The sequence below is a fragment of the Antechinus flavipes genome, chromosome X (assembly GCF_016432865.1).
Source record: "Antechinus flavipes isolate AdamAnt ecotype Samford, QLD, Australia chromosome X, AdamAnt_v2, whole genome shotgun sequence".
NCBI lineage: Eukaryota > Metazoa > Chordata > Mammalia > Dasyuromorphia > Dasyuridae > Antechinus > Antechinus flavipes.
This window is the reverse complement of record NC_067404.1, coordinates 33,974,773-34,046,861: the sequence shown is the minus strand read 5'-3', so window position 1 is coordinate 34,046,861 and position 72,089 is coordinate 33,974,773. Positions and strand designations below refer to the sequence as shown.

The following is a 72,089-nucleotide window of genomic DNA, read 5'->3' as shown; positions in this document are numbered from 1 at the left end:
AAATGGGAAACTCTCTCATTGGCTCTTGGACCCTCACCCTCCTCTCATCTCGTTTTCAAGTCAATCGACCTCATTCACAATGCTTTGTTGTTGTGCTGTTGTTTTTCAGTTACGGCTGACGCTTCGTGATCCGTTTGTTTTTTTTTGGCAAAGATACATGGAGCGGTTTGCCTTTTTTTTTTTTTTTTCTTGAGCTCATTTTACAGAGGAGGAAACTGAGGCAAATAAGGTTGAATGACTCATCCAGGGTCACAGTTATGAAATGTCTGAGGCCAGATTTGAACTCAGTCTTCCTAACTCCGGGTCCAGCACTATTCCCTGTGCTCTCTAGCTCCCCCTATAGGAAGACTTCATCAGCTGAAGAAGCAGCCCTATTCATAATGATCAGATGACCCCAAAGTCACATGACTTTTTAACGTTAATAAAACAAATAGTAAGTTTAAGTGGAACTTCCCCAGAAAGACTGAAGTGGAGTTACTTGGCTGGGTGGTCTCTTCCACACCTTGTTATAATTGGGAGGTGGAAGAAAGTATAAGGAAAGGGTTGGATATTTGGAACTCACTGAAGCAGACCGACTGAGCAGACCAGCAGGCTCATTAGGCCTGGGAGTAGACTATGTGTCTATCTCACATCTCCGCCACCTTGGCCACTTTTCTCCAATGGATCTCTGCGGCGCTCCCTAGAATCCACCCCAGTTCTTCCGGTGGAGGAGTGAGGTGAGGTGGGGTGGGAGCAGAAATCGCAGCCAGCAAATGACTATGGGCCCCTTGTCCCACGGAGAGCTTCCCATCATAGAAGCCTCTGCGTTCACAGGTGCCTGGGACAGACACCAAAAAAAAAAAAAAAAAAAAAAAAAAACACCGGAAGTCTCAAGAAGGGCAAAGTTTAGGATGCTGAGAAATGTGCACTATTTGCCAGCGCAAAGGCTTCATAAATGTTCGATGATTCAATGTGAGGAAGAAATGGTTCAACTTTACTGGTGAAGAGAATAGTGGATTAATAATCTAGTTTCTAGAATGAAAGATCTAGTGATCTGGGTTCTAGAATTCATCTCTCTCTCTCTCTCTCACCTCAGTTTTCTCATCTATAAAGTGAACCTAGTAAATGGAATGATATCTAAGGGCTCCGCTTCTAGCTCTGCCATTCAGTGCTTCCTCATTGAAAATGAAAACTGAACACGTTCCCTTTGCTATCACGTTAGTAATAGAAAGGTAACGGAGTCAATTAGCCAGTTTTCTCAATGGGAACCAAGCCGAGAGACACGGACTGAGAAATAAGGACTGGGAGTAGGGGAAGGAGGTTGAAACATTCATTTTCACATTGTTCCTTTCTGTCACACTTAAAGAATTTGATACTTACAACAAAATCCATCAGTCAACTCTGCAAAGACGGGTGATTCATCCGGGAGGATCAGAATGGGGTTTGGGCGCATTTGAAACCATGCTCGATAAATATTTGGTGAATGAATGAGTTATTATCTGTTTGTGTTTCATCCTCAGAAAGTTTCTTTTAATAAAAAAAACATCTTTGGCTAAATTAGATTGGGCGGGGGAGGGAGGGATTTTGCCATCACATCGAACATTTCAATTGATGTGAGCTGTCTAAACAGTACATTGTGATTCCAACAGATTTTCTCATAACAACAAAACACCCACTGATGCTGGAAATGCTATTACAAAATGAGCTACTTGCATAAAAGAAAACTTTCCTCTTTATTTTGCAGTGTTGAAAGATGCATATGAGATCTCGGTAACTGAGTCTGACATTTAAAAAAAAAAAAAAAAAAAGCAAGACTGCATTGGAAAGAATGCCAGATTTGAAGTCGGAGCATTTCAATCGGTGGCTCGGCTCCGTCACTCGCTGCCTGAGTGACTTTGATCAAGCGCCTTCCCCTCCCTGAGCCTCAGTTTCCTCCTCTGTAAAACGAGACCTTGGACCGCTGAGGTCCCTTCTCAGGTCTCTTGATCTATGATTCTAATTGCTTAGTCTGGGCTGAAATGTTTCTTTCTTGAAAGGAGAAGGATGGAGGATTGCAAACAAAGTGTCAGGAGACTCAGGGAGAGGTCTGCGGGAGAAGGGAGGGGAGAACAAAAGGCCACCCATCCATCAGTCATGTCATGGGCAAAGTTTAGAGCAGACTGCGGAACTTGGACTCACGTTCTTGGTGTAGCTTCTTCATCTTTGTCTGCTCTGCTCCTAACAAGGAGGCGCAGAGGCAGCTTTCTTAATGACTGTGATGATGTCCATAATAATAAGAGCTCACATTTAGATGGTGTTTTAAGGTTGCTAAAGCACTCTTCCACAGCCTCATGGGGTAAATAATGTAAGCACTATTCTAGAGAAGAGAAAATTGGAAGGTTGAGTGCATTTGTCTAATGTCAGGAGGCCAGTGAGTTTCAGGGCCGAGATCAAAGCAATGAAGCTGGAGGGGACCGCAGAGGCCATCGAGTCCAACCCCCCTTGTTCTACATGTGAGGAAACCGAGACACAGAAAGTGTGAGTTATTTGCTCAATATCACAGATCCTATCCCGGATTTAGAGCTGGAGGGGACCTCAGAGGCCATTGAAAGCAATATCTTCATTTTACAGAGGAGGACATTGAGGCAGAGGAGGGGAATTGACTCTCCAAAGATCACACAGGCAGTAAGAATCAAAGGGCTGATTTAACCCAGATCTTTTGACTTCGCAGATGGTGTTCTTGCAACTATACTACATCCATCATTGTTTGTGAATGGCCATTCACATTTCTCTGCTTCTGGGGCAGCTAGGAGGTGCTGCAGTGGAGTACTGGGCTTAGAATCGGGAAGACAGATCTTGAGTTCAAGTCTGGCCTGAGATACTTGAGCAAGTCACTTGTTCCTCTTTGCCTCAGTTTCCCCATCTGTAAAATGAGCTGGAGAAGGAAACGGTAAACCACTTCAGCAATTTTGCCAACAAAACCCCAAATGGGGTCGTGAAGTATCAAACGCTACGGAAACCACTGAACAACAAATTTCTCTACATCGAGGGTTCTTAACTTGGAGTCCATGAATTTAAAAAAAAATCCCCCAAACTGTATTTCAGTGTAGTTGATTTCCATTGTAATCCTATGGATTTTATTTCTATTTAAAAAGATGATTTTGAGATGAGGTTTCTGGGTTTCTCCAGACTGTTACAGGGGTCTCTGACTCCAAAAATAAGTTAAGATCCCCCATTCTAGTGCTTTGAGGTTTACAAAATTCTTTCTCTTCTATACTCCCGGGAACTAAGGTGTGAAACGATTATCTTCAATTCTAGATGAGACAGCAGCAGACTGGGCCTGGAGTCAGGAAGATGAAGAGTCCGAATCCTGCCTCGGATACATATGAGCTGTGTGCTGTTAGGTAAGTCATTGAATTCATTTGCCTCATTTCTTTATTTATAAAATGAGGATAAGAATCGTACCCTCTTCACAGGTTTGTCATGAGGATCAAAGGAAATTGTATTTGTAAAGGACTTTAAACCAAATGAGTGTTAGCTGTTATTATTCTTCTCAAAGATGCTAAATGACTTTAAGCTGTTTGTTATTATTATTCTAAAAGAAGTTAAATGACTTTCAGCTATTCTTATTATTCCTGTTCTCAAAGAGGTTCAATGACTTTCAGCTATTATTATTATTCTTGTTCTCAAAGAGGCTAAGTGACTTTCACTCAGCGGCCCAGCTATGAAGTGTCAGGTTCTAGAATTGCATTCAGGCCTCCCGGATTTGTGCTCCAAATCTAGGCTTACTGAGTTTTTTTCCAATCAATGCAGTTGACTATCTATTATCTAAGGACAACTCTTGCCTTGGGTGCATTGTCATTGCTGATAGAAGAGAACAGGAAAATGTTTCAACAGTGTCATCCAAAGAGTATTGACTTTCCCCCAAGAAGAAAGAGACAGAAACTGAAAATGGCAAAAGGGGAGATGATCCACAGAAAATGATCAAGTCCTCTTGTCATAAGAATCATATAATACAGGAGAGAGAATGTGGGAGGATTTTTACAGAGGGTTGCCAAATGGGAAAGTCCAGTCGAGTCAACTAGCATTTGCATCTACATTTGTATAAAGCGCCTACTATGTTTCTAAGAGCTGATGACAAAACAAAAGGCTTCCCAACCCCAGAATGTCCCTGCCCTCTAATGGGTGAGACAATATGCAAATAGCTACATCTGAATAAGATATGCTGGAGAGATTGAAAATAAAGATCAGAGAAATTTAGATTTAGGAAGGGCCGCCTGGGAAGGGCTTCTTGAAGAAGATGGGAGGGAAGCTGGAGGCAAAGATGAAGTGGGAGAGAGTTCCCGGTATGGAGGTCGGTCAGTGGCAATGCTCTGGTCCAGAAAAGGGGAGCTGTGTGTGTCAAGAACAGTGTCACTGGATCTCAGAATACAGAGGGAAGTCTGTCATAAGAAGAGTGAAAAGGTAGAAGGAGGTGAGTTTGCGAAGGGTTTTCAGAGGACTTGTACATTTTGATGCTGGAGGTCATAGGTACCCATTAGAGTTTATTGAGTGGAGGAGGAAGGGGTGATATGGTTAGATCCCTAAAGCACACAGCCTGTGCTTTGGGAAGGTCATTTTGACAGCTGAGAGTGGAGACGGCCTTGAAGCAAGAGACTTGAAGGCCAAACTATAGTCTGGGTAGGGCTTTCTCCAGAGTCCGGGGTCAGAGGACAGAAGGGACTGTACATCCCAGACGACGCAAAGATAGAAACCAAAAGACTTGTCGGATGGTTGGAAATGGAGGGTGAGAGAGCCTCAGTGACTGGGATGATGGTGATACCATTCACAACAAGAGGGGAATTAGCAAGAGGGGAGGCTTTCGATCTTAGATATGTTCAATTTAAGCCATCTGGAAAGCATCTAGTTAGTGATGTGAGACTGGGGCTCATGGCCTAAGAGCACAGTCGAGGATGGCCTCAGTAGAAATCCAAGAAAGGAGCAGACACGACCACTTCAATAACAGAGCTCTCCTATTCTTCAGTCCAGTGAGACCGGCCCTTTTTGCTGTTCTATCTCCCAACTGCAGGCCTTTTCAATGGCTGCCTCCCTGCCTTCTCTTTCTCCTGGCCTCCTTCAGGTCCCAGCTAAAATCTTGCCTCTTACAGGAAGCCTTTCCCCATTGCTCCCCCTTTAATTCTAGCGTTTTCCCTCTGTCAAGTGTCTCTAACTTCCCCCTATCTATAGTTGTTCGCACAGAGTTGCCGTCTCTCCATTAGACTGGTTGCTCCTTGAGGGCAGAGATTGTCTTTTGCCATTCTCCGTATCCCCGGGGCTTACCACAGTGCCTGACACCTAGTCGACACTTATTAAATGCTTATCCACTGACTGACTTTATTTGTATAAGGGACTCAAAGGTAGGAAGATGGTTTGGGTCCCACTGTATTGACTCTATTGATTTTGAGAAATAAATGGCCTTCCTAGAGCCAAGTGGAAGCTTGAATCCCCTGCTTAGAGCAAACATCTTTTATATGGATAATATCTAAATTCACCCCAAAATTCATAGCACTCCCAAGTCAACTCCTTCCCTGAGAATCTCTTATTTGCTTCTCAATTCTCCCGGAGCCTTTCCTGATACCCGGCCTCCCCGTTGGCCACCGATTCTCCTCCTGCCGTCCATATCGACCTGCTATTTATTGCACATAGACTTAGCAATCTCCATGTCATCTCTCCCCATAGAACACAAGCTCCCTTAGTGCAAGGCTTGGTTCATTTCAGGCTGCATTCTCTGTGCCTGGCACACAGCAGGTCCTAGTTGATTGATTGACAGTGGAAAGCTTTGTTTATTGATTCACTGAACATTGAAATCAAATGAGGTGTTAAACAAGAAGTTATATGTTCAACAGTGTCCTGGAGACTGTTTTACATAGTCTAAATAAGAGGATTCCCCATTGGTAGCAAGATTCTCCGAATGCTCCAATTTACATATGACATCATACTAATTGCATTGGGCCTCAGAGGAATAAAAAACCTCTTCAGTGAAGTCTACAGTAAAATGAAAGAAATTGGTTTAACCATCCACGCTAGAAAAACAAAGTATGATCAAAATGTCTCTTGCCCAGATTGATGGAGACCGAGGCATGGTGAACAGAGAAATGGACTTGGAATCAGCATGATCTGGGTTCTGGTTTCCTCTTTAACATAGACTAGCTGTGTGACCCTGAGCGAGTCACCTAACCTCTTATTCCCCCCAGGCAATTCTCCTATAAATTGCAGAGCACGTTGAGATCTACACAATTAAGGGAGCTTTCTCACTGGAGAATTCTTTATGGTCTACACCAATGAAATCAAAGGTCTGTCCTCTCTACCCCTTGCCTCCCCAGTGCCTTAATGATGTCCTGCAGTTGGATAGGCAGCCTCTTGAACTTGTACATATACTTGACATAAATAAATATACAAAACACATGCACGTACATGTGTGATACATATGCAGTCATATATAATACACCTATATACATGTGCATGTATATACACATATGCACATGTGTGCTTATGCTATAAGGCATACTTATATATAGGCCATTCATATATATTCCCTGCCATATAAACATGTAATTTGCATATTATGTATAAATGAATATGTATGTATATAGAGCATACATTTATAGTCCTCTATCATATAATAATGTACATATTAAATAAACATTACGAAATACATTAATATTAATATTACTAATAATTAATACACCAATATCTTTACCTGATATATCTCCTATAGTACATAAGACATAATATGTTGGCGTACATAGACATGACATCCGTGAAGAGTGATCAACAAAGCTACTTCCTCTAGCTATGTATCGTGGGTACACATACATACACCCATATATTTAAACACTATATATCTGTTGGACGTGAACTGCCATGTCCTAATGGAAGAAAAAAAAGGGGCTGGATTGCATTTGAGAAAGTTCCCAGCAGTATTAGTGATCTCAAGTTACTTCTTACACCCCCCAACTCATTAAAATACTAATATTCTTCTAGTAATCCCAGATTCTAACAGGCTAGAGTAGGAAAGAACAAGTGCTAGAAGGTTCCAATAAGCTAGAAGAGTTTCAAGCGTGGGCAAGTCAATGAGTGGACTCTACCTCTCTCATTTTATTACTGTAGCTTAGCTCTAAGAGTCCCATCACCGAGGTAGCCATGGAAGGATGAATGTTTTGTCCATAGTAGAAGACCATCTACTAAGAAATCATCTTCATCCTTGAAGATATTCATGCTATTGAAATGGCCGATACTTGAAGTTAAAATACTGACGTGTTCATTTGGTTAAGTTAACTTGTCTATGACTCGTTTGACGGCATCTCTCTGATGAATTGCAATGGACATTGCCAGCGGGCAATGGAAAGACATTTGGCAGATAGAAGCAGATCTATTAGTTGTGCACAATAAGTGCCGTAAGAGGTATTGTTGAAGACTTGTGGAACTAGAAAAGGAAAAAGAATGAAAGTCTAAGGAAGTCATGCTGAGCGGAAGAGCTAAAATCATTCAAGGAAACTCCCCCCACCATCACTGCCCAGTGCCTTGGGCAAATTTTGAGTGGTGTTGGCTTCAGCCCTGGTTAGTAGGATTTGAGGACAAGAATTACCAGGATATGGAGGCCATGCGATCTCCGTTGGAGGTGGGGGAAAGGAGGTGCAGGGCCAATATCTATGATTAAAGCAAAGGAAAGGGAAAAAAAGCTCCATATATCCTCCTCTTGTGAAAATAATGTTACCTTATTAGGACAAAGGCATCATGGGACAGTACAAATAATGTCAGACTTGAAGTCACTTTGGAGTCATTTCACTTTTTTGAGTCTCGTCTTCTTCCTCTGTCAAAAGTGTGTGTGACCGGATTATTTTTAAGGTCTCTTTAATTTAATATTGCCTGTTCTAAGGACCTTCTAGTTCCAACATTCTGTGTTATAAAGACCATCTCAGCTTTGACATTCCCTGTTTTAAGGCTCTTTCAGTTGTTACATTGTGTCTTCTAAGGTCCTTTCCCATCTCTGACATGTTCTGTCCTAAGGTCTCTTTCAGCTCTGATAGTCTCTGTTCTAAGGACTTTTCCAGCTCTGCTATCGTGTGTTCTAAGACTTCTCCTAACTGATATTCCCTGCTCTAAGGTCCCTAACACCTCTGACATTCTGTGTTCTGAGGTCCCTTCTATTTCTAAAACTCTGTGTTCTAAGGTCCCTTCTATTTCTAACACTGTGTTCTAAGGTCCATTCACACTCTGATAGCCTATGCTTTCTGTTCAGGGGTCCTGTACGGCTCTGACATTCTATATTCTTACCCTGATCTATTTGTCTCTTTCACTCCCCAAAATAAAGAATGCCAATTGTTATATACATGTAGCTATAATCGTTATTATTACTTGAGCTGGCACTGTTGTCTAGAATGACTGCCAGGTGCTTGGCCTTTGGAGGCCCAGCCTTGGCAGCCGCTGTTGGGTCATTTATAGAGCATGATGGGGCACAGGCCTGCCTGCCCTTGGAACTCTTCAGTAGGTCGGAGGCAAACTAGGTCTGATCAGAGAAGACACGAGGGGCAACAGTTTTCAACAGCTGTGTGGACTTCTTTGGTTTCAGTCCGTGCCCTCGGGGGTCATTCTAAAGTCCTCACCCTTATCTCGTGACTGCCTGGGCACTCATGAGCCCCAGAAGCAACAGCAGAGGAATGGGAGAGATCCTTGCCATCCTGTCCTGGCCCGCTGAGACAAGCCTGCTCCCTACATGGTATTCTCCAGGTCTTTTTCTGTCCCAAACTCCCCTTATCCCTTGCCAACCAGGCTCTGAACTCTAGACAGCTGTGGGAAGGGCGGCCATGTGTTTTGTGGAGCAAAGGGAAGATGTGACTGCTCCCTTCCTAGGCTCATGGGGGCTGAAGTTTCAAGGTGGCTCGAAGGTCAGCAGACACAACCTTTTCATTTTTGAGATCAGAAAACGGTCCTGGAGACAGAGACCAAAGAACACATGATCAGTAGGAAGCAGAGCAGGAACAGGATTCTGACCCAAGTTCCCCCAGCAACTCTTGCTCCTTGCAGAGCTCCCGCTATCAGGCTGCCCGTATCCAAAGAGCTATAATGGAGAAGAAACAGTAACTTTGATCCCAGAAAGCAGAATGAGTAATACGGCTGAGTGTTGGGGCCGGGGAGGGGAAGGGAAATCCCAGATTTCGGTCCGTCTTAAGACTTAATACCTGTGATTGTCTAACAATGGAATGGGTAGAGAAGTGAGCTCTTCGTCCCTAGAGAGATTCAAATAAGGGCACGATGACCATGTGTCAGAGATAGCCTTGAGGGATTCTTCTGAGAGGCAGTTGGTACAAAGGAAATGGCTCTGTCGTGTCAGCACATTTCACGCTCTTCAGGTATTGGGAGATCTGAGTTCTAGTCCTAGGTCCAGACCTTCAATAAGCAGTATCATGTCTCAGGGCCCAGTTTCCCCATCTGAAAATGGCTGGGTTGGATTAGACCAGGTCCCTCCTCTATTCTTTACGGTTTCTCTCAGTTCTGACAGTAAGATTGGGCGAGGACTCTGACAGCTTATGTTCTAGGTTCTAAAGATTCTAAGGTCCCTTTCAGTTCTAGCATTCTGGCATAGCCATGACACAGGGTTAGATGACCCGTAATATTCCCTCCAACTCTGTGATTCATTCGCTCCCCCTTTCTCAAGCTGAAAGTCAGGAAATGGGGCCGAAAGCTCTGACACTTCTGCCTTGGACAAATCAGTCATTCACTCTGGGCCTCCATCTATAAAAGAAATAGTTCCTGCTCTAACCTCGAAGCATCCTAGGACTTGAGATCTAGAGCTGAAAAGGAACAGAGCAGAAAACTGAGGTACACACAGATTAATGTTGGACCATAGAATCGTAGGGTCCTAGATTTACAAGTAGGAATGGCTTTATAGATCACCTAATCCAAGGTAATCTGATTTTATAGATGAGGTAGGCAAGGTAGAGATAAAGGATTCAGGAAGGGGAAGTTTGGGCAGCTAGGTGACACAGTGGTTAGAACGCCGGACTTGAGGTCAGAAAGACCCAAATTCAGAGCCTTAGACACTTGACTCTGGGCAAATCATTTGATTGCTCTCTGCCTCAGTTTACTCACCTGTAAAACAGGGCCCATAATCACACCTCCCTCCCTGGATTGTGTGAAGATCAAATGAGATAATATTTGCAAAGTGCTTTGCAAACCCTAAAGTGGTCTATCAATGCTATTACTACTAAGTGACTTGCCCCGTCACACAAGAAGTAACTGACAGAACTGGAATTTGTACTCAGATCAGGTGACTTGCTCCAAGTCACATGTTTCATAAGCAATGGCGCTACAATTTAAACTTGGAACATCTGTCTTGAACTCTGTCATTTTTCCCCATTCTACCATGTTATGTTGAGCAGGATTGTTTTTATTTTTATTTTTTTAATTCATTGATAATTTATTTTTCCAATCAGATGTAAAAATAGTTTTCAACATTCATTTTTGTAGAATTTTGAGTTGCAAATTTGTTTTCTCCCTCCCTCCCTTACCTCTCCCCTCTCCAAGACAGCAAACAATATGATATAGGTTATACATGTCATGTCCATGTATAACCCAGTTTGAACCCATTTCCATCATGGTCATTTTTTGGAAGAAAAATCAGAACAGAAGAGAAACATCACGAGAAAGAAAAAACAAGGAACTCAAAAAGGAGAAAATCCTATACTTTGATCCACATTCAGCCTCCGTAGCTCACTCTCTGGATGTGGATGGCCCTTCCCCTCCCAAGTCTTTTGGAACTGCCTTGAATCACCTCCTTGTTGAGAAGAGCCAAGTCTATCACGATTGATCATCACATAATCTTGCTGTTACTGTATATGATGGTTCAAGGAGGATTGTTTTTAAAAATCAACTCCAGGAGTGTTGGGACAGCCAGGTGGCACCATAGTGGTTAGAAGTGCTGTGCCTAGAATCAGAAAGACCTGTGTTCAAATCCAGCCTCAGACACTTACTAGCTGTATGGCGTGGGGCAAGTCACTGAATGCCTCAGTTTCCTCATCTGTCAAATGATCTGGAGAAAGAAATGGCAAGCCGGTTTGGTATTTTTGCCAAGAAAACCCCAAATGGAATCTCAGAGGGTCAAAAATAACTGAAAAGCTAAAACAATTGTCACTGCCACCACCGCCAGTATTGTCTGTTTTCAGTCTCCAATATCCCATATTTAAACTTCTCCTCTCCTATCTCCTCTTAGTTCCTATTTTATTATTAGCCGCCACTCCCAGCAACTTTGTGCCTCGCCTTCGTCCTGTTTCTTGGCGTCGTTGTCAGTTTCTGGAAAGGGCTTGGAGATCCTGGATGGGCAGATCCCCATAGTGTTTAAAGCCCAAGCGTGGCTCCCCCCGAGTCTTAAATAAGATGACTCCTGCCCTAGCTAGGAACAGAGCAGGGATAATCACAGAAACCCAGCTGTTAGAGCTAAGGGAGATCTCTGGGATCATTGAGGTCGCAGCCCTCATTTAACAGATGAAGAAATCGGAGATTCAGTGACTGGCCCATGGTCACGTAGCTAGTAAAGGCTGGTAAAAACCTGTCTTTCTAGACAACACAGGCGATGCCCTTTTCACTGTTATCCCCTGCCCAGACCTTGGGGAAAACTGGAAAATGGGAGCTATGATCCTCCGGTCTGAGTTTCCGAAACTCATTTTCACTTTGTGCCTTAGTGGTGCTAACTGCAGACTAGCAGCCGGGAGGGGCTGAGACTGGAGAGGGACTGAGTCATTGCTCCATCTCTCTTCTGGGCTTTGTTAAAGAAAATACATTCTGCGTTCCTGTAGCAGTTGACACATCTCTTGGATTGGGCAGAGCCGTGCAAAATCCCTTTTCCCCACAAGAATCAATGCCAATAGAATATTTTAGCCTCTCGCCTGATGCTCATACAGCTGCTGAGATTTCTCTTAGCCCGCTGGACAGCTCCCTGGGGACCCAGAGGAATGGCTTCAAGACTTTTTCTCCTTGCCGGGCAGAACCTGAAGCAGCCGGCCCTGCTGCCCCTGGCCGATGGCTAGAAAAGGGTCCCTCGCCCACCTGCCCAAACCGATCCAATTCGGACCCCTTCTTCCAAGACCCTGGAAGACAGAGGGTGGTATACAGGGGAGCCGGGTCAGGCTGGCTGTCCTATGCCATCTTCTTTCATCCACCACAAAAAAATATAATATACACATAAGCTGTGAAGGATTCAGGAGCCGGAGGGTAGATAGATTTGGAGCTAAAAGGGGCCTTAGAACAATATCCAGGTTTTAGAAATGAGGAAGAAATTGAAGTAGAGGATTTGAGGATCCTCGGGGATCCTGTAGTAAAACCCATAACATAAGGGCCACCCAACGAGTGCTTGGGTGACTACAACTTGAAAAATTTTAAGGGGAACTATGTCACCACCACCAACCCCTACTCCCAGAGGGATTCCCTCCAGGATAAAATGGAAACTTCTCTGTTTGACTTTTAAAGTTCTTTAGAATCTAGACCCTTCTAGACTTTCCCCATATTATTTTTTTGCTGAGGCAATTGGGGTTAAGTGAGTTGCCCAGGATCACCTAGCTAGGAAGTATTAAGTGTCTGAGGTCAGATTTGAACTCAGGGCCTCCTGATTTCAGGGCTGGTGCTCTATCCACTGCGCTACCTAGCTGCCCCATCTTTCCCCATATTCTTACACCTCACTCCCCGTCATAGTCTAAAATCCAGAGGCATGGCCTCCTTGCTGTTCCTCTCACCCAAGTCTCCATACCTCGTGGCATTTGCGCTGACTGCCGCCCTACCTGGAATGCCCTCGCTCATCACCTCACTGACCAACTCCAAAGCCTCAAATCTCAACTTGGGCAAGAATCTCTCCTGGGCCCTCTCCTTGATGCTATCTTCCCTCTGAGATCACCTTCCCACTTGCACTGAATATATCTTGTTTATATGTTGTCCCTCCCATTAGAATGTGAGCTCGCTGAAGGTGGGGACCAAGTTTTTCTCTTTCATTGTATCCCCTGGACTTAAAAAGTCCCCAGCACCTAGGAAGCACAGGGCTTGATTGATTCATGGATGGAAACAACTGCCTCTGGGAGGCGGCCCCTTGTACTCTGGGGTGGTTCTCCTCTTCAGGCAATTTTTCTTTATAATTAACCTAAAACTGTCTCTCTGAGACTTCCCTCAGTCACTTTTCATTCTGCCCTTTGGGGCCAAGCAGAACCAGACTAATCCCTTTCCGTCAGTGTTCTTAGAATGAGAGCGGGAAGGGACCGCGGAAGCTCATTTTACAGATGAATAAACAGATGCCCAGAGAAAGGGAACAATTTGCCCAAAAACAGGTGCTCAGAGAAAGGGAACAATTTGCCCAAGAAAAGCCCATAGGTAGGGACCCAGACGATATTTGAATTCACATCCTCAGATTTTAAAGCCAGAACTATTTCCACTGTGCTCTACTGCCTCAGTAGAGGATATCGCCAAAAGACTTCTTGTTGAGACTATTACAGTCCCTCCTAACTGTTCACTTCTCCAAGCTAATCATCCTTTGGTCCTTCAGACATGGTTTCCTGTCTTCCCATGTTTCATAGGTCCGATTTCCCTATTCCTTTCTTTCTCCATTCACCTTAGAATAGACAGCATGTTAGAGGGATGGTCATAAAACCACATAGTGCTATAACAGTTTATGATCCCAGATTTTCAGCTGGAAGGCACATTAAGGATCAGCTAGCCGAGTAAATGCCCAATGGTGGGGGAATGGCTCAATAAGTTATGGTATAGGGATGTCATGGAATACTATTGCTCTATATAAGAAATGATGGGCAGGCTGATTTCAGAGAGACCTGGAGAGACTTCCAGGAACTGATGTTGCGTGAAGTGAGCAGGACCGGGAGATCACTGAACATAGTATCAACAAGATTATGTGATGATCAATCCTGATGGATGTGGCTCTTTTCACCAATGTGGTGATTCAAAACAATTCCAACAAACTTGGGATGGAAAATGCCAATTGCATCCAGAGAGAGAACTGTGGAGACTGAGTGTGGATCAAAGTGAGCATTTTTACTTTTTTGTTGTTTGTTTGTTTGTTTTTCTTGTGTTTCTTCCCATTTTTTCCATTTCCATTGTACAACATGACAAATATGGAAATATGTTTAAAAGAATTGTATATGTTTGACCTATATCACATTGCTTGCTGTCTTTGGGAGAGGAAAGGTAAGGGAGGGAGGAAGAAAACTTTGGAACATAAAGTTTTACAAAAATGAATATTAAAAACGATCTTTAAAAGTATTTGGAAAAAAATACTATTTAAAAAAATAATCAACTACTCTAATACCTTTATTTTATAGATTAGGCAAAGGGATCCATGTAAAGCCACACGGGTCCTGTAAATAGCAGGACCATGATTCAAATTCAGGTCCTCAGCTTCAAGGCAGATGACATTGAAATTGCACTGACATTTACAAATCACTCGGCCACCATCAGAATATCTATCTACCTATCTATATATAGATATGTAGAGATATATAGAAATAGAGATAGGTAGATATAGATAGAGATAGAGATAGATATAGATATATAGCGATATAGCTATAGATATATAGAGATATAGAGATAGATATATAGAGATAGAGATAGATACATATAGATATAAATAGATAGATGTAGATATAACTAGATATATATATATATATAGAGAGAGATAGCTAGATAATATAGATATATAGAGATATAGATATAGAGATATAGATAGATAGAGACATAGAGATAGAGATAAAGATATATAGCAAACATAGATATAGCTAGATATAGATAAATAGAGATAAAGATATAGAAATATAAATATAGATAGATATTGATATAGAGAGATATAGAGAGATAGAGATAGAGAGATAGAGAGATAGAGATATAGATATATGAGTTTATGTGTGTACACACACACACACACACACACACTCTAATGTAAGCTTCTGTTTGTATATCTCCATATGAAGATGAGAAAACTGAGTCTCAGAAAAGGGAAATGGCTTTCCCACAGGCCCAAAGATGTTAGTTAAGGGTGTGAAACCAAATCGAAACGGAGGCCACTAATCCATATACCAGGATCCCGGCGGGCTGCATATTGACCGTTGGACACTGTAATGTTAGTTTCATCAAGGCTTCTTAAACTTTCCCCATTCACGACCCTTTTCACTCGAGAAACTTTGACATGACTCTGGGTATGTTGGTAGATAAAATAGATGTACGAATCCAACATTCGCTGAGAATGCATTGTCATCTTGCAACCCCCGCATTCAATTATGTGATCCCATATGGGGTCAAAACCCAGGGTTTAAGAAGCTTTGATCTAGGCTGTATTGTATTTGTATTTATTTTGTGAATATTTCCCAATGATATTTGAATGTGTAGTGAGTGGTACAGGTGACACAGATCCGAATACTATATTTGACACCTCTGATGCAAGTGGCTGAGCTGGTGGTTAGAGTTCTGGGATCCTAGAAACCATCCCCTCTCTTTATACATAAAGAAAGAAAAGGACCCAAATGACTTATCCAGGGCTGCCTAGCTAACCAATGTCAGAGGCCAAACTTCAACCTGAGACTTTCTGACTCCCAGACCGACACTCCGTTGACCGCTTAAGCCAAGTTCTTTCCAACTGGCCCAGTGGTCTTTCCTTCCACTCATACTGTTCCAAATTATCTCCATTTTGCATGTAGAAAAATGAAGCTCGATGCTTGTGATTTCCTTAGGGATCTGTAACAGATGGCAGCTACTTGGAAGAAAAGAGAGCAGCATTTGGTCTTTTCCAATATCACCAAAAGAAGGAGATTGTAACAACACTTGCATTTTAAAGAATATGATGAGCTCTACTCATAAGGGGAGGGAAGAACACAATAGGGAAAGAGGTAGAAAAAGAAGTTTATTCCCATTTTACAGATATAGAAACTGAGAATCCCAGAGGCCAACTTGTCCATGACATCAGAGCCGGAATCTGAGTAGACACCTCCAGTTGGAGTTCTTTCCATTATGAGACATTTCGTTAAACAAACACCTACCACGTGCTGGGGGCCTTGCTGGGGGGAGGGGGCCAGAGTGTGTGTGTGTGTGTGTGTGTGTGTGTGTGTGTGAAGGGGGTCAGGGGAGTGGGATTGTAATTGACCCTGTTTTTCAGTGATGAGTAACTGTGGGACTGGTGCTATATGATGATAAAGAGTCTTCCAATTGGTTGAAGAATTGAAAAGACTAATAATGAGCCAGAAATTGCTGAGCTGGAATTAAGTGTGATTATTAAATGAAACTAGGCAACTGGGAAGTGCAGTGGTTAGAGCACTGCGCCTGCAATCAAGAAGACCAGAGCTCAAATCCAGACTTAGATCTTTCCCGGCTGTGTGACCCTAGGCAAGTCACTTCACATGCCTGTCTCAGTTAAAATGGAGATAACAATAGTACCTACTTCCCAGATAATATTTGCAAAGTGCTTTGCAAATTTCAAGGTGTCAAATGAATGCTAGTTATTACTACGGTCGCCATTTTTATTACCATTATCATTGTTATTATATTAATGGTGACTAGGAAGCATGCTATAATCCCCTTGTACAAGAGGCTGTAATGGAAGAGTTCTGCTCCATGATTTGGAGTATGTTCTGGTCTGCTAACCACAACCTAATAATAATATTAATAATAATAAAAGCAGCATTTATGTAGTCACTTAAGGGTTTTTAAAGGTTGAACGACTTACCCAGAATCACACTATTATTAAATATTTGAGATCGTAATTACTGACATGGCCAAAGAAGGTGCACTTTTAAGAGCTGTCCTACTGTTTATAAATCAGAGAGGCCTAGTAGAAAGAAGCATCCTGAGCTGGGATCAGAAGAGCGAGGTTTTAATCTTAGCTAGGTGACATTGGACAAATCTTGTCCTCAGTTTACTAAATCTCTAAAAAACAAAGAGGTTGGAAACACAATCTCAAAGCTCTAAATATGTGCTGTTCTGGGTCTATGAGAGGAAAGTGATTTTTTGTCAGGAATATTTGAGTTTGAATCCTGGCCTAGACACTTACCAGCTATGTTACCTGGCATAAGTTACCTAACTTAAAAACATTGATATTTTCTATTTCTTCTTTTTATGGAGGGGGGGGGAGGATGAGGCAATTGGGCTTAAATGGCTTGCCCAGGGTCACATAGCTAGTAAGTGCTGTCTGAGGCCACATTTGAATTTTAGATCCTTCTGACTTCAGGACTCTCTCTCCACTGTACCTATTTAGCCTTTTTAAGGCTCATTTTTCTCATCTATAAAATGGGGGTAATAATAGAACCCACCATACAAAATTGCAGGGAGGATCACAGGCATTAATATTTGTAAAGAACGTCACATCATTTAAGAGAGTTAAGCTAATATTGTTACCAAGTCAGATGCTTTCCTAAAACGGACGCAAATTCTTGCCTGTAGCATTCTTTCCCAATCAACAGCCTTGTCTAAAAGGAAGATGATTAACCTGGCATGACCTGCTCTTGATGAAGCCAGGTGAATTCTCTGTATTTACCACCGGAAGATGCTCGTTATCTATGTCTACGTCAAGATTGTATTCTTGAATTTTGCCCAGAAAGAATACGTCGGCTCTATTCTTCCTCTCCCCCCCCCCATTTTTTTTCTAAATCAGGAGGATGCTTGCCTTCCCCTGCTCCTGAGACACCTTGTTTTCTCTCCACCATCTTTTAAAGGTCATTGACATCAGCTTGGCAACTGCATCTGTTGAATCTTTCAGTGCCTGAGAATGTCATTTACTGGGGCCAGGTGATGAACTCATCAAGAGTGACCAAATCCTCTTTTTCTAGAGCCTAACTTCCCTTGATATAAACTCTGTTTACATCTTTTTTCTTTTCTTTTTCTTTTCTTTTCCTGTCCTTTTTGATCCAAAAATCATTCTCCTCAGCAGAAAAATTAGAAGCCAACTATAAGTTGAACGGTTGGCTATCATTGCCTTTTTAATCCTCTGCCCGAATCCTAGCTTTTATTTCTCCAGATAGAGCTAAAATCCACAGTTGTGGTTCAGTCATTTTTTAGTTCGTCTGATTCTTCATGACCACATTTGGGACTTTTTGGGTAGACATAGACAAATCTTGGGGTAGAATACAGAGTGAATTTTTCTAGCTTCTTCTAATTCATTTTGGTCATATTACATTTAGGAGTAGTGGGGTCAAGAATTATTCCCAAAGCTTTGGAGTTAGCTGAACTAGGAATATAGAACTGTCGTGGGAATGGGGGCGGGGTGGAGAATGGTGAGAGGGAGGAAAAAGATGAAGGCAGCAAGGGGAGTGGAGACCAAATTTGGAGTCAAGTACAATCTGACCTTACTTCACCAGCCCCCAGTACCCAACTCCTGGAGCTGAATTCAGGTCACCTGACTTTCTGAATATGTCATTTGATCAGAAGTAGCTATAAAAAGAAGGAAAGAGGGAAAAGAAAAAGAAGTCTAGTCTTCCTATGGGTCAACAAGGTAATATTAAAAGATAAATGGAGTTTTAGAGATGATTATCTAGTCTAATATCCCCATCCTCTTTTTACAGAGGGGAGAACCCAGAGGTCTAGAGAAGGAAAGTGAGAAATCACTAAAAAGCCAGTGGCAGAATGGGGACTAGAAATTTTTGAGCCCCCCCAGCTAGTCCTTTTTTCTCTCATCAGGAGTTAGATAGTTAAGACTACTGACTTTTTAGGAAAGAAAGAAGAGGTCCCAGTTTAGACACTGCTTAGCTAAAGTCTGCTAACTGTGCTCAATCTTATCCCAGTGGGGGACAAAAAACCCAGGAAAATTGGAGCCAATTTAAAGCTACTCTTCAGTTGCCTTAGCTCACTATGGCTTAGATATGGGAAGACCAATGACTAGGCCTGGAAAGCAGCTACTTTCTGCCTCTGTTTCCCAAGTTTTATGTACTATTTCAGTATGTTTTCAAAGTTTTCCTCTAATTCCAATTTATACCCTGAGCAGAAAACACATCAGAACACAGTTTAGGGCTTAATCCTCGAAATAGAATGGTTGTTAGGGGACTGTTCCCTGTAGATTAGGAATAACATGAAATAGCACTTCACAAGGCCAGGAGCTGAATTTAAAAGGGAAAATGGTTCCCTTTTGGTTGGAGCAGTAACTAGTTTCATAGGGGTTCCGTGGTGGCAAAATTCAGATATGAACATCAGAGGAACATTTAATCCAGAAGGACTTTTTGAGGTCATCTGTTGTATTCCACTTATTTTTCAGGTGAGGAAACTGAGCTACAGAGATAGAAAATGACATAACGAAGGCTATATGCATCTAGTTAATAGAAGCAGCATTAGACAGACTCTATTTCACATGGTAGAGACTTATTTTTGGTTGATTAGTAATATTAATCTGCCCACCTTAGGTTGATTACCTTGCTTTATTCCATCCACAAAAAGGCGTGCTGTCATTTAATTTGAGATATATATACATCAAATATATATATCATCATCATCAGTCCAGTAGTTTCATCAAAAAGTACTCAGTGCTCATGCACTAGATTTCCCCAAAGCCAGAACATCCCTACAGCTTACTCACCAGGAATTGCTTAAACACTTTTATGGTATTCCCCATTCCCACCACCCCAAGTAAGTTCAGTCTGTGACACTGAGGTCACAGCCTCAAATCAATATTAATCTAGGACTATGAAAATAGAATATCACTCTGAAATATTAAAGTTAAGGAAACAGTGGCTTTACTGTCACCAATCATTTGGGCAATCTCCTGCTTTTCTCATTGAGCAGCCTTTTTCATAAGGGATTAGAAGATGGTCTCTTCAGTGGCCACATTTCTTTAAAATTAATCACATGATTTTTTAAAACACGGTATAGGAGCTGCCATATAGTAAAAGCATAAAGACATCATTTTGTTCAATGTCATCTTCCCTGGATATTCCTAACACATTAACAAACCTTGTTAAAATGTGAAGAACATTTGCCCCATTACCTGGAAGCTAAAAGCAAAAATCACTCCTTGGAGGCATCAGAGAAAATGCAAGAACCCCAGGAATCTGTCTTGGAGTTGGAAAACACCAAAACACCTTAGCAGCTCTCGGCTCAAACTCTAACTGAAGCAGAAATGGCCTTTGCAACAGTCCTGCAACACGGAAGGCCTCCCCGACTGACCTTATAAGGCAGCATATGCCGATGTTGGACAGCTTCCATTCCATTCATGCACATTAATGAGATGCCTACTGTGTACAGAGAGCTCTCTCTGCTGGGCATTCCTTGAGCTAAAAGTTGAGTCAAGTCTCCATGTTTCCAATCCAAGTGTTTGAAAGTTCTCGGCTAGACTTACTGTGATGTATATTGAGATACATGTCATTAGTAAGAGAGCTCTCTTGATGGGTATAGACTGAATATTGCCTTATGTTTTTTCCTCCTGGATTGGTTTCCTTCTTTGTCTTTCTAGAATAACTGTAGCAAAGGATTCCTCCAAGAGCTAGAGGCTGGTCTTACTCTGGCTTAAAAAAAATTGGACACACATATAATATACATATGTAAATGTGCTTATATATTCATGGATTAATTCATGCATAATACAAGCATGTGTGAATTTATTTGTATGCATGTGTGTGCATATATGTATGTATGTATGCATGCATGCATGCATTTATGTTGTGGTTCAGTCATTCAATTGTGTCTGACTCTTCCTGATCCCTTTTGGGATTTTCTTGGCAAAGATACTGGAGTGGTTTGCCATTTCCTTTTTAAATATGATGTATACATAGGTAAATACATATGTATTTTTGCACACACACATATATACATGTGACATATAGTATTTATATAGCATACTACTATATGTATATATTTATGTAGTATATATTGTATATAGTATATGTTGTATGTATTATACTTGTATATATATATTATGTAATGTAGTATAATATACAGTATATACTATAGCATATGCATACTATATATATTTACATATATACACATATGTATATATGTATAATGTGTTTGTACATCTGATATTTATGTGTCATCTACTATTGCATACATAAGCTACTGCATATATATAATATTATATATAACATATGTAATATATGTGTGTGTTGGTAATAATGTGTGTGTGTGTGTGTGTGTGTGTGCGCGCGCGCATCAGCCTGAGTCATTTTATTGATATTGGAAGCTCGCCGAGTGGGCATTAAAAGGTCATCATCAGTCTTTGATTGATGGTCAAAAGAAGCTATCCTGTCTGTATTATGCAGAGCACAGAATCATAGATTTCTAGCTAGAAGAAACTTTAAAGGCCATTGAAGCCAGTCCTTCATTTAATAGATCGAATCAGAGGCTTAGAGTGGTTCTTTCATTTATTTTATCAACCAACATTTTTTCAGCACCTACTCTATACCAGACATTGTGCTAACAACTAAAGATACAAGATAAAAGTCTCTGCCTTCAAAGTGTTCATTTTCTACAGAGGAAATCAACAAATATTTAGAAAAATAAGTACAAAATATATGCAAAGTAGATAAAATAAATTTCTGTAGGAGGTGGGCTTTTGAGCTGGGCTTTGAAGTAAACTAGGAAATCTATGAGGTAGGAAAGGCAGAAAAGCATTTGAGAAATGGGAGATCACTCAGACAAAAGTCTGGAGATGGGAGGTGGATGTAGGCTATGGAGAATAGAAAGCAGGCGAGTTTGTTAGAACCTAGGGTGCTACTGCAGTAGGCTTGAAAAGACCAATTGACGTCAGGCTGTAAGAGGCTGAATGGCAACCAGATATGTGTGTGTGTGTGTGTGTGTATGTATATATATTATTCTAGACATAAGAGGGAAACACTAGAATTTCTTGAGCAGGGGAGTGAGAGATGTGATTAATAGTTTCTCTAGATGAGATGAAAGAACTAGATTTTAAAAAAATTTCCTCCCAGAAAGCAGAGTGCTTATCCATTTTTCTTTAACACTGAGATAGCTAGGTGACACAGTGCTGGATGTAAAGTGTGGAAGGCCAGAGTTCAAATTCAGCCTCAGAAACTTACTAGATGTATGACCTTGAAGGAGTCACCTAACCTTTGTCTACCTCGATTTTCTCAAGTATAAAATGGGGATTGGTGTAAGGATCAAATGAAATCGAATTTGTAAAGTGCTTAGTGACACATGGTAGGCATTTAATAATGCTTGTTTCCTTGTTCCTCTCATTATCTCTGGCTGTCTTCCTTCTTACTGTTCAGAAGTAATGGTCTGACTCACAGGACTTTGAAGAAGAAGAGACTTTAGGAATCATATTGGCTGAAACTGAGTCCCGGGGATTGGTGACTGGTGACTATCAAAGTCATACAAGTTAGTGACATAGCCAGTATTAGAATGGCTTTCACTGAAAGGAAAGAGAAGACAAAGTCCTCAGCCCCAGAAACAATCAGTAGCATATGGGCAACAAATAAAGATTTTGAAAGAAGAAAGTAAGCAGAGGGCTCTACTGTGGCAGAGAATAGAGAGATTGAGGAGAGCCGTTAGATTTCTCTAGGCCTCTGTAAGCAGAAGATACAGCTGACTCTCATGGTTATATCTCTCTTCAAAAACTGGGCTTGGAAGTTCCAAGAAACCAATTTGCTCTTTCCCCAACTTCCTCTCCCTGTTCCGGTCCAATAACACACCATAATATACTAATTATGCACACTTCTTAGGCTCATTAACTAACTAAACATTTCCTGTGTCCTGATTTTTACATTAAACATAAAGTGGCCAGAGCTTGACCACAAACACACGATTACTTAAATTGGGACAGAACCAAACTTCTGTCCTAATTTTTGAAACTTGCTTAACTGGGGACTCCGCACTTTTATAATTGTATTAAAATATTTTGTTGGCTATAAGCACCATAAAACAGAGACCGGGACCATGTGGTCTTAAGGACTTAAAATCAAAAATAAATAAATTGTTTCTAACATGTGTCTGACTTCTCCAGAGACAGAAGAGAAGCAACTAAAACTAGAGAAAAGATCGTATCCTAATCCACTTTATCCTTTCGCACACACCCTCCAGGGGGAATCAAGGAAATCTTGAAAAAAAAAATCTTGAAAATTTAGCTTTGTCCTAATCTAGCAGGAAGAAGAGAGAAGAATGAACTGAATACCGATTCAACTCTCCCATGGTGACATCTTCCAGTGTTGGAAGTGCGAATCATTCCAGAGCCCCCCTGCTCATTAGAGCCCACAAGATGATGCCAATCGAGACCCCTTTTTTTTTTACCTTTTCAAGTTGGATCAATGTAGGATTTAACAAGGTCTCTCTTGAACATTCACTACTCATGTCTCCTCAAATACTAACCTGAATTATTCCTACAATCTGCCTTGTTTCCCACTGATATGCTGTTAAAAAGGACAGGAGGAAATCACTCAACTGAGCTGGGTCCACTACAAATTGATGTAACACAAACTTATCTAGGGGCCCTCACAGCAGCCAGGCATCTATGTTTGCTCTTCTCCAATTCCTCAACGTAGAGGCTGATCCTGATCCTTAAGATACCTTTTTTAAGTTCCCTGCAGAATCTTTCTCCTTTTCCTCTCCCTTCTCAGTTGAGGTCCACACTTTACACACCACTCAGAAAATAGAGACCAGTATGATCATCTTTTTCTTTCACTCCTTACATCATACAACCTTTGCCTCTTTTTGTATTCTCAATGCTTACCTCCAGGTCTGATATACAATAGGCACTTGATCAATATTTATTGATTGAGTTTTGATTCATTCCCATATTTCTCTTTTTAGGTTAAACATGTACAATGTTTTTTAAACACTTTGCCGTATTTTTCATGTTTTACCAAAAAAAAAAATCAGACCAAAAGAGGAAAGACCACAAGAGAGAAAAAACAAACAATAAAAGGTGAAAATAGTATGCTTTGATCCACTTTCAGTCTCCATAGTTCTCTCTCTGGATGTGGATGGCATTTTCCATCCCATTGGAAGTGTCTTAAATCACCACATTGTTGAGAAGAGTCAAGTCTATCATGGTTGATCATTATAGTTTTGCTGTTGCTGTGTATAATGTTCTCTTGGTTCTGCTCACTTCACTCAACATCAGTTCATGTAGATCTTTGCAGGCTTTTCTGAAATCAGTCTGCTCATCATTTTTATAGAGTAATAATATTCCATTCCATTCATATACCATAACATTCAGTCATTCTCCAACTGATGGGTAGCCACTCAATTTTCAGTTCCTTGCCAACTATAAAAAGGGCTGCTAAAAACATTTTTGCACATGTGGGTCCCTTTCCCCTCTTTTATTCTCTCTTTGGGATAGAGACCTGTCATTCTCTTTTTGACATAATCCCTTTCTTTCTCCTTTATTCCGGTATCTGAAGAGGAGGTGACTCTTTTCTTTGCCATGACCAACACTGGATTCCCTTCCTCTTCAGCAAATTGCCCTCCTGACCAATCCCCTTTCTTTTCTTAATCTTCAATATTTTCTTACCTAGTCCTTTGCTTTTTGCCTACAAACAAAATAGTAATACCTACCCTGGTGTCCCTCATCTTTTAAAAGGAATCCTCAATAGATCTATCCATTTCTTCTAGTTAGACTATATCTCACCTCCTTCCCTCACACAAACTCCTTGAAAGGTCGTCCATACTCTTTGCTGTACAACCTTTTCTCATTTCATCCTCCTTTCAGCCCTTTGTAATATGGTTTCCAAGATGCCAAAAAGGACACTGTGCAGCTCTTTCCGAAGTTACTAATCTCAGAAGTGTTTTGGTACTGACCACTCCCTCCCCCAATATGACTTCTCTTTTTTCACCCTTCTATCCTTCCCATATCCTATTCTTCCCTATTTTTCTGCAGGGTAAGATACATTTCTATACCCCTATTGAATATGTATGCTATTTCCTCTTTGAACCAATTCTGATGAGAGTAAGATTCACTCTCTCACACCCTCTCCTTCCCCTCTTCCCCTCCCTTGTAAAAGCTTTTTCTTGCCTCTTTTTATGACAGATAATTTTCTCCATTCTACTTTATATCCTTTCCCTTTCTCCCAGTGCATTCCTCTCTCTCTCATTAATTTCTTAATTTTTTAAAAAGATGTTATCCCTCCATATTTAGCTCACACCTGTGCCCTCTATCTATCTACATATATATATATATATATATATATATATCTTCCTTCTAACTGTCATAATAATGAGAAAGTTCTAATGAGTTACAAGTATCATCCTCCCATAGAGGAATGTAAACAGATAAACCTTATTAAATCCCTTATGATATCACTTTCCTTATTACCTCCTTATGCTTCTCCAGAGTCCTGTATTTGAAAATCAAATTTTTCATTCAGTTCTATAGTTTTTCATCAAAATTGCTTGAAAACATCAAATAACCATCAAATTTTTCTCTGAAGGATTATATTCAGTCTTGCTGGGTGGGTGATTCTTGGTTGCAATTCTAGCTCCACTACTCTCCGGAATATCATATTCCAAGACCTCCATTGCTTTAAGGTAGAAGCTGCTAAATCTTGTGTTATCCTGATTGTGGCTCAACTATATTTGAATTATTTCTTTCTGGATGCTTGCAGTATTTTCTCCTTGACCTGGGAGTTCTAGAATTTGGCTACAATGGGAATTTTCTCTTTTGGGATCTCTTTCAGGAGGTGATTAGCGTATTCTTTCAATTTCTAGTTTATTCTCTGGTTCTAGAATATCAGGACAGTTTTCCTTGATAACTTATTGAAAGATGATGCCCAGGGCTCTTTTTTTTTTATCATGAATTTCAAGTAGACCAATAATTTTGAAATGATATCTCCTGGATTTATTTTCCAGGTCAGTTGTTTTTTTCCAATGAGTTATTTCACATTTTTTTCTCTTTTTTTGTTTTTGCTTTATTGGAACTTGATTTCATAAAGTCATTAGCTTCCGTTGCTCTGTTTTTTAAGGAACTGTTTTTCACAGTAAGCAAACCTTTTTTTTCCCCAATTGGCTAATTTTTCTTTTTAAGGCATTCTTTTCCTCATTAGCTTTTTGTATTTTCTTTTGCACCTCTCTCAATTCTTTTCTTGACTTTTCTTCTACCTCTCTCACTTGACTTTCAAAGTCCCTTTTGAGCTCTTTCATGGCCTGAGCCCAATTCTTATTTTTCTTAGAGGCTTTGGATTTAGGAGATTTGACTTTGTTATCATTTTTTGAGTATGTGTTTTGATCGTCCTTTTCACCATAGTAAAATTTTATGGTCAGAAATTTTTTCTGTTGTCTGCTCGTTTTCCTAGTCTATTACTTGGATTTTAATTCTTTGTTAAAGTAGGGCTCTGTTTCCAGGGTGGAGGGTGCATTGTCCCAAGCTTCAGGGGGCTTGTGCAGCTGTTTTCAGAGATCCTTCTAGGAATCTGACTGCAAGCACTCTTTCCAGCCTTGGAGCTGTGTCCCCACCCACTATAGTTGTAAAATCTAGTATACTAACTACTCAGGTTGGGGCCAGGGCTGTGCTGGCTTGGCCTGTGTTTGGACCGCACACCAGACTCCCACTCCATGTCCACAGATCCTCTCCGCTGACCTTTCGAGTCCTCACTGGTGTTCCTGGGCCAAGAGGTCCAGAAGTCTCCAGCACTGCTGCTGATTCAGAGCTCCCATCTCATTGATGCTAAGGATCCAGGCTGGGGCTGATGCAGAGCAGAATTTGGGACGGGGCCAGGGCTGGGGCCAGGGCTGCACTGGTGGTATGGCCTGTGCTGGGCTCGCACTCTGGTTCTACAGACCTTCTCTGCTGACCTTCCAAGTCCTCTTTGGTGTCTCTGAGCTGAGAGGTCTGGAAGCCAGCGGCACCACCATTGATTCAGGGACCTGGCTGGGACTGGGTCCAGGGCTGTTGTGGTGTGGCCTGTACTGGGACAGTACCTGGATTCCCAACCTGGTGTCACAGGCCTTTTCTGCTGATCTTCTAAGTTTCCTTGAGCTCGAAAACGTCTACTCTGTCTTTTTGGGTGTTCTGAGGCTCTAAAATTTGTGTAGTCATTATTGAAAGGAATTTGGAGCTGTTTGGGGAGAGAGGCTGGGCGAGTTCCTGCCTTTACTCCTCCATCTTGGCTCTGTCTTTCAAAGTTACTCATCTCCTAATTGTCAAATTTCATAGTCTTTTCCTCAGTCCTCAACCTTCCTGACCCCTCTACAAAATTTAGCACTCTTGACCAGTGGCTTCCAATTCAACTAGAAACAGATTTCTGTGAGCTACATGTTAACTTGGAAGACAATGAATGAACATGATTTTCTTGTTGCTATTTTGATTTATTTTGTTAAATATTTCCCCAAAGCTTTGCATCTGCTTTCATGAGATCGTGTCACCTTTTCCTCTTGCATAAGACCCTCTCTGGCCCTTATCATTTCTTGATCAGACTATTTGAATAGCTTCCTAATTTTATCTCCTTACCTCAGATCTTTCCCCACTTCCTTCCTTCCATTACACAGTTGTAAAAATGATTTTTTAAAAGTTGGACTAATTGCAAATTATCCTACTTAATACCTTAACCTTTTCCCAACATTGGTTCATCACACCTTTTCAGCTTTAGTACATATTAATATTTAGTACAGAACTAGTAGTATGCATCTATTTTATGCCAAATCAACTTTCCTACTTTTTCTGTGTATACAACGGCCATCTGCCATGTCTTTAAGACTTTTGCTCTGGCGTGTTCCTCGTGCCTGATACGCACTCCCTGCCTTCTCTTACATCTCTTATCTTGTTTCTTTTGAGACAAAGTTCAAGCTCTAACTACCTATTGGACATGTATTTCTCTCAGTAACAACATGAAATCTTTCCCGATTCCCCAAGCTGCTTAGTGCCTTTGATCTATTTTGCATCTCTCTAGATCTTAATGATAGCCAACAAAGAAGGACATCAAATGAAAAGCTTATAGAGTATTTTAGGTGTTTGAAAGTGCTTGAAGTATTATTAAATAATAAATAGTAACTAACATTTATTTGGTACTTACCTATGTGCCAAACACTGCATTAAAAGCATTTTACAAATATCATCTCCCTTGATCCTCCTAACAACCCTGGAAGGTAGATGTGACTATTGCAGATGAAGAAAAAGAGGGGAAGTGACTTGTCCAGAGTCTCACAGCTAGTCACACTATCTGAGGCTGGAGTTGAACTTAGGTCGTCCTGATTCCAGGCACAGTGCAAGTACTGCATTGTGTTCAGCACATGGTAGGCATTTGATAATGTTTGTTGATCGATTTGACAGATAACAGACTTCATTTGGAGTAAAATATACAATTTGGGGGGCAGACATGGCTAGCTGGACCCTAGGAAGGGGGCTAGATAAGAAGGGAGAGCCTATTGTTAGCAGTCTGAAAAAGCCATCTTCGGGACACATTTTATCACATAGAAGAAAGATATGTCCTGTTTGGCCCAAAATGACTGAACTAGGAAGTGAGGGGGTTGGGGAACGCAAAGCAACAATGGACTGTTCAAAGGTGGAATGGGCTGTTTTTTTGTAACTACATTCCCGATACATGAAAAGACAGTTTTCGACTTTCATTTTTGTAAAACTTTGTGTTCCAATTTTTCTCTCTCTGTCTTGTACCTCTTCCCTCCCCGACACAGCAAGCAAAATGATGTGGGTATGTGCAATCCTTTTAATCATATTTTGATATTTGTCATGTTATGAAAGAAAAATCAGATCAAAGCAGGGAAAACCTACAAGAAAGAAAAAAAACAAGCTATCAAACAACAACCAAGATAAAAGTACCATTATGATTCAATCCACATACAGTCTCCATAGTTCTCTCTATGCATGCAGATGACATTTTCCATCCCAAGTCTGTTGAAATCGTCTTGGATCAGTGTATTGCTGAAAAGAGCTAAGTCTGGCATAGTTGGTCATCACACATAATCTCGCTGTTAACTGTGTACAATGTTTTCCTGGCTCTACTCACTTCATTCAGAATCAGTGCTTGTACATCTTTTCAGGTTTTTCTGAAATCAGCCTGTTCATTTGTTACAGAACAATAATATGGAAGGGGCGGCTTTGTGAGGTGGTGGGTCCCTGTCACTGTAAGGCCTTCCAGCAGATGTTGAGGTGACCTTGTAAGGGATATTCAGGGCATTCCTGCTGGGGCTGGACAAGATGATATGATTCCTTGAGGTCCATTCATTCTAGCACTGAGCTTCTATCTGGAAGTAGGAGCAGTTCAGTCTTCTGGAGGAGAATCAAATGTAGGAGATATCTTCGAGATTCCCCTCATTTTGTAAGGGAGGAGAAATCCCACTTCCTTCTGGAGGGGTTAAATGGCTTTTTGGTAGAATCTGGTTTTGTATACATGACCATTGGTTTTGCCAGTGGAAAAGGCATGGGCAGACTGGCTCTGAAACAATGGGTTCAAATCCCGCCCTCCAATTGCTCATCACATGTGTTAACTTGCCTCATAAATTAAATTCCCTGGGGCTTCAAGTTTCTTTATCCAGCACCTGCCACTTCCACCTGTTTCTTCAAATTAAAAAATTAAAGATTTGGAACTGATCTCCGGCACACCCCTCCCCCAGTTTTAGATCTAGAATCCTAAAATCTTAACTGATTTCCTCGGGAGCCTGTTCTCATCTCGTAATATCAAGGATTGGCTCATTGAGGTCCACTCAACATGTGATTTTACAATCTTATGCGGACCCTTGGCCATAAAATATCTGACTTCATCTCCCAATGAGATTGGCTTATTTACTGGGCATCTGGTATGAGCATGGGCCTGGGGTCAGGAAGATCTGCTCAAACTCTTTCTCAGATACCTACTAGCTATGAGATCTGGGGCAAGTTCCAACGTCTGTTTGCCTCAGTTTCTTCAACTGCAAAATGGAGATAATATAGGACCTACTCCCTGCTATGAACTGAGATGATATTTGTAAAGTACAGAAGCACAGTACTTGGCATACAGTATGGTCATATAATAATAATAGAATATGATGATTGCATAAATGCTAGCCATTATTATTATTACTGTAGACTTTAGTGTTTTGCTTGGAAAGCAGATGGCAGACATAAGATAGATATATGGGTAGATAGATAGAATAGATTTATATATACACATAGGAGAGGGAGAAAGGGGATGGGGAGAGAAGGAAGGAGAGAGGGAGGGAGGGAGAAAGGGTGGGAGAGAGAACAGAGACAGATGGACAGAGAGATAGAGACAGAGGGAGACATCTCAAGGAGTTTTGTATTTTAAGCATTTAGAAAACATGATTCTAAGATGGGATGGTTCCATAGGCTTAGACTGAACCCCTGGGGCTTTTGAAGTCCAGCTCCACTCTCAATTTATGATCATCTAAGTGAGGTTAGCCTCAGAGTTCTCCATCTGTTACAGGACAGGTGATTTCTGCAGTTGCCATCAGCTCGAGGCACCGGGCTCATATCATCGCCGGCCGTAGATGCGGCTCTTTCTATCCTGGTTTGGGGGTCCCCGGTACCCCTGTACAAGCTGCCCCCACCTGTAGCCATCCTGTCCAGACAACGTCCCCGCTGAAGTTATATTACTGGTGGAATACTACTGTGGGGACTGGATGGCTGGAAGCAGGGCAAAGTTCCAGGCCCAACTTTGACTCCCAAGTCAAAGAGGAGGACCTGAATCAGCCTAGAAATATGCAAGTGTCCCCGGACCATAGAAAAGGATCATTAACAACCAGGTAGGAATCTCCCAGCACAACAATTTAAACAGCAACTTCTTAGATGCCTTCATCCAGACTCAAGAAGGCTTGCACCTTTCATCAGGAACAGGGGAGTGGATTGAATTCAGCACAGCCTGCCAGTGGTGCCTTAGAAGGTAGACCTGCCTAGCCTGGTATAGCGTCAGGATCCATTATTATATAAAGTCTTTTCTCTCAACTCTTAACTTTCTTTCTTAAGAAGCAGGCCTTAGATTCAATCTGTATTCACTAGCTCAATTCTGTTCTCAATTCTACCTTTCTTTTCTCAATGTCCTAAGTGAAGCTTAAAGGAACATAATTTTCAAGATGTTAGCTCAACTGTCAGTTTCCTAATCTCACATCGCTCATCCTCTAGAGATCCAGTGGGCGACAGAGAAGCCGACTAGAGACAAAGTTTATCCCCCCTCATGTACCAGTTGGCACGCGGAGACCCAGAAACTCATCAAAACACCAAAATTGCTTTGTTTCTTTATTTCACGGACAATTAGGAGGTTTCTTAGAGTACCAGAAAAACAGATCCAACATATTTGAGCCAAACATGCAAGATGTCCAAAGATCTGCAAAACCTCCATAAATATCTATTACAACAGAAAATCATACATTTAATATAAAATTCCCAGGCTTTTCCAAGTAAGGGGGCCGCCAAGCCCCTAGATAATAAACGACCCAAGATGGAGCAACTATGGGTAGGAGACCTCCTCTCCCACTCCTCTCCCCGCCCCAACCTCTTGGGCTTGAGAACAAGCCTTCAAATCTTAAACTATCTAATAATTCCCTGGAAATGCTGCCAAAATACATATGGAGCAGTCATTCCATTCCCCTATCGGGTTCCCTGCTTACGCCCCCCTGCTTCACAAAATAGCCTCAAAGGCTATTTGTTAGAATTTCAGAATTTAGAGCTACAAAGACACCCAGAGGCCTTTTCTTTCCAATAAGTGAGGCCCGGTTCACATGAGTTACACAGCCAGGATTTAAACTCAGATTTTTTAACTCCAAGTAAGTAATTCTAGAACTGGCAGGCGATGTTTTCCCCGACAGCGTCCCTCATGGTCGGAAAACATATAGATGCACATCAGAATTTTCACCCCAAAGGGCAAGAATAGAGGCCAGTAAATCTTGGAGCCGGGGCCAATTTCCTGCCTCTGCCACTATACTCCGGTGCGACTGGGGCAGCCAATCAGTTCAACCCTTTATTTTAGGCCTCACCCACGTGGTCTCTGATTGCCCTTCTAGCTCCACATCTACGAAACTAATAAAAACAATGACAAGAAAAATCATAAACAAAAAAAGCAACAACAAAAACCCATTATTAAAGTCAGACCGACAATCATAGTGACTTTTGCTTAAGCCGACTGTGATATGTTAACAAAAGAAAAGCCTTTTGCTGCTTGTCCCTTAAAAGCTGCTTCTTAAGCAAATTTCATCTGGGAAAGATCAAAAAAGAAAATGGTAGAGAGAAGTGGTCCTTTTCCTTGGTATCACGGTATGGAGGGTGGGGTTGGGGGAGAAGGAACCATGTGGGAGGGCGAGAGATAAACAGGGAAAAGACAATGCTTTGGCAAATGAAAGGCAGCTTCTGCCCCCTTCTCTCTCCTCCTCCTCTTCCTTCATTTCCTGCTCTCTTTTTCTTGCATCCTTCCTTCTATCCTTTTCTTTCTCTCCCCCTCTCTCTCCCTTTCTTTTTTCATCTCTTCCCTTGTCTTCTCTTCATTTCTCCCTTCTTTCTCGCCTTCCTTTCTTCTCCCCTTTTCTGTCTTCCCCCATCCCCTTTGGTTGCCCCCTCCCCCTCTCACTCATTCCTCCTCCCTTTCATTCCCCACCTCTCTCCCCACCAGCAGTTCTCACCTAGAGAACCCACTGGGGCTTTTCTGTATTTCCACCATATCCCCAACCCTTCTTCATAAATATAGAAACAGAGCTTCGTTCAAATCCCACTTGATGACAATGGATGGCATTAGAACTTTTTAAAGGAAGTCGCTAACTGAATTCAGCCTTCTAGAAATTGAATCCTCATGGCAGCCACTTGGGAAGGATCTTTCATAGGCATGAATCAACTACCAATTAAAAAAAAACCCTTCTAGGGAAAGCACAATACAATATATAATAACAACAATATAATAATCACTCATCACTCAGTTTATACACACTTCTAACTAAGGAAAGTCCTCACAACAATTGATTCCCTGTGAGGTAGGGAAGTTTAACATATAAGCTTGTGTAATCCCCAATTTCCATCCACAGTGTCCGTATCTTCCAGCATCGAGCAGTTACTGGGACTCGGAGTCCTTGACCATTTGTTAATACGGCAAGAACTGTGGTAAAAAGCCTCCGTCAAGGACTTGGGAATTATCATTCATGTCAACAGGATTCTAGTTTCATCATCATTTACCAGTAGATGAAAAAAAAAGGGGATGGGAGAAGGGACTGGAAAAGAAAAAAAAAAACAAACAGAAAACATATCCCATTATTATAGAAAAAAAGGAGATGAGGGGATACAGTAACCTGCAAAAAAAAGAAAGAAAAAATTTTTAAAAAGACCTTGCTCCCTTGCCTGGACTAGACTGCCAAATCCACAGTGATTTTACTTCAGGTGCCCCACCTTGGCCTGTCCTGGTCCAGATGGATCTAGCCTATCGGCAGCTTTGTTTATCCGAAATGAATGATTTAATCTGGTCCTGAAATCCTTGGTCCATGGCTACTGCCCGGCAACCTCAAGGTGGTAATCAGCTACCCTGAGTGACTCAGTTGTTCAGTTGCCTACATTCTACATTAGCCAATGGCTCCATAGAACCTACAGAGTTTTGGATTCAGGAATAACAAAACAGATCCCAAAGGGGTTCCCTAAGTCACCAGTGTGGAAAAGTCCTGAGTTATACAGTATTTACAGAAAAAAGTAGGTCTCATCCCTTCCACTCCGCCATGCTGCAGTTGGCCCCAGATGGGATTAGGGTGGAGGGGATGAATCGGATGACCCATTAGCACCAGTTTGATGGGGAATTAATTTGGCCTTAGCAAAGGCTCCAAGGTAAGAGTCACATTTGATAGGAAATAGATGCTCCTCTTTCCCTAAGAGTCCAAGAGCACACCTCTGGCAGCAATAACATCCAGTAAATATGGGGCATATCCCCTTTTCCGAGAGCAGAGACTTGAGCACCTGAAGGCTTTGGAAAGGGGGAAATTGGGCCTCTTGGCCAGTTGGTTGCTCAAGAAAGCATAGTGGCTTGGCAACTGGCCAAGGAGGAGGAAGAGGAGGAGGAAGAAGAAGAAGAGGAGGAGAATGAGGGAGGAAACAGGGGTTGCTTCTTCCCTGTTACCAATATGTGGCAAAATAGCTCGAACACAATCCTCTCTGAAAACACATTCACAAATTACAATTCTTGAAGACAAACCATGTGGTCTGAACTGCTACTTCAAAATCCACAGAAAAAGAAATATATGACTAAATTATGAAGCACAGAGGAAATAATGAAATTTTTCATTTGGAGCTGGAAAGGGGGCACAACATACCCCTCACTCATTCTCCAAATCCCCAGTTTTAGCAAGAGAGAAACTTGAGGGCCCAGTGAGGGGAGAAACTACAAGCCTATCCCTTTCAAAGCTAGTGTTCCTCCCCATGTCTCCTAGAGGAGGCCAGAAGAAATTTTTAAAAAATGGTTGATCAAAAAAGACTCTAGGACTGTCCTCAGATCTTCCCGAAAGCCACTGGATTGTGGTCATTTCACCAGAGTTTCTCCCTCTGGGCCCCTTTTGTTGACCTTGCCCCCACTGCCCACAGTGAGCTAAGCACACAGAATCTGTCAGGGCTGGTAAGTCCCTGGCCATGTTCCAAGCTGGATCTGCTAGTGCAATTTTGCTCTACTGCTGTCCCTAAATTTACACCCAAGCTCCACCTCACCCCGACTCCCAATGTTGACGTCATTTCCCTCAAAGCTTCTTGAAATTCTGGAAAAACAAGAACCTCAAAACCATTTTTAGGCTCTCTACAACAAATGTCTCAATTATAAAAAGAGATACACAAAACGTCCCACTTTGAGGGAAGGAAATCAGATACTTACTATCTCTTACAATTCTGGAAAAATGACAATCTCAGGTTCCATATAAATGCAGTTTAAAAAAACAAAACAAAACACAACCAGGAAATGTCTTCAACTGTGTACAGAGCAATCACCTCTACTGTCCTATCTTCCTCACTCCTGATTCAAAGCCCCATATACATCATACTCCAAAGATAGGGAAGGGAGCGAGCCCAGGGCACAGGAGTGGGTAAAGGCTGTGGTGGGCAGACTGGATATTGTAATATCCAGTTAAGTTTCAAAATACAGCCTTGATTCATTCCAACCCCTGGGCAGGCTCCCCCTCCCCCAGCACACACACACATACTTCTGAGATCCCTAAAAGCAAGAGAGATTGAGTAATTCAGACCAGAAGGAAGAAGGGAGCCCCTGTGGTGTTCCTAGCCTCTGTTAAGAGGGTGCCTGCTGGGGATCAGGGCCTGTTCAGATGGTAACGTGTTGTGCAGTTTCTCTGGGGCTTCTGGAACACAGCTGGGGGGGAGGAGGCCCACCAAAAACCTGCTCCTCCCCCCAATATCCCCGGGGTGGGGGAGAGGCAGAACCTGAATATTCTGAGGTTTGTTAAGCTTCTGAACAGCTTCTTATATCAATTAAGTTCTTGCATCATTTCCATCCATTAGAATAGTCACAGGGCCTTGTAAAAAAGAAGGTGCTCAATAATTGTTAGATTTGTCAGAGCTGACAGGTCACAGGGGTGGGGAGAAAAATATAGTTCAAGTTAGCTGGCTGGCCAGCCTTTGCAAACTGATGCTCTAGAATCTTGGGTGTGTGTGTGGGGGTGACTGTTCTAGTAGCTGACAGACAGGTATGAGGCAGAAGAGGTCTTGAATTCACAAAAGCACCATAAATATGATCCCTGAGCCCCATGAGGGATTCCCTATTCCAATCCCCAGTCCTTCTGAGGTCTTTGAGGCTGGCATCCCATTTTCCAAGTCAAAGGGAAAAAAAAAAAAACATTTGTCTTCAGCCCAAATTGTGGTTGAGGGATCCCAGAAGTAGCTGGGAATAACACCGGGCGAGCATAAGTCTTTACCAACCAGCCGGAAAGTCAAAAAGGTGGCCCACAGAACGGGCACTTCCTGAGTTGGTGGGGATGGGCATCGGAGACGATTGGCTCACGGAAACCATCTGGCCCTGGGCTCTCAAAGCAGAGTCTGTTTTTTTCCCAGGGCCCACCACTGTTTTGGCAGTCAGAGCTACCATGGGTTTTTCAAGTGAATGTTCAAAACCCATATAAATTCAGATTCTTCGCCAAACTCTAAAAAGCTGGAGGCTGGGGGAGGGGAGGTTGATTGAGGGTTAGATATGCTAGTAAAAAAATCTCATTTTTTACCACCACCGGACTCCCCTTAACTTTAGGTTCCTTTGTGGAATTTAGTAAAAAAAAAAAAATACAAGAAATGTCCAGAAGCCTCGGTGGCGGCACCCCCTCCCCTTGACCAAACATAAGAAAGATCATTCAAATAGTTAAATCAGTTGCTTTTGGAAAATGGAGGGAAGACTAGTCTAGGGAGCCAAACTGCACCTCCCCCCCCCACTTGCAGAGCAGATATGGAATAAGTCATCGATACTGGAGCTCGAAGTCCATTCAGGAGGCAGCTTGCAGTTTACCAGGATGTGTGGCCACCATTGGCCGAAGAGACCTAAGGAGGAAGCAAAGAAGGTAGTTTGGCCGTTGGGACCTCTTATCCATCTTTCTCTGTATTCCCCACCCTACTGTGACATTAATTACCTTAAAGGAAGAATCTGGTGCAGGAGACTTTCCCTCTAAGTGGTACAGGGAAGGGGTGAACCCCACTCTATCTCCGGCACCCCCTGGTGTGGCCCAGATGACAGCCTCCCTGTGCCCTTCCACACTGGCATAAGGGCTGCAGCTCGAAAATTTGTGAAGATCCAGCTCGGTGCATTCAACGGGGGCATGGGCCCAGCACGACTGTGTCTCCGAAGCGCAGGAGGGAAGCGTCAGGGGGTGCCCCGTTGGATCGGCTTGGGCCTCCGAAGGCGGGCAGGTATGGATGAGGGCCTGGGCGGCGTCTGCGGTGCCGCAAGCCAGTTTCCTGGGATAAGGCTCAAGGTTGGACTGTAACTGATGAAGCCGCTCACTCTCCTTCGCTCTGGATGCTGGACTGTCAGCCACAAACTGAACCGAATCCTCAGGGGCTGGAAACAGGAAGCCAAAGTCAAAGGCTCGCTCCCACAGATCAGACAATAGGACTCGATTCCAACTAGGGCATCTCATGCGCTCACGACCGGGCATCTTGACGGGTTGGTCATTACAGGTACAGAACTGACTTGTCCCCTCTATAGGACAAAAGCTGGGAAATGGAATCCCACCCAGTCGTTTCGCCACCAGCCGTATACCCTTCACCCTTCTTTTTCACTTTCGGAAAGTCTTTCTGATGATCACACCTGAGCTGGGAAGTAGCTGGCTCCAGGAACAGAACTCTGGGAAGGGGCTCTGATTACTAACCTTGAGGAGAAGGCTTTGGTCCACCAGCCAAAGGACTTATAGCCGGTATCTACAAACCTCCTGAGCTCAAGTGCTTTGGCTTTGTTAGGGAGCTGCCACACTATGTAAGTAACCCTCAGGAATTAAACAGAGGAAAGTGACACTCACCTCCATTTTGTTCGACAACAGGACCGATATTCTTCATGCCCAGCTCTCTGCTGTGGCATAGACCTGCATAATCAGAAGCCTGAGATATTTCTCTCTGTCCCCGAAAGTCTGGAGATCCAATGAAGCCTGCAGGGGAAGGAAAGAAGGGAATGAGTGAGGAGGAAGGCAAGCAAAAGGAAGAGGGGCCTTCCTCTATTACTCTCCTCCTTCCCAACTTATAGCTCCTACCTGCCGACAGTGGTGATAGCGGCTCTCCAAGCCAGGCTTTTGTTTGTGTTTAGTATATTAAGATAACAAAATGGCAGTGGCGGGGGTCTCTATGCAAAGGAGGGGTGATGAGACCTATCGGCTTTGTTACTTCCGAGTTACAAGTGACCGCTTGATGGCAACCTCTAGGGACAGTTTACTAGTTAGGCTCAGGGCCCAGGCTTGGATGGTGGGCCCAGTCCTATTCTCTGGAGCCAGTCTGGCTTTTGGTCCAAATATAAAGATCTAGACTAGTGCTGATTGGTTGAGCTCTGAGTCAACTGTAGGACTTCATCCTCTGCTTTTCAGAGATTGGGACTTTTCCTCATCCATTATGACCAATGGAGGGAAAGGTTAGAAACTGTATCAACATCTGACTGATCTTCACCTTGGGTCTTATCCCCGTACCCAGGATTGCAGACAAGCCAGTGTGTTGGAAAGGACTAGTTCACATAAGCTTGAAATCGGGGAACCCGAATGAAACTTTGGGTCCTCCAGGTACCTCATTTCCCCTTGTTGGGCCTCAGTTTCCTTATCTGTAAAATGAGGTTGGCCAGGATTTTGATCCTGAACCTCTGGACACATATTCCACCACTCTAGGTTGTCTTTGATTACAAATTCAAGGATAGCCAGTTCCACTTTACATAGAAGGGAATACGATTTCATTGTCTTTCTTTTCAGTGACATTTTTTCCTAATGGTTCAAGACACTGATTAATATGCTGCTACATATCTACTTTTTGCATTATTTTTATGTTATAATTTATATTACATTTTACATTATAATTTACATTACATTTACGTAGAAGGGAATACGATATGAATGTGTTTTGAAAATAAAAAGATATTTTTTAAAAAAATAAATATTGATTGATTGACCGATGTTGTTTCCCCAAAGTGGAATGTAAGCTTCCAAAAGACAAGGACTTTGTACACCCAGGGCCTACTCAAGGAACTGGTACATAGTAGGTACTTAGATAGTTAAACATTTATATAGCACTTACTCTATGCTAGTCACTACTAAGCATTTTGCAAATATTGCAAATTATTACAAAATATTACAAATAGTATTTCATCCTTACGATAAGCAAGGGAAGTAGATGGTAGTATTATCCACGTTTTTCAGAGGTGTGGCAAATGGATGTGAAGTGACTTACCCAGGATCACATATATTTTTAAGCTTTTTCATAGATAATTTTCAGCATTCAGCAACTTGGTGTTCCAATTTTTTTTTCTCCCTCCCTTCTCTACCCCCTCCCCTAGATAGGAAGTAATCCAATACAGGTTAAACATGTACAGTTCTTCTATAGATATTTCCACAATTCTCATGCTGCACAAGAAAAATCAGATCAAAAGGAAAAAAAATGAGAAAGAAAACAAAATGCAAGCAAACAACAACAAAAAAATGAAAATACCAAGTTGTGATCCACACTTAGTCCCCACAGCCCTTTCTCTGGATGCAGAAGGCTCCAGAATCACACACTGAATTCAATTCTTCTCAAGTCTGGGCCTGGGGGCTCAAACCACTTGCACCATCTAGCTATCCCTGCTTGCTGTTGGACGTTTTTATTTCCAGAAATCTTTTTTTGGGGGGTGGCATTTAGTAGCACTGTCTAGTAGTAGTGACCAAAGACATATATGACCTCAAGAATTTATTCTCTTAGATTGTGTACCTTCTTGGTCTTTTTCATTCAAGAATGAAAATGTCTGGATTTAGTGGCTGTTCCAAATGGAAGTCCTATCAATCTTTGGCTCATTTAAATTGCCCTTCCTTGATTATTATCTTCCTTTGATAGATGAGGCTTTGAAAAGTTAGGATACCCTGCTAATAACAATATAGGCTAGGTCTGAGTCTTGAGGGTTCAGCTGCCCCAAGCTGGGCCCATCTTGCTGCTCCTCAAGTCTTGCTTATAACAGTGTCAGGCCCTGGCTTGAAGAGGAAAGCCAATGCTCTCTATTTAGAGCCATTTTGACTCAATTGCCTGCTTTGCAAGAAAAGACTGTGACTCAGCTGGAAAAAAAATGGAAGTCTGCCCTGTTCTTAGCTCTCCTGGAGAATCCAATCTTTTCTCTGGTGACTTACTTGTACAACCTTATAAGTGATACTTTGCTTGGCAACTCTTATTCTCGTCTCCTGCTTGCTTCCCACACCTAGCACTCCATTGGCCACATGGTTCCACCTACGCCATCTTGTTCATCTCTTCAATGCTTTGACATTGTACCTCTCTGACTGTCTTTCAAGCAAGGCCCTAGCTTCTCCTGTCAATGTACAATTCTTGGCCTTAAAGTAGCCAGGATCAGGTGATATAGCATTGATAGGGACCTTCGAATTCACCAGACCTTAGCCTCTAGCTTTACCAATGAAGAAGCAGGCCCAAAGAGGGAAGCGTCAAAGGTCACACAGCTAGATGCGTCCCTCTGCCTTTGAATCCAGCATTCTAGTCACTCAAAACTTAGGGTATCAGAGCTGGAGACAAGGGAACTTCCATTTTCTCTCCTATAACTCTTTGTGTCATCCTAGTCTTTTGCTATGCAATCACCCACCTCCCAGCATTCCTGGTTGTCTTGTCATATATGGGCCTTAGCCCTCCTGTCCCCTCTCCCCCATTAAACTCCCTTAGGGCAAAAACAGGGACTTTTTTTTGAAAATGACTTAAGGTTCTTGGGAACACTGACACGTTCACTTTTGTTTGCTAGGCCCTGGGGATTCAAACAAAATGAACGTTTGAACTGTGTCCCAGATCTGATACTTATTGGTCACCCACGATTTCCTGATGCAAATTTCGACCATCACTGTTTTACTCCTCATTTTCCTTGACCTCAACAACTTTGGGATAATGGCAACCACCTCTTACTACGGGACTTCTCTCGGTTCTCAGCCTCAGAGATGCCATGTTCTCTTGAGTCTATCTCTGTCTCTTTAAGGCAGTTAGGTAGGGCCAAGAATAAAGTGCAGGATTTGGAATCAGGAAGAGCTGAATTCAAATCCTGTCTCTAAAACTTCCTAACTGGGTGACCTTAGGCAAAGTCACTTAATCTCTGCTTGTCTCAGTGTCCACATTTGTACAGTAGGGATAATAATAATGCCTTCCTCCCAGAGCTGTGAGGCTCAAATAAGATCATATTTGAGAGTTCTGCAATTCCAACAGACTTAGAATGGAAAGTGCCATCCACATCCAGAGAGAGAACTATGGGGACTAAACGTGGATCGAAGCATAGGATTTTCACCATTTTTATCGTTTTTGTTATTTGCTTGTTTCTTTTTCCTTTCTCATAGTTGGATCTGATTTTTCTTGTGCAGTCTGATGAATATGGAAATAAGTTTAGAAGAATTGCACAAGTTTTACCTACATTGCATAACTTACTGTCTTGGCAGGGGGAAGAGGGAGAAAAATCAGAAACACAAGGTTTTGCAAAGGTGAATGATGGACACTGTCTTTCATATGTTTAGAAAAATAAAATTCTATTAAGAAAAGAAAATGAAAGAGTTCTGCAAACCCCTCTTTTAGGCTGGTTCCCCATGCTTTTTTTCAAACCTTACTTTCTCCCCCAAGGTACTATTGATGATTCCTCTCTACTTTTCTCTTCATTTCTATGTCTCCATGCTCTTACCTGGAAATCTTAGTCCCTTCCACCACCTCAAATACCACTTGAAGCAGATGACTCCCAAATTTCTAACCCCACTCATGACATATCATCTAAACTCCAGACTCTCTAATCTCTCCAATACCATCTAGACATCTCCACTTGTTGTCCCGCTAACACTTCAACTCAACAAGACCAAACCAATGTTCATTAGCATTCTCCCTAAAACTACCTTACTGAGGGACATGCTATAAATGTTTAACATCAAGCTCTCTGAAAATGCAAGTGCTATTATTATTATTATTTTCTCCATCACTTTCTGAAGTCAATCCAGTCAACAAAACAACTGATCAATCCCTGATTTGGAGCATTTGCTGATTTCTGAGATGTATATGCTCACCCATAAAATTTACAAACTGCTCTGCATGTGTTGGAACCAACGTAACCCCAAAGCTCATTTTTCTTGATTGAACTATCCTTATATGTAGTATCATTTTTTCAATTTCTATTTTTTCTATTTATTCTATTTTTAGTTGCCATCATTTCTATTTATATATTTAATTCATATAAATAATAGGGTTTTTTTTCAAAATACATGCAAAGATATTTTTCAACATTCACCTTTGCAAAATCTTGTGTTTCAAATTTTTCTTTTTTCTTTCTTCCAACCAAACACTATTTGTATCCCCAGCACTTAGCTCAGAGTCCGACACAAAGAAGGTACTTAAGAAATGTTTATTGACTGATCTGAGAACAGCTTTATCTTCTTAAGTATCTTTTCCTAGAATGGTACATCAATTCCTGGATTAGTAGTATGGTCTACTCTATGATGGTTCCACTATCACCAATGATGAGAGTAATTCACTGTACAAATGTGGTCAAATTTATTCAATATTATATCTATTTGTTACTCTCCTTTTCAGTTCTGTCTTCAAAGGTTAATGGGGTAATCTCATTGAGGTATATCACACACAAATTACTCTTTACTGCTTTCCACTATTTTGTGAGACTATATTAATATATATATATTATATAGATATCATATTCAACTATATTGTGACTCTATTAATATTATATATATTATATTCAACTATATTGTGAGACTATATTAATGTACATTATATATACATATATATTATATTCAACAGTATTTTTTCATATGAGTTTATTCTAAATCCTTGATTATAGTGTTTCTTGTCTCAGCAAGAAGAGCAAATGCTTGGTGAAAGTGGTTTCTGGGATCTTTTGGCCTCCTCGTTGTGGTACTACTTTACATCTGCTACACTGTTGTAGCAAATGGTGATGGTCAATGTCAGTTTCTTTTTCTTTATCCATTGCTCATGTTTCAGGGTCAACAGCTTACTTGAATACCTCAGGATGGAGCTGCTATAATTGTACACAGTATCTTCTCATGTTCATCCTTTCTTCTAATTTGGTTTGAGTTTTGACCTTTACTTTAACCAGTCAATGATCTGATTGCACAGACACCTGATGCTAAAAATGACTCCCACATGAGTAACCAGCTGTTTTCTGTTTGTCAATTTCATTTTTCATCATGCTGTTTGGGGCTAACTATATGAAGAGCCTTCTCACGCTCTTCTGAAAGTATTCATGATTGAGAAGACCGAGACCACTGAGGCCACTCTATAAGCTTTGGGGTCTTTTTAGGCCTTAATCCCAAACATATTTTCTCCCTCCCTCCCGGATGCCCAACTTCATATTGTCAAGTTTTTTTTTTTTTTTCTGGTAAATAAGCTATGATTTTCTTCCTGGTGGATGTTCATATCTATATCCACTCTTCATACACATTACAAAATGAGATGACCAAGTAGCCCATAAAATACTATTTCTTATTATTGCCTATAGGCCCAATGAGTCTACCATGAGCAAACTTTTATTTCCCATTCTGAGGAGATCTCATGAGTTCCTTTCATTTTGCTAAAAATTTTACATCTTCCAGTTTAATTTTCAGCAAGAATATTAACACAGATACAATTTGCTTTTTTTTCTTAAAGTATGATCTTTACACATAGTATCATAGATACTATTGAGAGAGATTTCAGTGGTCATCTAGTCTAACCCCCTCATTTGAGAAAGGAGGAAACTGAGGCACAGGGAAGGAAACAACTTGCCCAGATCACACAGGTAGATAGCAGCAAAGTCAGAATTCGATCCTAGAACCTCTCATTTGAAATCAAGTACAATGTCTCCCCTGTCTACCTAGATGTCTATCTTATCTCCAGGTCCCAGAAAATCCTCAGTCAATTGGACCTCACTCATGCCACCCAAGAAGTAGCAGATAGAGTGCTAAACTGAGTGTCAGGACATGGAGACAGGAAGACTTGAGTTCTATTCCTGCCTCAGACATTTTGTAGCTCTGTGTACATGAGCAAAATCACTTAATCTTAATTTCCTCATCTATTAAATGGAGATAATAGCACTTACCTCCTCGGGTTGTTGTGGGGATGGATCAAATAAGAGAATATAGGTGAAACATTTTGTAAAATTTAAAAACATCGCATAAATGCTACCTCAGCGTCATCAGTATCATGCCTTACCATGCCGGAATTGGCGCTTGATGAAACGCTTACAGTAGATGATGGCAAAGAATATGAGGGCCAGAACAAAAACAATCAGCAGGCTGCTTGTTAGCACCATGAGTGTGGCTTCCTGAGGGGGCGCCGTGGGCACCTCAAGCTTCACAGAGCTCAGTCGGAAGGCACCTGTATTATAAGATGGAAAGGAACAGCAGAATGGGTCAAGATAATAGGCTCTCAGCTTTGCCGAGTGGGCTACTTCTAGGCTGAAGTCTACCTTCCTTTGTGTGTCTCTCACATCCTAGTGTCAAAGGCCTCTCCTCATCCTGGTTATGAATAGGTTGCTACAGTGAGATCTCCTTCCTACTGGGGTAGAGTAGTGTGGTGTGGTGGAAAGACTTGGGAGGTGAGAGGGCATGGATTCTGGGCCCTCCATTTTTTCATTGTATGATCATAAGGCCTAATAACCTGGACGAATCATCACCCTTCTCAAACTACCCACAAAATGAGTTTCTTAGACTTGAAGATCTCCGAAGTTCCTTCTAACCCTGATGTTCTATCATCAGAGGAACTCAAAATATCCTCACAGGGCCTTTTCAAGCCAAGAACGGACAATGCCTTATTGGTTATGTTAAAGCGGGTATTCCCTTTGCACAAAGATTGCACCAGATATATGAGTGCTCCAGTTCTGTTATTTTTCGATCTGGTTCCAAGCCTTTCTTTTACTTTTTATTGAGGAAATTGAGGCCCAAGTGACCCAACTATGTTCCGTTCACTGTCTACTATTGGCCTAAAGTCCTCTCTTCATGGCTCAGACATTCTATGGTTTGAGGTCCCTCTGGATTTTCCCAGCTGATGTTTCTATGTTCTCCTTTCTGTCTATCCCAAGAGTCCTTATGGTGCTTTCTGAGCTCCTACCTCCCTATCCTGCTAACTCTATCTTCCAAAGAAGTGGAAAAGGTACTTACATTGAACCTCTGACACAGGGGTCTGCTTGGTGCATGAGATGCACTCCTGGTCCTGAAGGCCACCGATTCGGGTCTTACAGTAGAACCTGTAGGTAAGGAAATAGGAAAAGAACTTGAAGAAGGTAGATAGCTTTCCAAATGTGTACAGCTGCTCCATCTCTAGATCTGTTTTTGAAGTCTAGAGTCAGAAAACCGTGCTTCAAATCTGGTCTCTTCCACTTACTATGTGGCTCCAGGAAACCCTCAGCCTCAGTTTCCTTCCCTGTAAAATAAGAAAACCTGAACTAACTGGCCTCTGAGGTCAGTTCTGGTTCTAAACTAATGATTCCATGAGGGACCTTGGTCTCTAGTTAGTGGGTCTCAGATCTGAAGCTGGAAGCAACCGCAAAGATCCTATCATCCTTACCAGTTTGGTAGGATCTGGTCTCACTTTTAAGTATCTGTGGAGATCAGTCATAGAGGAAAAGCAACCCCTACTTGGGGATGAGCTGAATTGATCCTAAAGAAACACTGCCATTGTATAAGTGGGTACCGATAGCCATTCGGTGGAGGCCAGACAGGTACCTTTGTCTTACACAGAGCAGCCAGGCCAGAAAGAATACTCTGTTAAAAGGTACAAGGCATAGATCAGAGACCAGATCCTGCCACTTACTCAAGCTGACCTGGGGAAAGTCACATCTATAGACTGCTCCTCGATCCCTTTATCCATAAAATGAGGAAAAGAATGTTGTTAAACCTTCAAGGGCTCTCTGCACAGGGCTTTGGTCAAGGGCCTGTCCCATGTTACACGGTGCACCCTCAGAATCTGCAACCTTTCTAGACTCTACCTTGCCTGGCTAATAGGGACCTAAGAAACTTCTTTTGAATGAGTAAAGGAAGGAATATGTGTTTTTATTCCTGTATCAAGGAACGTTAAGGATGCAAATTTCATAAAATGTGGAATTAATGATAGACCAGAGCTGGGATTCGATCAGTCAACAAGTCTTTATTTTGCATCTGGAGAGCAGCTTAGCGCTGCCCTCTCTCTCTCCCCTGAGTCAGGCTGCCTTGGAGAAGACATGTTTACATAAAGGTATATATAGAACATAGGATGTCAAATGGAAGGAATCCCAGGAGTCATCTGGAATTACCTGATTTTAAATACAAGAAAACTGAGACTCAGAGGCCAAGAGATTTGCCAAGGCCACTCAATCACCTGAATTGGTCTCTGAATCCAAAGTCATAGGTTTAGAGATGAATGGTCAATTGTGAAGGGACTTCAGAGGCCATCTGCCCAAAAAAAGGAATTATGCAGATGAGAAGGCTGAGATCTGCACTGGTAAAGTGATTTACCCACGTACCACTGCAAGCACATGGCCATCACCTCAGAAAATTGTTAAGCTGGTGGTTAAGCAGGATTAAATACATGATAGTATTTTAAAAGACATAAAGTCCTCTGAAAAAGGAAATGAAAGCTTTCCTTCCCATTGCAAAGAATCTGTGGTCTCCATGAAGGGGAATCAGCTCACCTGGGGAGACAGTCTCCACAGACTCCATTGGAAGTGGCAGTGCAGTTGAATTTCTGGACTCGGTTGATGACAGCACAAGTCAGGCAGGCTTGGCAGCTATGGTGGCCCCAGCCACTTTTATATCTTCGGGGGGGACAAGGGGTACAGAAGGCATCTCCTCCTTCCCCATAGCCACATTCCTGGCAGGAAGTAAACAGAGGACATAAATTACAGGTTATTGATTCTCCCTGGAGAGCCTGAAGCTCATCTAATTCAACCCCCTCATAAAAATTTCAAAATGGCCACACAGTTGGGAATTAGAAGGCTTCTGGTCCAGAATGACTGTTTGCCCCTATTCCATAAGGGGAAGCCACGTAACCAACTTGTTCTGGTATGGGATGTGGTATGGCTTCTTGGGAATGGCGCCTGGGAAGGCAGATGTGGAGGATGTGGTGGCGACAGCAATGGTGTGTGTGTGTGTGTGTGTGTTTGTGTGTTTTAGTGAGTGTAGTACAAGATGGAGAAGATAAGACTAGGCAAAAGTAGACATGTAAACGGCCCGGGAACTTTAGTGGAGCTATGAAATGACAGTAGAACATGAAGAACCAAAAAGACATTGCCATCTCAGTCAGTATTCAGATAGGGTTAGCTCCCTACCCTAGGGAGATGAGAGGTAAGGGCCTCTATATACTGTTAGGCTTAGACCCCATCTGGATCACTATAGTCAGTCATAAGCATTCCCTTTTAAGAAGGAGATTTAAGAAGGAAAATCAGGTCAGAATCGGGTGCAGTTGGAGGAAATGAGGTGGGGGGATATGGGGATTTAGATGAGAGAAGACTTAACAGGGGATATGAGCACTCTCGTATCTCTAGAACTGGATGGGACCTCAAGAGACCATGTTGTCCAGCCACCTCATTTTACAGTTGAAGGCACTGAGAGGTTAAGTCACCCACCCAGGGTCACATAGCTCAGAAGTGCCTGAGGTGGTATTTTTAACCCAGGTCTTCTTGACTTCAAGTCAAAGTTTCATATAGAATTGGGCAGGCAAGACCAAAAACAATATAAATAAATTAGAAAAACATTAAAAAAAACTCATATCTGTCCCAGAAAAGAGTATTTGGGGAGGTTCCCCATCATTGTGTGTCTCACAGTCTCCCAAAGTCCTTATCACTGAAGGTCTTGAGGATCAGATCCTGGCTCTTTCAGTTACTACCTCTGTGACCTTAAACAAGTTGTTCACCTTGAAGAACCTGTTTCCTCATTTATAAAAAGAGTCAGAAGCTATCATCTCCTAAGGTTCCTTTCAGCTTTAATCCTAGGATTTTCATGGAGGGGATTTCTGCTAGATTAAGTGTGGGACCAAGAACCCCTCTGAGATTGCTTGAAGTACTCTAGTTTCTAGCTACCTTTCTGATCTTAGAAAACTTCTGTAGAAAATTCAACTTGGTGACCAAGGATGGTTTAAAAAGGGGGGGGCACTTTATAATACAGCTGACTATTGGACAATGTGGTTATCCAATGGAATTAAAAAAGAAATGAAAATTCAACTTGGTCTAGAATCTCTAAGGCTCTTCCCTGTTCTATAGTTGTCTCAAGAGGAGGCTCATGACAGGGGCAACAACCAGAGATAATTCTCAGGGCTGAGCCAGACTGGACCCTCTCCAAGGGTAGTTGGGTATTTGTCCCAGATCCCAGAGAAGAACAGTTACCTTCTTGGAGATGGGAAAGTTACAACTGGGGAGTCCTCCCTCTAGTCAGCCACTACCACCTAATCCAACAGACAGACGCTTTTTAGAAGCCTCCTTCCCAAAGAGACATTGCCCATAGGACCATGAGGCTGTATTCGGCCTTCCCGATTGGAGTCGCCTGATTTGGGCATTGATCGCTTCTGTATCCCTTAACTCCCCTCCCCCGCCACCATTTTCAAGGCAGAAAAAAGAGATGTTCTAGCTGGTCTTACCTTGGAGAGCTCCTGGCCAGGGCCACACTGTTGGCAAGTGACACAATGTCCCCACTGGTCCCGGTACTGATTCTCTTGGCACTCCATGTTGTCGGTCTAGGAGTAGGGGAGCTGGGAGTGGACACCAAGGAAAGGTCTGAGAAAGGAGCAAGGAAAGATGTGGCTGCTCACAGTGCAGAGGGAGGGACACTAGCCTTGGATTTGAGGTTCAGGATTGCTGCTATTTAACTAGCTGTGGGGCGGCTTCCTTCTCTGTCAAATGCCACCCAGAATTAGGGACTATGCTCTTGGCAACAAGTGAGGTGCAGAAATAGCCTGGTGTACTGCCAAGAGAGCTGTGGGGGGTAATGTCAGGGAGGGAGTGGGGCCATCTCAGACTCAGTCCTAGCTTACCGAGGATGGGGGCAAATCTCTTAACTGGCTCCCATGCCCCTTTTCCTCATCTGCACAAATATCACTCCAATCTCAGGATTTGGTGAGAGGAGCCCAGATAGGAGCCAACATGGTTAGAGGGCTTAGGAAACAGAAGAAGTTGGACTCTTTCTGAGCCTTTGCGAAGTTTCTTTTTTTAAAGGGAACACCATCACACCACGATGGTAGGAACATTGACTTGGACGTTGAAAGACTTGACGTAGTATCCCCGTATCATCACTATTGTCTTGTGCTTGTGAGAAAACCGCTTATGTTTCCTCAGACTCTGTCTTCTTTTCTGTAAAATGGCCATCATTATATTTTGATTCCCTGCTTCCTAAAGATATTTCAAGGAAAGCATGTGTGAAACTGCAGTTTTTTTCTAGAAACACGAATGGCATTGAATTTTATCTCCCAATACAATGTTGTGTAATTTTTTTTAAAATGCTGGATTTGAAATTAGAAGCCCCACTGAATCAATGTGGCCACGGGCAAGTGCTCTCCTTCCTTGGATTCTTGGTTTTCTAATCGGATGAACGCATTCTATCTTACAAGGCTGGCATGAGGAGGGCCCTGGGGAAACTTGAAATCACTAGACAAACAGAACAATTCTAATTCTTCCAAAATTTGACCCTACAGTCACAGTCACAGGATATAATCCCAAATAAAACCCACATGATAAAAGATACTCCTAATGGTATCCCTGGGAAGAAAAAATACTCCCCACTGCTCTTATATGACAAGAGAGTTAGAGTTGGAAGAGATCCCCCCAAGCTTATCTGGTTTACATCCCTCATTTTACAGATGAAGAAACTGAGGCATGAAGAAATATAGCAACTTGTCAAGAGTCACATAAGTAGTAAGTGACAAAAATAGGATTTAAACCCAACTTGAATGACTGAGCCTTCTTTCCTTCCCTTCTCTTCTTTTTTCCTTCCTTCCTTCCTCCCTCCCTTCCCCCTCCCCCATCTCACTCAAGCTGGAAGTGCAGGAATTACACATTGCTCCAGTCCCACTATGATTATTCACCTGTCCTGAACTGATTTGCTCTTCTTTAGGCAACACAAGTGGTATCTCCCGCTCCTGAGGCTCACCATATTTATGCCAAATTTAGTACAGACACCTGATTGTTTTTAGCCCATTGCAGCTTAGAACTCCTGAGCTAAAGAAATCCACTAGCCTTAACTGCCCCGTGAGATAGGATTACAAATATGCTCGGCCATGCTCTGTCTATAGTTCATTTTCAAGAGCCTAGAGACATTCAGCTCTTGTATGAAGTTATTAACTATTTTTAAACTCAACTGATCACCCCTACTTCAGCTGAGACTCAGTGGAACTTCCACTGAGGAAGTCAGGAGAAAGAAAATAGAAGGGGAAGGGAGAATGAGAGGGCAGGAAGAGAAAGAAGAGAGGGAGAAAGACAAACACGCAGGAGGTGTAAAAAGAGGAAGATGAAGAAGAGAGGAGAGGTAGGGGGAAGGAGAAAGAGGAGAGAGGGAGAGAAAGAGATTAATTCAGTATTTTGCAGGCCTCACTCGTGACAAAATGGATTCAATGCCAGGGGCTCAGAGCCAAACTACTGGTCTGGACAGTACCCCTATATCCTTATCCTCCCTACAGAAATAGAAAGAGGCTTCCAGAAGCTGCCCACCAACAGTGTCCTTGGGGTAAGCGCTGGACAGTGGTATTTGAAATCTCCAGGGTGGTGACTCCTAGCCTTTGGGAGGGGAGACACTTGATCTAGTTTGATTTCTTAGAGGATTGTGGACTTGGAAGGGTTTCTCAAGGTCATCTAGATGATAGGGTATCCAAGCTGGAAGGGTCTTTCTCGTCTAACACCCTTGTTTCACACTAGGGCGACCGAGAAGCGGCTAGAGCAGAAGCTATCGGAAAGATCCCCGAAACTGGTGCGTGGGGCCAGTTTCAGCTCTGCTATTTCCTAGCCCTCCCCACTCTGGGCCTTTCTTTTTTCATCTATAAAATGATGGGACTGAATGGGTGACCTTTGAGGTCCCTTGTAATCCTAAATCTCTGGTCCTATGACTAAAGGATTTCTAAGAACTCTTCCATCTCTAAATCATACCATCCTAGGAGGTTGGTCTCCAAGGCAGAAAAGAAGAAGGTGGCGAAAGTGGAACTAGAATCCTGATCAGCTTTCTATAGTTCTTTCCTAAAAATGCCCAGGCTGTAGAAATTGGAACTTTTAACAACAACTTCCCTCTTTTAACATTGTAGGGTTTATAAAGCAATCTGATTTACAGTGAGTTTTTGTAATAGCACTGTGAACTATTATCCTCATTTTACACAGGAGGAAACTGAGAGTCCGAGATGGGACATGACTCATCCACAGTCATGAAGTAAAGTCAATGGCAGATCTAGGATTTACACTTGGCTCTTATTACCTCTAAAATGGTCTTGTTTCCATTATACTACACTGCCCATTTCCTAGAGCCTTAGAGATCCAAGCTCTGGAACATTGCTCTCTTTAGGCATTGGTTTACTCCTCCTGAAAATGAGGCAATTGGACTACATGGCCTCTAATGTCTCTTCCAGATCAAGGACGCTAGCCATAGTTAGTCGCTGTCCCATTGTGTCCACGTTTTTGAGATCCCATGGACACCCACACTGACCGTGGGGTTTTCTTAGGAAAGATACCAGAGTAGTTTGTCATTCTCTTATTCCAGTGGATGAGGCAGACATGGGTGAAGTGATCTGACCAGTTAGTAAGTGTCTGAGACCAGATTTGAACTCAGGTCTTTCTGACTCCAGGGCCAGTGCTTTTTCCAATGTAGCACCACTCAGCCGCCTACAGGTTCCTAGAGCCAATTCATGAGCCGTTAGTTTCTGCACTACCACCCCTTCTCAGGTAGGTTCAGCATTCCTCCAAATCAATGCCTGACGAACCCTCCCGGGGAACAGAAGTCTCTCCATCTGCCTCGCCCGATTCTGTATAACAATCTAGACCCAGGAACACGAACCGTGCAAAACAAAATGAAAATCAAGCCAAGCAAAGTTGGCAAATTGAGATGTCTAGACCTGAGGTGCCAGCAAGACAAGTCTTAGCAATGATCTCCGGACCCTGCTACTCTCCCTGCTGTGAATCTCCCTTTCTCTCTCTCTCCTCCTTCCCCCTCCCCCCTCCAGAACAAGAGTTCTCTTCCCTACTATCTCTCTCAGAATTTTGGCCACATGAGCCATTTTTCAAATGTGCTCTCCTTTGAATAATTCATTACAGAAAATCAGTGCCGGGAGAGACCATGAAAATCATCAGATGGCAACACTGATGGAGATAACCTCGTGTAATATAGTGCGTAAAGCGGTGGCCCTGGCGACAGTCGGGGAGATCTGGGTAGAAATTCTGGTTTTGACTCATTAGCTGTGTGACACACAGCACATCATTTAACCTCTCTGAGACTCAGTCTAAATAACATCTGTAAAATGGGGATGATAATAATAGCACCTGCCTCACAAGGTTGCTGGACAGATCAAATGAGATGACATGTAAAGTGGACATAAATGTCAGCCAGCATTATTAATGGCAGAGCCTTTGGGAGGAAGGCCAAGTCAGATGTACCTTATACCAAATCCTGCTCTAAAGTGAGTAACAGTATATTAGGTGGGGCAGGGGTGTGGAAGCCAGCTCTGATCCTCCCTGAGCACCGATTCCTAAGTTTTCCATGGCAGCATTTACACCTTAGAAATTGGGAAACCTATTGGGGTAGACATTGATTGTCTACACTTAAGAAAATGCTGAAGAAAACATTGACCATGAAGATTAAACTTAAAACTGGGCTGTGTATACATTTTTCTCCTTGGAGAGCTGATTATTCAACATTTACAAGCAATCCCCTGAGTAGAACCACGGTTTTCCTTAAAGGACAGTTTCAAAAAGCGGCATCATAACAGAGTAGAAAGAATAGGAGAATAAGAGTCAGGTGATCTGGAATTAAATTCCAGCTCTGCTGCCAAGTAGCTATGTGATCTCTGACAAGTAACCCCACTTCTGTGGGCCTCAGTTTCTTCATGGGGCATAGGTAGCATGGTCTAGTGGAAAGGGAGCCCGGTTCTGTGGCTCACTACCTGCATGCCTTTGGGTAAGTCACTTAATTCATCATCATAGCTCTTTTGGATTCTCAATAAAATGAAAAGGTCGGGGTAAGGTGGGTGATCTCGGAAGGCGACACCTTCCATCTCCGACAATCTAGGAAATCTCCAAATAATTTTGTCGGGAGCGTTTCAGACAAGCTGACCGTCTCAACTCCCCCCAAATTAATGGAGACGAAGAAATTCAACAACGTCACCAAATATGAGATTGGGCCACAAAACATCATTGGCATTCTTATTTACTAGCAATAAAGTTCAAGAAAACATAAAAAACAACAAAGCCCATCAAATTAATAAATAAATTAATTGATTAATTGATTAACTGACCTAGAAATCCATAGGGTTTGTTTAAAAGAAAAAGGACAACTATAAACCTAGAAAGACTGAAATGAAGTAAAACCTAAATAACCTGAGGGACATTCAACATTCAAAGATGGGCTGAATTAATACAGGAGAAAGGAAACTCTTTACTCAAAATCTTTAATGTTTAATTCAGCACCAATCAAAATACAAAGGAGTTTCTTTATAAAGTTAGATGATAGAGCCTTTTTTGGGGGAGGGGGTATGTTGGATTTCTGACTTCACTGGGATAGGGAACAGTCAGGAAGGAAACTCCCTCTGGCCACTGAAAGAGTCAAGATTCACTCCGAATCCCATGACTGCAAATCCAGGGATTTGATCTGCATTTTTATGGATCCAATTCCATCACATTCAACAAGCATATACTAAGTGTCAGCTAATGTGCCGGATAATTAAGATAAAAAGGCAAAATATGAAAGAACAACCGTCCACGATGAAACTAATAGGAAAAAATAGACATGATTGCAAAATATAAACAAAAAAGAGAAAATATTCTGGGAGGGGGAGATGCCCCACAATGGAAGGATCAACAAAAACTCAGATGAGGTAAGAGCCCAGAGAGAAATAACATACTCAAGGTCACACAGGCGGAAATAGGACTAGAATCCAGGTTTTGAACTCAAGGCCCAAGGCTCTCTTTGAGACATTACAAAACCAGTAACATTATGTGTTAGAATTCCCTTTCCTATATTACATCCTTCTAAAGACTGTAAGCTCCATGAGGACAGGGCACGTTTCTTACTCTCACTCATCCTTTGTCTCTCAGCACCCTGGACAGCACTCTGCGCTGGTCAAGTGCTTAATGACTGTTGATGGGTAACCATAGATGTGGTGAAAAAGAGTAAGGATGTGGAATCTGAAGCCCTGGATTCAAATCCAAATTGCCAATTACCGTGCAAGCTCTGCCAAATCATTTTCCTTCTCTGGACTTTGCTCTTTTGTAAAAGGAAGCATTTGGAGTCGAACTTAAATTCTTAACTTTTTTCCTTGGGATCAGGGACAACTCGACTCAAGACCCCTTCTGAGAATCCTGTTTTCCAATGCAGAATATAAAATACCTGAATTGCAAGAAAACCAATTCTATCAAAACACTTACGTGTGCGTGTGTGTGTGTGTGTGTGTGTGTGTGTGTGTACACACACACACACACACACACACAAGGATCCCAGGTGTAGAATCCTTGGACCATTGAATTTCTAAGGTCCTTCTCTAGGATATCAAGTTCTAACTCCTTTCCACATGAAATTCCCTATTTGGCCCAAGCAGGAGCAGTGTAATCATCCGAGCCACCCCCACCCCACCCCACCCCACCCCTGTCCCCAGCCCCAGCCTGTTCTCCCTTTGCCGCATGCCTAGGGGTGAAGCACTTTGTCTATCCAAAGCAGAGGGTGGGATGACAGGTCTAAATTAAGCCCCCATGCCTAAAGGAAGATATTTGCTTTTCCTGGACAGTACACTTGGTGAGGATTAAAACAGGCGTGGAAAACAACACCCAAGGTAGCGGGCCTGGGCCCTACCCCTCCTTGCCCAGTTCTTCCACCCTTCTCGTTCTCTCCCTCCCTCAAGCACAGGAGTTTCAAAGCAGACAATGGTCTGGGACTCTTGGGGGCCACACGGGGCCTTCAGCCCTTCCAGATTCTGGTCTTCTGATTCCCCCATGCAATTAATTCATGGCACTTGGAGGGAGCTCCGCTCTCCTTTCTGAGCCATTTCTCCCATTGATGCTATCCCCACCCCCATGATGACAACTGCTGACCTCTGTCAGGGTGCAGTATTGGCAGGATGGGGAAAGGAGATCTGGATTTGACAAATGGTTCCCTATATATATATGGGAGACCAAGTCACTCGGATTCTCCAAGTCTCAGTTTCTTCTTTGATAAAAAGCAGAGAAAGAATGGTGCTTACCAAACTAAACTAACCCATGAATCACAAAAAGAACTTTCCTTTTTTTGGTGAGGCATTTGGGGTTAAGGGACTTGCCCAGGGTCACTCAGTTAGCAAGTACTAAGCCTCTGAGACCACTTTTGAACTCAGGTCCTCTTGGTGCTCTAGCCACTGCACCATCTAGCTGAGGTAGTAGAGGAAGTACAAAAAATAAGGGCCTGGGAGGCTCAAATCTTAATCCTAACTTTCAGGTTTCTAGATTTAGAGCTCCGAGGAAGAAGTAGCTTTGAAATCATCTAGCTAGAACTCATCTGACAGGAAAGTGAAGTGACAGAGTTAGGACCCACTCTTCTGGCAGCAAGCACCAGGGCCACTGCATTTTCCAGGTCGCTACTAGGCGCTGTGTGACTGTGGAGAAATCCCTTCACCTCTCAGAGACTCAGCTCTCTCTGGAAAGCCAGGGATGAAAATGCTCAAGTTCCTCTGTGGCCAGCACTGCCAGGAGGAACCGCTTTGTAAAGCGCAGAGCACTAGAGAAATGTGACTTAGCCACCTACTTCAGGCTGCTTTGCCCTTTGAAAGCTCAAGAAAAAAGGGAGAAGAGACATTTGAAATGTTTTTGAGGGGTTGTTTGTTTTTAGGGTTCCGGGTTTCAAGTAGAAAAGTTGCTAAAAGTTTGCACTGGATTCTTGCTGAGTCTGAAATGGCCACTTGGAAAATGGATTCTGGGAGCCCCTTGGTGGTATTAGTGCTCCCCTTCACCTATACCTAGATTTTAGTCACATGGGGCTGCCAGTTGGTCCCAGAACACAACATTCCACATACTGAATTTGGGCCTTTGTTTAAGGGACACACCCCGCCCCACCTCACCTTACACCCCCCCCCCCATCTCCCACGTCTGGAACACACTCCCTCCTCTCTGTCTCTTGGCAAACTACAACTCAGGAGGTATGCCCTAAGGAAGACTCCCATAGGCCTCCAGAAATTGGTTCTTATTTCCTCATTCAGAGACTTGTTGTAATCTGCCCCTGCCCCCACCTCCAAAACTCCTAAGTAAACTCCTAGAAAGCAGGAAAAGGTCAACTTGGGGAGCCTTCCACTGACAGCTTTGAAATGCTTGTGGGTTTATGGAGATTTCTAGGGCTCTTTTCCCTCCCCTCCCCCATTTCCCTCCCAATTGCCACATACACACTGAGAGACCAAACTAAACCAACCTATGAATCAGAAAAAGAACTTTCCTTTTTTTGTGAGGCAATTGGGGTTAAGTGACTTGCCCAGGGTCACACAGCTAGCAAGTACTAAGCCTCTGAGGCTACTTTTGAACTCAGGTCCTCCTGACTTTAGGGCTGATACTCTATCCACTGCACCATCTAGCTGCCCCAAGAATTCTCATGAGGAAGTAGAAAGAATAGGGACCAGGTCCTAAAACAGACATACATATATACACCCCCCCCCAAAAAAAAAAATCACACATCACAGAAAAGGAAAGTTTTGAGAGGTTCAAATGCTTCCAAGAGCAGAGAAAAAATAGACTGGGGACAGGGCAATATGGTTTTCTCTTATATGGGTGGGGTGTTAATCTGGAGTCACAAGAAAAATTTGTCTTTCCATTTTGCCCATATGGAGTTACAAAAGGAGTAAAAAAGGAGAAAAGGGGGGAGAGAAAGAGCAAAAGGAAAGCTGTAATTATCTGGCCCAGATCTTCAGGAGCATTTCACAGTTCCTCTATTTCCCAAAGTGACAGCAGCATTTTAAGTGAGTGTGCGTGGGAAGCTTTAGGTTTAATATTCCAAGATCAGTGCTCCGGCACATCAGTCTGGAGGGACCCTCACCCAATTATGGCCCAATTTCTGCCGGCAGCTTCTCACAGAAGCAGGGCTGTCCCTGTCAGCAAGATGCTAGGATGCTGAGGGCCCTTATTAAAAACAGTCAGCACACCAGGAGGAGCCGGCCCTCTCTGCCCAGCCACAAGCAGATGCTTGCCATATGGTTTCCATTCCTTACACTTACACATACACACACACACACACACACACACACACACCCTCAGAAGGCAAACACCACATGAGCTGATGAGAAGAGTGGGAGAAAAAGTAAAAAAATATAAATATTTGGGTTAAGTCTGGCAACTGCTCAGAAGAAATTCTCTCTAAGGGAGAGAAAATGAAATTTTCTAGTCTGGAACACAGGGATATCATGAATAAAAACAACTCCCCAAGAACACCCAGCTTTGAGCCCACTGGGAAGAAGGAAATCATCCCTAAAGGGGTGACGCAAAGATGCACAAAAGGAGGGACTTCTCCAGCCTCCATGATGAGATGGGGTGTGACGGAGGAGGTGAGGTTATAGACTTCCAGGTTGGGACTGTCGCTTTCAGAGCTGGCAAAGCAGAAGGAGCGGTGGTTGTAGTGTTAGAGCTCCTGGGTTCGAATTCCACCATTTGTGACCTCAGACAAGCCCTTTCCTCTGCCTGAGTCTCAGTTTCCTCATCTGTAATAATGAGAGCCTCAGACTAGACGGTGTTCCAGGATGAGATCTAGGATGCTACGGGGGACCTTGGCCAATTCTTTACCCTGGACTTTTATCTCTTCCTCCCTCTCTTCTCACATTTTCTCAGACCATCCTCTACCTCCTCCTCTATCACCTGCTGACTTCCCTGGCTTTCTCTAAGTCCCACCTGCTACAGGAAGCCGTCTTCATTTTAGCTCCTTTCCTCCATTCATTATTTCCTGTTGATTCTGGATAGAGCTTGTTTGTATTTCTTTGTTGCCCTCCTCCTTAGATTTCAAACTCACTGATGGCAGGGAGTGGCTTTTTCCATCCCCAGTGCTCCCCCATCTCTGATACTATTATAATTGATGGGAATAATTGACGAGCAGTTGGTGGTGGTGTTTGTTTTGGATCAGACTTCCGCTTCATCCCAAATAGGAACTCTGCAACTTAATTACCAGTCTCACCAAGCTGTCGGGGGTGCTGAGATTAGGTGACTTTCCTAGGGTCACTCAGCCAGTCCGTATGATTGGTGGGATTTGAAATGGGAATCTCCTGAGAGCTACACCATCTTTGTAGAGACAACTCCGTTACAGTGGTTAAGTCCCTGGTGCTGAGGTCAGGAAGATCTGAATTCACATCTTGCCTCAGGTAGCTAATTACTGTGTGAACCTGGGAAAGTCACTGTGTCCATTTCCACAATTGTAAAATAGGGATAATAAAACCCATCTCATAAAGTTGTGAGAATCACGAGTTTTTCTGTCCCTCCCCACATCTATATTCTTTACACATATATAATCTGCAAACTATAAAGGGCTACATAAATGCTAGTTATTATCGTTGGCTTTATTATTATTATCATTTTTGTTGTTGTCTTAGGACACATTTAGTGCCCTGATGGGGCATTTTCTTCCTAACCAGCAGTGAAAGGGGACAGGTCTCACTATTTCCATTTTACAGATAAAGAACCTGGGGTTCAGAGAAGATGAATTGCCCAAGTTCACGTAGGCCACGCTGGGACTCCCTCCCGGGTCATCCAATCCCAAATTCAGTGCTCTTTCCACCAAATCACACGGCCTTCCCCTACTCGTGTGCTCAATGAATGGTTCCCACATCCCCATCTGGGGAGGGGAGGCAGAGAGCAGGAGAGTCATTGTCCCTCTTGACCACAGTCACACAGCTAAGATTTGAATCCAGTTTTGCCTTCGGGCCCACAGAGCATGTTAATATGGCTCCCTGGTCCTCATAGGAGGTGAGAAAAACGCTAGAACAGCGGGGCACTGAAGAGCACAAGAACTCAGATTATTGAAGGCAAAGGGAAGACCTGGGACTACTGGAAGACATGGCTTTTGGGGTAATTAAGTCACGTTGTGGCCTCTAATCAAGGCTTCCCTTCCCCTCTAGCCCTTCTAATTCAAAAGTTGTCTTTCTTCACAATGGAGGCTTGAATTCAACGATCTTTAAGGTCTTTTCCCCATCATCCATGATTCAATGACTCTAGAACTCCTCCAGAGTCCTAGAATTGGATGAACTTTTTTTGGAGTGTCTGGTATTTCTGTTAACTTTTGGAGGGTGGGAGGAATCGCCACCATTCTTGTCATCTAAGCTGGAGTTTTTCCCTTTAGCTTGCAAATTTACTGAGCCTGGGCCCAGAGGTCCCATGAGTCCTAGAGTGAAATATCGGTCCTGGAAGAAAGAGAGAGAGCCCAGAGTTTCTCAGCAAAGCTCTGGGCTCCAGCTCACACATCCCAGGTCTCATTGGGCTTCTGGAACCCTGTGAGCTCCCCATCATAGGATTCCGAGCTGGAAAGGACTTTAGAGTTTAAAGTTTAAACTCACACTGCCTCTAAATACAAGCCTTCATCACCCCATGGACTAGAATATTTATTAGACTAGTCCTCCTGCCCCTCCTCGTCCTCCTCTCTGGTTTCCACCTCACCAGTCCATACTTCACAAAGATCGATTCATCTTCCTTAAGTTCCCCTGCTCTTAGCTGTTCCCTATAGTCCCTGGATTAAAATGCAAACTACTCATCTAGTATTTAAGGCCCTCCAGAAATCTGCCCTATTATTAGCTTTGCTGTCCAACATTCTTCTTTACATCCTCCAGTCAAGTTGGGGCGAACTGACTCTCTAGGCAGCTGGCTGGGCGGCATGTGGGGTCCAGTTCCCCATGCATTAACCAGACTGGTCTGATCTCTCTGTCTCTCCTCTCCTGTCCTTTCTACTCCTATTCTCTCTTGTCCTCTCCTCTCCTTTCCTTGCTACTCTCGTTCTCCCCTCTCTTTCTCTGTGTCTTTGTCTGTCTGTCTGCTTCTTTTCCAGGCCAGGGATGGCAAAAGCTGAGCTGTTGTAGTATAGGAAGAGAAATGAGGGGCCTGGGTGCTCCTTAAGACATGGGCTGACCACATTGTGAGTGTCTAGCTTCTGCACGGTGTGAGGTTCTGGTGACCCTCTTCAAAGTCTTCTGTTTATCCCCCCTCCACCACCAACTTCTTTTTTTCAACGAGAAGCCCGACACGTGTGTAGCTGCTTAGCCCCCAAAGGAAGGGGAGGGTAGATGAAGACAGGCCATTCTTCCTAAAGCAGAGAAAGGTAAGCCCTATTTAGAAATGTGGGGAGCCAGTTCTTAAGCAGAGTTTAGTCCCAGTCATGAACTGAAACTGCCATTAGGTGATTGTGGATGAGAATAGGTTACCCTGATGAAGAGGCCTTTAAATAATAGCCTGGTGGAGAGAATAGCTTTGGAGTCTCAAGACCTTGCTCTTACTAGCTATGTGATCTTGAGAAAGTCACTTGACATCTCTGGGCCTCAGTTCCCTCCTCTGTCAAATAAGGGGACTGGGCTAGATAATGGCTAAGGTTCCTGCCACCTCTAAATCCTGTTCCTAAGATTATAGCTTGAGAGCTTTTGCCAACCAATCCCACTATGGATGACTCCATGGTCAACACCTGTCCAGGGCTAGGCAGCTCTTCTTTCCAAAACCTGACAGCTGTCTGGCCCAGGTCAATGTCTGAAGAGGGGGAGAGGGGTGAAGGAGGATCAAAATATCACCCTTGCCCAGCCTTGCAGGGAGAGAGGGGGAGGGAAGGAGGAATGAAGAGAGACAGAGAGATAGAGACTGAGCCAGAGACATAGAGACAGAAACAGACAGAAACAGGGAGAGACAGAGACGCAGAAACAGAGAGATTCAGAGAATGACAGAGGGAGAGACACAGAGAAATTCAGAGACAGAAATAGGGACACACAGAGGGAGAGACAGAGAGAGAGAGGGAGAAACAGAAAGAGAGACAGAGAAAGACAAAGACAGATGAAAGTAAGAGAGAGAAAAAAGAGATTCCGAGATTCTGAGACAGGGACAGAGAGAGAAAGAGAGACAGACAAATATTCAGAGCTAGATAGACAAAAACAGGGAGAGACAGAGAGAGAGATTCAGAGACAGAGATTCGGAGAGACATAGAGAGAGAAACAGGGACAGAGTCAGAGAGAGATATTCAGAGAGACAAAGAGACAAAGAAAGAGCAAAGTGAAACTTAGCCAAGAGACAGAGAAAAGCAGCCAGCGAGTGCAGAGCCCCCCCAGACAGCAACATGCCCTGACTTGTCCAGGGGCCCACGTGGGCGGCCAGAAAGCTCAGCTTCCCCTCAGGATGCCAAGGATGCTTGGCCCGGCCCTGCCTCCCTCCGGCTCCATCCCAGGGCTCGGGCCCGCCTCTGGCCTCCCGGTCCCCCCGCCTCCTTCCCGCCTCCCCAGAGCTCCAGCCCTCCCCGCCCCCTCCGGCCTCCCAGCGGCTGGGATGCTTTGGGATGCGGGATGCGCTCAGGCATGTTCCCCAGCCTACTCCTTCGGCAGCCTCCGGGTCACGGAATCAGAGAAGAGCAGAGCTGGGAGGGACCTCCGAAAATCCCCCGGGAGACCTAGAAAGGGACCTTGGGCCGTCAGACATCACAGACGCAGGGGACCTTGGGCCGTCAGACATCACAGACACAGGGGACCTTGGGCCGTCAGACATCACAGACACAGGGGACCTTGGGCCTTGACGTGTTGGGACATTGGGAGCCACAGAGAGAAGGGACCTTGGGCCCGGATAGTTAGAACCCAGAAAGTTCAAAGGCTCCCCATCCCAGCCGGAAGGGACACTGGACGTTGTAGGTTTTAGTTGGAAGGAAGCTTAGCCAGCCAGAGTTTCCAGGACGCTTAGTAAGGAGGTCTCAACGACAAGGCGCTTTCGAATCCTTTAGTCCCCAGTTTCTTAAACTGGGGCCCGCGGCCGCAAAGGGGGTTTCCTACCTGAATGTGGGGGTGGAGAAACTAGGGATGTAGGATTCGTGGGCCTGGTTTCTAGACCTTCCTAAAAGGTTCTTGGGAGAAATGGGGTCTCGGGGGAAAAGGTTAAGAAGGCCTGTTTTAGTCCCCAACCATCATTTACAAAGGAAGAAACCGAGGACCGCGGAGGGTGAATGACTTGCCTAGGGTCCGAAAGGCACGGGTCCAAGCCGCCCCCGCTCTCCTCCCGCCAGCGCCCCTTACTCGTTCCAGCCACAGCTGCTCAGTAGCAGGGCGGGACAATGGCCTCCGCTTTTCTACCCATTTAGGCCGAGCCTGCTCAGCGAAGCTGGGACGGGGGCCGGGAGACACTCAGGAAAGAAAGCTTCCTTTCCAGGTCCCGAACAGAGTTCCCAGGAAGTCCGCCCGGCCCGAAGCGCCCCCTCTCCCTTCCCCCACCCCACCCCATTCCACCCCCCAAATCTGTGCGTAATTGCCACCGGCCACCCACTCCCCTCCCGGGCCAGTCATCACACCTGGCTGTCCCCTCCCTACCGGGCTAGAAGGTGGTGGCAACAGCGGCCGAGCCAGGCGGGATCTGCAATCTGGCAGCCGGGCAGACCGACGGACGGACGGACGCACGCACGCACGCAGAGGCCGGCAGCCCCCTACCCCACCCAGCGCGCAGTTTGCCCCCTCGCGCACTCAACTGCGAGGGGATGGAGTCTTCTGCGGGCAAATATTCGATTGACTCATCCACGTGTAGTCCCAGCCTCCAGCCCCGCCTGGCCCAGTCCGGGCCTAGCTCCCAAACCATTGGTCCTCTCCCTCTACTTAGGAGGGGCTAGCCGAAACAGATCCCCGCCTCTCCTCTCCAGTGGGCGTGACCCATGGGATGGGTAAACACTCGGAGCCTCCAGCTGAAACTGAATGAGCCATGGAAAAGTTTGGGAAGGCGTCCAAGGCCTACATAGGTCATGTCACGTCTCAGCTGTGACCTCGATGAAGAGGCACTCTGGGAGTTTATGAAAAGGGAGACGAGGGAAAATCAGCCACAAAGACAGACTGACCAAGAAACAAAACCCACTGCCTCTGGTCAAGAATTTCAAGACCACGGGGACCTTGAAACAGAAAATCTTAGGGCTAGGAGACTTTGTGGTAAATAGTGGAAAGAGTTACAGTTTCCCCAGGACCAGAGGACCTGGTTAGAATCCTAGCTCGCTTATCTATCACCTGTGTGACTTTGGGCAAGACATTTTACTCCCCCCCCCTCAGTTTCCTGTTCTGTAAAAGGGGAAGGTAGAACTGGAGGGATAATAAGATTTTTTCTGGTTTGGAATCTCTGAATTTTAGAATATAAACTGTTAGAGCTAGAAGAGAGCTTAGATCATAGAATGTCAGATCTGGAAGGGATCTTAGCTCATAAAATGTGAGAGCTGGAAGGGACCTTAGTACCTGGGCTAGAGGTTGTTAGAACTTGGCATCTGTGCTTATGATTCCCTGGAATAGAGGTGAAGATATCCAAAGGCCAAATAGAATGGAAGAGCTATGGGATCTGAGGACAAGGTAGAAGTCTAGTATGTGGAAGACACAAAAGTTTATTGAACTGAACTGCCCATTTACCAGATTGTGAGTTCCATGAAAGGAGGGTATTATAAACTCCAGGGTGCCTGCTTCCCCCGCACATGTGCTCACGTAAACTGACCAAATCCAGTCCCGAAAGTGACCCAAAAGTCTCAGTGTCCCTTTGGCATGTTGCCTGCTCATGAAACTGTTCCAGGAAGGGGTAAATATAGCTTGAGTCTAGGTTTTCCCAAATATTTCCTACCTATTAGAAAGGTGCCCAAACTACCTATCAATGGGTATGGGTAGAGCAGCCTTTATTTAGCTGGGTAGAAGACTCAAACTCAAACGGATACGCAAACACAGAAAACACTCAAATCACCCCTCAGAGGGAAACAACTCAGAGCTGTGGCTGAGATAACTCGGTCAACGGGAGGATCCAGAGGACTCCCACATGGTCCTACGCTGTTCTTCCTAGACTCAAAATGTAACCCCATGATTTGGATTACCCACAGAAGATAAACATATTTGGGGAATTGATAAATAAGGGGTCCCCTTTTCATTGGATCTGTACAGACCAAATAGCATTCTGGTTCAAGACACTTTTTGGGAACTGTGGGAGAAATGGCCTTCTTTCTCCAAGGACCATATTGTATCAGGATACCTTTTCTCTCTAGAAGGTCTGAGCTTCTAATTCTTTTTTAAATTTATTTACTTTTCACTTAATAATATTTTTCCAATTACATGTAAATATAGTTTTTCAACATTCAGTTTTATAAGATTTTGAGTTCTGAATATTTTTTCCCTTTCTTCTATCAGTTTTACTTCACTCAGCATCAATTCATGTAAGTCTTTTGAGGATTTTCTGAAATTTGTCCTTTCATCATTTCTTAAAGAACAAGAGTATTCTGTTATTATTCATATACCATAACTTATTCAGCCATTCCCTGATTGATGGACATCCACTGACTCGATTTCCAATTCCAATTAACTAGCAAAGTTAATGCTTTGCAAAAGCCCGTGACAGAAGTAGAATTTGAACCACAAACTTTCTGATTCTAGTTACCTGCTTCTTGATATGTAATGACTACTACAGTGTAGTTGGAAAGAAGAAAACAAAAACATGAAATGAACACTACCGAAAAGAAGTGATGAGAAAACAGATCTTTACTCAATCAGCTCATCAATCAGTAAGCATTTATTAAGTGTCTACTGTCTGTTGGATATCCCCCTCCTCTCTTTACAGAAGGAGAAAACTATGAGTGAGGAGCATGGCATACTCTGATAATATGTTTTATATTCTCTTAAAAACAAAAATTTTATTGCAAAGGGGATCTTGCTGAAGAGAAAATAAACACTAGAAGCATTTAGAAATGAAGGTTATATAAAAAAAAGAACCTCAATTAAAATGATAAATAACCATGAATGGCTGACCTAGATCCAGAATCTCTAACTCTTTGCATGCCATAGGACACTCCCTTTGACAGTGAATCTAGTGAAGCCTCTGGTCCCCTTCTCAGAATCAGGTTTTTAGATGTTTAAACATTTTTACAGCCAGGAATACAAAGAAAACCAATTACATTGAAATACACTTATCAAAATATTTCTTTTTAAAAAAATAATTGCTTTTTAATTTTCAAAATATAAGCAAAAATAGCTTTCAGCATTCACCTCGTAAAACCTTGTGTTCCAAATTTTTCTCTCTCTCCTCCCTCCACCCCTCCCCTAGACAGCAAGTGATCCAATATAGGGTAAACATGTACAATTCTTATAAGTATATTTCCACATTTATTATGCAAGAAAAATCCGATCAAAAAGGGAAAAAGTGAGAGAAAGAAGAAGCAAACAACAAAAAAGGTGAAAATACTATGTTGTGATCCACACTCAGTTCCCACAGTCTTCTCTCTGGATGTAGATGGCTGTTTTAATCATCAGTCTATTGGAATTAGCCGGAATCACCTCCTTGTTAAAAGGAGCCAAATCCATCACAGTTGATCATTATATAATTTTGTTTTTGCCGTGTACAATGTTTTCTTGCTTCTATTCATTCCATTCAGAATCTCTCAAGGCCTTTCTGAAATCATTCTGCTTATCATTTCTTATAGAACAATAATATTCCATAATATTTATATACCACAATTTATTCAGCCATTCTCCAATTGATGGGCATCCACTCAGTTTCCAGTTTCTTGCCACTCCAAAAAGGGCTGCCACAAACATTTTTGCACATGTGGGTCCTTTTCCCTTTTTATGACCTCTTTTATAGATATAGACCCAGTAGAGACACTGCTGGATCAAAGGATATCTTTGATACCCTTTGGACATAGTTCCAAATTGCTCTCCAGAATGTTTGGATCAGTTCACAATTCCATCAACAATGACCCAATTTTCCCACATCTCCTCTAACAGTTATCATCATCTTTCCCTGTCATCTGAGCCAATCTGAGGTATGTAGCAGCACCTCAGAGTTACCTGAATTTGCATTTCTCTAATCAATGGTGATTTAGAGAATTTTTTTCATATAACTAGAAATGGTTTTAATTTCTTCATCTGAAAATCATCTGTTCGTATCCTCTGACAATTTATTAATTGGAGAATAGCTTGTATTCTTATAAATTTGGGTCAATTGTCTATTTTAGAAATGAGACCTTTATCATAACCCTTGGATGTAAAATATTTCCCCAGTTTTCTGCTTCCTTTCAAATCGTGTCTGCATTGGTTTTGTTTGGACAAACACATTTTAATTTAATATAATCAAAATTATCCATTTGGTATTTCACAATATTCTCTTGTTCTTCTTTGGCCATAAATTCCTTCCTTCTCCACAGTTCTGAAAGTAGACTATCCTTTGTTCTCCTAATTTGCTTATAATATCATCCTTTATGTCTAAATCATGAACCCATTTCAACCTTATCTTGGTATAGGATGTTAGGTGTTGTTCAATGCATAGTTTCTGCCATAGTATTTTCCAATTTCCCAGCAATTTTTGTCAGATAGTGAGTTCTTATCCCAAAAGCTGGGGTCTTTGGGTTTATCAAACACTTGATTACTGTACTCATTGACTATTGCTGTCATGTGAACCTAACCTATTCCACTGATTCACTACTTTATTTCTTAGCCTGTACCAAATGGTTTTGATGACTGCTGCTTTATAATATAGTTTAGATCACATTCTTTTGCTATTTTCATTAATTCCCTTGAGATCCTTGCCCTTTTGTTCTTCCAGATGAACTTTGTTATATTTTTTCCTAGCTCTGTAAAATAATTTTTTGGCAGCTTGATTGGTATGGCACTGAATAAGTAGATTCATTTAGGTAGAATTGTCATTTTTATTATATTAGCTTGGCCTCCCCATGAGCACTCAATATTCTTCCAATTGTTTAGATCTGACTTTATTTGTGTGAAAAGTGTTTTGTAATTGTGTTCATATAGTTCCTGGCTTTGTCTTGGCAGCTAGACTCTCAAATACTTTCTATTACCTACAATTATTTTAAATTGAATTTTTCTTTCTATCTCTTGTTGCTGGACTTTGGTGGTAACATAGAAAAATGCCAATGATTTGTGTGGATTTATTTTGTATGCTGCGACTTTGTTAAAGTTGTGGATTGTTTCTAGTAGTTTTTTAGTTGATTCTCTGGGGTTCTCTAAGTATACCATCATATCATCTGCCAAGAATGATAACTGGGTTTCCTTATTACCTACTCTAATTCCTTCAATTTCTTTTCTCTCATTGCCAAAGCTAACATTTGTAATACAATATTGAATAGTAATGGTGATAGTGGGCAATCTTGTTTCACTCCTTATTTTATTGGGAATGCTTCTAGTTTATCCTTTTTAAATGCTATTTTCAAAGATGTAGGTCACAACACTATCCATGACTACCCATGGACAATGTCTCTCTGAAAGCACACAGGATAGCAGTACTACCAAAGCTATTGGTCTTCTTCTATGTTTAAAAATTCCTAATGAATTTTTTTTCAGTGAGTATTTGCTTTTTCTCTCTCTCCCACCTCTCATCCCCCAATTGAAGAATGAAATTGAGGGAGAAAGGAAAGAACGAAGGGAGGAAGAAAGGAAGGAAGGGAAGAAGGGACAGGAGAAGGAAGAAAGGGAGGGATGGAGGGAAAGAGGAAGAAAATAAGAAAGGAAGGAAAGAAGGAAGGAAGGACAAAAACCCTTGCAATAAATATGTACAGACAATCAAAACAAATCATCTCATTTGTTGTGTCAAAAAAAAGGCTCATTTTGCATCTTGAAACTATCACCTTTCTCTCAGAAAGTAGGTCGCATACTTTATAATCAAGTCTCTGGAATTCTGGTTAGTCCTTGCATTGATCAGAATGCTTATGTCTTTCAAAATTGTTCCTTTTTACAATATTATTGTGTAAATTCTCCTGGTTCTACTCACTTTATTCTACATTGATTCATACAAATCTTCCCATTTTTCTTTGAAACTGTCCATTTCACTATTTCTAATGATCAAATTATTTATCATTACATTTATATGACATGCTTTTTTCAAACATCCCCCAAATTATGTGAACTACCTAAATTTCAATTTTTTTCCTGCTGCTACCAAAAGAACTGCTAAAAATAATTTTGTACATATGGCTTCTGTGCTCTATTCTTTCATCTCTTTATAGTAGAAGTATGTATGGACCGCTGGATCAAAGGGTATACACAGTTTAGTGATGTTTTGGTAGGTCCATGTTGCTTTCCCAAAGGCTAGACCCATTCACAACCATATCAACAATACATTACTGTGCCTATTTTTCTGCTGTCTTTCTAACAACTGTTATTCTCCTTATTTAAAAATTAGCTTTACCAATCTAATGAGCATGAATCAAAATCTCAGAAGTGCTTTCACTTACATTTTTCTAATTATTGATGATTTGGAAGATTCTTATATGGCTTTGAATAGCTTGAATTTTTTTCTTTCAGAACTGCCTGTTCATATTCTTTGACCTTTTGTCCATTAAGGAATGACTTCTGTGCTTTTAAGTTTCAATCAGTACCTTACATATCTTCAGTGTAAGATTTTTCTCAGAGCAATTTGCTGGAAGGATTTTTTTCCCCATTTACTTGTCTTTTTTAAACCTGTATTTTATTTATATTTGTTTAGTTTATTTAAATCTCTTAAATTTTATATCATCAAAATTATGCAATTTTTCTTCTGTGATCCTCACCATCCCTCTTTTTTTTTCTGGTCATAAACAGTTTTCCCAGTCATTAGAACTGAGAAATAATTTCTTTTTTGATCCTTTAATTTTCTTGTGTTTTCACAATTTATGTCTAATCCATGTATCCATTTGTAATTTATTTTGGTATACTCTACCTGATTTCTGCCAGACTGCTTTTCCTATTTTCCCAGCAGTTTTTGTCAAAAGTGAGTTCTTATCTCCAAGATTGTGGTCTTTGGGTTTATCAAACACCATGCTACATTTGTTATTTCTGTTTTACTGATGCATATATACTCTCCCTGTATGTGTGTGGGTATATATATATATATATATATATATATAATATATATATATATATGCAATCATTTTGATGATTACTGTTTAGAGTATAGTTTAAGATCTTTTGGTGGTGTTGATTTGGAGTGTCCCACTATTCTTGACCCAATTTGAGGTTTTCTTGGTAAAGATACTAAAGTGGTTTGTCATTTCCTTCTTCAGTAAATTAAGGTAAGCAGAGGTAAAGTGACTTGCTCAGGGGCACACAGCTAATGAGTATTTGAGGTCAAATTTGAACTCAGGTTTTTCTGACTCCAGGCCCAAGAGCCTGACGCTAGCCTCCACTGAGCCTAGAACCACCTAATTATCAGTTTAAGACCTAGGACTGCTAAAATCCCTTGTTTCCCACTTTTTTGGTCATTATTTCCCTTAAGATTCTTGTTTTTAAAGGTCCAGAGTTCAGAAAAAAATGAAGACAAGGAGAGTTTTGAAAGTAACATGTAGAATATTTTCATACTTAAAAAAAAAACAAACTAGTGTTTAATGCATATTCATGATTTCATAAGGAATTCCAATTTTTAGGTTCTACTATGTTCTTTTTGAGAACTTAAGCTTAGAATTAAAAAAAAATAAAGAATTGATTAGATGCTTTTTTAAAAAGGAAGATATATTTTATCCAGATAAATTTTATTATTTACTCTATTTCTACAAATAATTCATTGATAGTTTGACTTGTATAGTGCTGGATAAGTAAATAATTTAGTTAGTGTGGTCATTTTGGTATACTGAAACAACTCATTCATGAGCAACTAATAGTTCTCCGATTATTTTGGTCTGTCCTTCTTTGCAGCTGTTTTCATTCAGTTCCCATGCTTGTCTTGGTAGACAGATTTCTATGTTTCTATATCCTATACTGCTTTTGAATGTAATTTCTCTATCTCTTCCCAATGGATTTTGTGGGTGATATACTGAACTTCTAGGGATTTATATGGATTTGTTTTATATCCTGCAACAATTAATTGTTTCAATTATTTTTGTTGACTTTTTAGAGTTTTCTAGAGAGGACATTGTATCATCTGCAAAATGTGATAGCTCTGTTTCCTCTTTGTCTGCGTTTATTTTCTCTCCTTATTTTTCTCATCTTATTGCTGTAACTAATGCTTCCAGTGCCATGCTGAATAGTAGTGGTGGTAATGAGCATCCTTGCCGTATTCCTGTTCTTAAAAAATGCCTCTTAGTTCACCATTGCATATAATGCTCGTTCATGATTTTAGATAGCTACTACTTACCATATTAAAGTTCATTTATTCCTATGCTTCCTAGTGTTGTTTAACAGAAATTGGTATTGGATTTCATCAAAAGCCTTTTTTCAGCATCTATTAATACAACAATATGGTTTTTATTAGTTTTATCGTGAGTATGACTTATTATGCTTGGAGTTTTCCTTATATTGAACAAAACTGCATTTCTGGCTCAAATCAAAACTAGTCAGAGAATATTATCTTTTTAATATAGTTATTGTAGCCTGTTTGATAATATTTTATTTAAAATAGTTGTACCAAGTAATTCATTAGGAATATTAGTCTGTTGTTTTATTTTTGAAAAATTTTTAGGGTTAATGTAAATATTATCTCTCAGAAAACAAAAATAAGATTTTATATGAAACTATGAATTTCCATTTCACATATCTTCCCTTTTTTTAAAAAAAAGCATATAATTGGTTCTTTATTTTTTTAATTCTAAGCTTAAGTTCTCAAAAAGAACATAGTAGAATCTAAAAAATTGGAATTCCTTACAAAATCATGAATATCCATTTAGCACGACTTGTTTTTTTGTAAGTATAGAAAAAATTGTACACATTACTTTTAAAACTCTCCTTGTTTTCATTTTCTTCTGAATTCTGGGCCTTTAAAAACATGTTATAGTGACCCCCTACAGTACCATCACTATTACTAACTTCCCTTAGGGGAGCTCAAATCAACTCCAGAAAGCAGATTGTTTTATTTTCAGTGTGAGCAGATATACCTCAGAAATCCACAAATGCTGCAGATTTCTAGAATTAAGAAGTGATGGAGAAAATGTTAATAATGCAAATTTAATTTAAAAGTGCATCATGTATATATTTTTCTCAGAAATCTTGTTGTTAAACATTTACCAGCATATCATTCCCTCTCTCCCTTTCCCCAGAACTAACTCCACCACCAGCATTATCCCCTACTGTCTCCTACCACCATCATTAACCAAGAGCAAGAGGGAAAAAAAATCTTGTAAAAAATAAATATGATCAAGGAAAATGAATCCATCCAGGGGCCATGTCCAAACATGTACATCTCTTTCAGCACTTTGTGGCTATCACCTCTCTGTCAGACGATAGATAATATCCTTAATACCACAGGTCTTTTAATGGCATGATTGGTCATTGTATCCTTAAGAGTTCTTAAATCTTTTAAAGTAGTTTGTCTTTACAATATTGCTGCTGTATAAACTAATTTCCTGGTTCTGCCTCATTTCACTCTGTGTCAGTTCATTCCACTTAAGGATCTCAGAAATCATCTGTTTCATAATTTTTTACAATGTAATAATATTCCATTACATTCATGTACAATTTGTTCAGCTATTTTTAATTGTCTAAGAGGCCGTAAAAGGCACCCTTCCCCTTAAATTTTAATTCTTTTCCCCTTCTCTTTTTTAATTCCTGTTTCATGGTCAGGAAGTTCACTCTACTTGTGATTGTTTCCTACCCTATTTTATCATCCTTTTTTACCCTTTTTCTCCTTCCAGTCCCCACTTGTTTCCCTGTTGAGTTTATTTTTATGCTAAAATGTTTATCCATGTACATATGTATTTGATCTTCTTTTGTTCATTTCAAATGAGTGAGATTCATTGGATGTTTACTTCTCCCATTCCTTCCACCACGTAATTCCACTTTTTTTTTCTTTTCACACACCCCAGTTGGACAGGGTAGAAAGTTCTGTCCTCTTCCTCCTTTTTACTCTTTCTTCTTTTTCTTCTCTTCAATCCCTCCAAACAGAAGTAACTCATCTCCAGAACCTCTGTTTTGTTTTATTTTTCTTATTGAGCTCCCTCATTCCCTTTGGAACACATTAAGATTCTCAAGAGACACTTGTTCCTTCTCCCCTTATTAGAATGTTAGCCCTACATCATCCCACAGCTCCTCCTAATTGCTCACAATGTGCTTTTCTTTCTAGGTTCCTTTGGACTGTTCGTTTCTATTTCAAAGACTCTAGCCAGTTTGCTGAGCATGGCTCTGTTGGTTGTGTCTTGACTAATTTTAATGATCAAAGGTTCAGTGAAAAAAAAGGTCTCTCTGTTGTACAACTTTCCTGGAATCTTCTATGATTTTGACATATTCATGGCAGAAACTTTGAAGAGAGTTACATCATTAAACAATAAGCAAAGGGCAGAATAATCCTGTATTTTATACAATTTCAGCCCTTTGT

The 72,089-nt window shown here is 42.1% G+C and overlaps 1 protein-coding gene across 2 annotated transcripts; it reads right to left on the bottom strand.

Annotated features, from left to right (window-relative positions):
• Positions 1 to 31,077: 31,077 nt before the first annotated feature.
• Positions 31,078 to 62,334, bottom strand: EDA2R (ectodysplasin A2 receptor). Of its 2 annotated transcripts, none has more exons than XM_051967933.1 (8): positions 62,165 to 62,334; positions 48,095 to 48,230; positions 46,155 to 46,333; positions 44,647 to 44,732; positions 43,700 to 43,864; positions 37,312 to 37,437; positions 36,427 to 36,854; positions 31,078 to 36,337 (listed from the first exon to the last, which is right to left on the bottom strand). In XM_051967933.1, exons 2-8 carry the CDS (start codon positions 48,179 to 48,181, stop codon positions 36,302 to 36,304), a joined length of 1,107 nt encoding a protein of 368 aa, XP_051823893.1. In that variant the 5' UTR covers positions 48,182 to 48,230; positions 62,165 to 62,334; the 3' UTR covers positions 31,078 to 36,301. The 2 variants fall into 2 exon arrangements, with proteins under 2 accessions (XP_051823893.1, XP_051823892.1); XM_051967932.1 differs by having other exon boundaries at positions 48,095 to 48,205.
• Positions 62,335 to 72,089: the final 9,755 nt, after the last annotated feature.

Coding starts and splice junctions, on each gene's coding strand:
- EDA2R (XM_051967933.1), bottom strand. CDS start 48,181: ATGGAGTGCCAAGAGAATCAGTACCGGGACCAGTGGGGACATTGTGTC. Junction 44,733..46,154: donor TGTGGAGACTGTCTCCCCAG/GTGAGCTGATTC, acceptor CCTTACCTACAG/GTTCTACTGTAAGACCCGAA. Junction 36,338..36,426: donor CACCAGATTCTTCCTTTAAG/GTAATTAATGTC, acceptor CTTCCTCCTTAG/GTCTCTTCGGCCAATGGTGG.